The sequence below is a fragment of the Apteryx mantelli genome, chromosome 10, assembly GCF_036417845.1.
Source record: "Apteryx mantelli isolate bAptMan1 chromosome 10, bAptMan1.hap1, whole genome shotgun sequence".
Lineage (NCBI taxonomy): Eukaryota > Metazoa > Chordata > Aves > Apterygiformes > Apterygidae > Apteryx > Apteryx mantelli.
The window spans coordinates 15,179,418-15,239,304 of record NC_089987.1 but is presented as its reverse complement, the minus strand read 5'-3'; the positions used below and the strand labels follow the sequence as shown (position 1 = coordinate 15,239,304).

Here is a 59,887-nt window from a genome sequence, read left to right as displayed (position 1 = left end):
GGAAGCCCCTGTGCTGCAAATCCTTGTAGACTGGGAGAGTGTTCTGGGGAAAGTAATTCTACTGATAAATAATTCTAATTTCATTATGTGCTTGCTCTGTTTTCATGATCTTACCAGAGCATTTGCTATTGGCTTCTGTGGGAGACAGGATATAAGCCCTTCAGGCTGACACAGGTTGGATGTTCTTATGTTAGCCCTGGATTTTCAAAATCTCAGCAGGTTAAATAATATAAATCAACTTCTTCAATCCTGATAACACACATTCACAAGGTAGTAAGTAGAGACCTCTGGGATGCTGGAGAAGATATCAGAAGCATTTTGTAAAAATTCAAGAGGATATAAAAATTAGACGTAGGTGTTGAAAGAGGCAGTGTGTACATCTGGACTGATGTCAGGCCTTAGCTAGAATGGCCATTCAAAGTTTAAAAGGCTGAGTGTCTGAGGAAGATGTTTGATAGCATGCTAGTCTTGTGAGACTTTGACCTCAAACAGCAGTTATGCATATTCAGCAGCTCTCCCTTACCCTTCTGTCACTTGAGACTGTATCTCTATCAGATAGGAGAAGCCCTCGGTGGGGCTAAGTTCACAGCTAAAAGTGTGAGGGTGACTTTGGAACTGGGAGTTTGAAGCAATAGTAGCTGAATTGTAGCCATGTTCAGAGCCTCTCTTCCTTTTCCATGTTTATGTCAGGGACAGAAGAAAAGAATATTTGGATATGTGTCTTATGGGAATAAGTGCATTGTTAAGTTTAAGAACTGACTTGGTGGACTTTTTTGAGGGGGGGAAAGAAGAAAAATGTCAATGAATAAATGCACCATTTTCAGTGACTGAAAAACATTTTTCCTACTCTGAAGGCTGGGCCATGTACATGAAATATGTCAGCTGAATATTTTCTAAAAGGGAATTTCTTTCCTTCCAATGGAAAAAACAGAAGGTTTTTTACCTTCAAAAACTTTTGAGGGATCTTTGTTTATACTGTTCTGCCAAGATCTTTACATAGGTTAAACTTGCATTGTATTACAAAGGGTTTTAGACTAGTGTTTCTTACATTTTACTTGTCTGTAATATGACAGAGTTAGCACCATTTGCCATTTCTTCATGCATATGTGTTCAAAGAAGCTAGAAGATTGAGGAGAAAGGTGATCACGTCTCTAAAGTGTTCTAATGATACCTATTGTATGAAGAGTGGGGAAGATGCGAATGTGCATTGCAACCTGCTATGTTTTTTAAGTGTAACCCCCGCCCGTTTTTTGTAAGAGAATGCCATAGTTGCTGAATTCCAACATATAAATACTCCTTGTAAACCAGAATTTGCCATCTAAAAATTGGGAAAAGTAAGAATTGAGCTCTGCTTCTTTCAGTGTTTCTCTTTGGCTGGCTTTTGTGGCTTCCCTCTTAGTGTGCTGACTATTTGCTAATCTTAAAGTGCCACAAAACATGAGAACCAAACCAACCACCTAACTCAATGTGGGGCATATTACACAGGGAGCCTAGCATCTAAGAGGCATTGCAGTGCATAAGATGCATTGCAACACATACATGTAACTGTACAGTTTTCTAGGTATAAGCAGCCTTTTCTTGAGGGAATAAATACCATAATTTTCTGAAGGGGAAAAAATTAAGCAAAACTACAGATCTGAACTCTCTGGAACTTGAGAAAAAAATACTCTTGAGAGAGAGTTGATGAATGGGGGGATAATTACTCTTCAGGGCATCTTAATGCCAAACGTGAGAGTTGACACGTCTCTCATAAGAGACTTGCAAACTCCAGGATCTATGTCAAAGAAATGCTTAATAATAAGGACCCTCTTCTATTGTCAGAAGATTTCAGAGTGTAATTTATCACTCCACGAAGCAACCTGAGAAGCTGAGAAGTGGCTTAGGAGACTGGCCGCATAGGAGATTGTCATTTAGAGAGATGAAAATTATATCAGAGGTGAAAGCTGGAAAAATTCAGTACAATTTGCTCATAATACAGCTGTGGACTGGGGGCTAGCAAGGGGATGACAATTAAAGAAAGAGTTGTCAAATCATGAAGACTTCATTAACACAGGGTAACTGACAGCAGAATAATAGGGGACTTTAATGGAAAATAACATTTCTGCTACACACTTGTGTAATAATAAACATGCCCTTTTCTCGCTAGTACCATGACCTGGTAATTATTGTCAGTGGGGAGTGTCTTGTTCTTACATCTTCACTGAATTTTATAACGATTGAACTAGTCTTCAGAGCCCATTCAAAGTTGGGAATTCCGTCGCCCTTTATCTTTCTTCAGCTGTTAATTTTAACATTCTTGTTTTTACTCTTGATTTGATTTATACTTTGTTGCATGTGCCAAGTGACCTTACCCTGTTTACAAAATACCCTTTTTTTCCCCTAAGCCTTTTGCAAATGTTTCACACTTTCAGGCAAGAAATTCTAGGGTTGACCTTCATTGTTCACACATTCATTATGTCTGACTCATAAAAAAGGGTTGTGACATTGCTCTGCATATTCATAGCCTTCTAATCATCATCACTGCAACCTGGGTATGCAGCCTGTGACAGTCACAACCCAGATTTGAGTGGAGTATTTGTTCAGTGCTGATAATTACATATTTAAGAGATAATAAGAATAAACTGAAAGTGATGGTCCGAGTGTGATCTAGAATTTAGAGAAATCTCATTTAGAGAATTTTCTATTTTCTTCATATGATTTCAGATCCAGTTTCTAAGTTGCAATTGAATTGCATATGTCTCTTCATTTGTTGCTCTGAAGGGTGTTCGTACACTAATTGTTGTTGTAAATTACCAAATTTTGCTGACTGAGATCACAAATTAGGTACCTCCCAAGAGTAATTAATACATCTAAGTTTGGGTTCTGTTCTTCCCAAAGGCCCAGGCTTTGAAGATGGGAACTGCAATTAAATGCCTGTAGTCAGTGTGAATACTCATTCCTCTGTGTCTATCTGATGTGACTATTACCATGGCATAGATTCATCGAATCTAATTCTTAACCTTGCTCATGAGAAGGATAATGAGAAATTTGTTGTTCTGAATTCGGGAGCTCGACTCCCCCAGAACAGGATACAGATAATACTTAATAACATTTAGTATAGGAGGCAGCTTGCTAACAATACAGTGTAATCTTTATGCAATAAATTGTAGTGGGTAATGTAATTCCAAGCTAATAAAATGAAACAGAAGGCTCATGGGAAACAGAGTGAATTCTTTGGAATGAATACATATATCATTTACCTGTTGGTACAGTTTAATAATTATTTTTCTTTATCTTTTAAAAATCAGATTTTTTATTTATGTAGTATGTGCACTTAAGCAGCTTCTATAGAATGAGATCTCGAATATTATGAGAATGAATGGAAATTTAATGTAGCTCTGTCTCCTTGGCAATGTAGTACTATATTTCCTGTTTCCTGGACAATTTACATAATTATGCCAACTTCTTGGACATTTGTTTTAATATCCTCAGACAAAATTACATGTTGAAATAGCACTGCCACCAATTATCAACACCATTCTTTTTATTTAATGTCTGTTTAATTTCTTTATTTTTATTGAAGTAACATTGGCCCACTAACCAGCTCGGGGATCCATTTTTAAAGAGCTGTACAGGCAAAGTAAATGGTGGCTCTGGCCACCAAAATAGTAACAGACTAAAAGACTCTGCCTGTATGCCATATCTTACCTCTGATTCCTCAGCAAGCACAGTTACATAGATTGAAGGCATTTTAGAGCAGACAACTGGCTTTTAAGTGTGTATATATGGATATATTGTTCTGAGCGCAGTGATGTCCCATTTCCTAATTGACTGACTAAAATGCATAAGTAATACAAAGAAATGAATAAATAAACCCTTACTTCATTCTCTAATGTCCTTTCCATGTAATTCTTGTATCCTTTTCCCTTGTCTTTTTCTCACCACCTTTATAGCTCTCTACATGCTTTTCTTCTGTGCTTCCTTTCTTTTGCAAAGTGTTTTCTTCATCTTTTTTCCTCCAGATCTTTCTCTCTTTTCTATAGATTTTATGTTTTTTGAATTTTTTTTTCTGCAATTCCTTGTTGCAGAAGCAAACTAGCTAAGGTTTCTTATCCTGGAATCAGGAGTTGTTTCCCTTCAAGCTGGCAGAAGAAAGCAAATCACAGGTATTACATTTCTTCTTGTAACTTTCCAGCTTGAAATATGTTTATACACATGGATGGAAAGACATCCTTTCTCAGTTGCTGATGATCAAATAGAAGATGCACCCTGGAGATCAGTCAGCTGGGTGCCATAATGCCAATGAAGGCAAGTTCATTCACAGAACCTTAAACAAGGCAAACAATGATGTACTAATGATTTGTTCCCTTCAGTATAGGATGGCATTTTCTATACCTTGTTTTTCTGCAAAATCTAGATGATTTTATGTCTAGAAATATTTAGGGTGGAAGCCCATCTGGATTTCCTGTAGTCCTACTCGGATCTGAGTTCAGTAAATTGTTTAGCCCCTATTCAGCAAAATAATTTAATCATACATTGATTTACATGGAGGTAATGTAGTTGAACAACATGCTTAAAATCAGCCACATACCCAAATACTGCCTTGTTGAATTTACACTAACTACAATCTAAGTTTGGGGGGATAATTTAACACTGAAGATAATCTGTGTCTTGACTTTTTTTAGGTACCTGACTTACCTTCTCTGCTTCTGTAATTTTGTTCTTATTGTGATGTAAGAAAACTAGCTCTTAGGGTAGATTGAAGACTGTCCAGAAAGTATTAGTACTTTCCTTTGATGGTGACTTCAGCTGTCATTATTTGTACAAAGAGTAAAATTGAAATGAAGTGGAAACACAGGTGCCACACTTCTGAAGTTGTCATGTCTTATCGTGGAGATTAATGAGTTTTCTTCTGTCAGAGATCCCTTCAGAACCATTTATCTGACAGAGTCAGGAGTAGCCTTGTTTATATCCATGGACGGGACAAACTTTTTTTGGAAATGTCAAGGTGAAAAGGTTATAACAATTCTCTCTCTGTCTTAAATGTTCTCCTCTCTCCCCAGTTGTCCATTAGAATACGCTGTTTTTAAGTGTTCCCTAGCTGATTTCCAATTGCTTTTGCCTGCTTTATCTTACTTTAGTGAACTTTGGTGAACTTTTCACCGGTGAATTCAGTGAGTACCTAATCTGAGAAAAAAAAATCAAAGATTTTCGCCCCTGCACTGTTCATCATTAAGACCATACTAGTTTGTATGAGAGGTGACATTATGGTAAATGACAAACGATACTGTGATTGTTAAATATAGTTATTATTGTCAATCTTTTGTGTGCTAGATTCCCTTCAGCATCTAGATAGGGTTTCAAGGACTCGTTACCATTAGGGTCAAGTTCTGATGCATCTGTTCAGGCTGCAGGCCCTTTTTTCAATCCAGTCTTAACAGGAATACTTACACAGTAAGATGTTACACAACAGGGATAAGAAAACTCAGTCCAACGCATAAGAGTTCTCATAGCCTTCCTGTGAGAAGAATCTGTGGAAGCTGGCTGTGTGGCTGTCCAGCACCATTTTTTTTCTCCTAGGATTCTCTTTACTTCTATGAAAAGTGATCACACTCTGTGAATGTGAAAGTGAGACGCAACCTCTGAATGATGGCTAGAGATGCACAGTGGCTGGGAATGACTGGAACTCGGGACGTCAGTGGTAATAATACCAGCTGGAGGGGCTTATCTCAGAATATTTTTCCACATCTGTGACATGAAACTAAGAAAAATAAAGGTTGATTAGTTTCCTGTGGACATAGGCTTTGCTTTTAATTTGCTCCCATTATTTGATATGTTGATAACAACTTGCTGCTCATTTTCATATTCAAAATCTTACACAAACTTTGCTCCTAAGCTTGTCTCAGGAGAGATGCTCTGTGAACAACCAGTGTTCTTCTCAGCTGCACAGACAGCAGAATAGCACATTCATCACTAAATCCTGAGCAGTCTCCATTTCAGTTCTGGTTTGCTAACAAGAATCCTTAAAAATAAGCAGAGCTGCTGCCTGCTTTAAATGAACCAGCTGTCTTTTCCAGCTGCTACTTCATTAGCCTGTGTGTCTCCCATCTGTTTTGGCTCCAACAAAACATTCATGTTTTGAAGGATTTACTTCTATCCCAGATAAGTCAGTGGGATCAGGGTTCTACTTAAAAGAGAAATGTTGCTTCTTGAGCTGTTTTTTATTAACCTGCATGGAATAGTGAGTAATAAAGGATCTGCTGTGGGAGAAAAAAAGAGGCAAGTAAAAAAGAAAGAATATGTGTGTGTCTATGCTGCACATAAGGTAGGAAGCACTCTAGGTATAGTAATGGACTTCTTTAGCTGTGGAGCTCCTTCTTTTCATACCTGCACAGCTTCCAGTAGTCAACTACCTGCATTGGGCGTCTCAGCAACGTAGTGCTATGTGCAGCACAGACATACCCTCCGTCTTGTAGCTGAAGAAGCAGTCTGTGACACAGGATGTGACTCGTGAGTGAGTTTCTGTCCTGGCTTCTCTCTTTCCTCACGCTGAATGACTTGGAGGACAAAGCCTGCTAGTATTTATTTATACATGACCACAATTTCTTTATCATTTTAAATATAAATTTGAAAAGCATGTCTCAATTGTCAGTAAATGTCTCTTTCCAGCAGAGATTGCATTTTCCTGGCTGGCTTCTAATCTACTTTACTGCAGAAATAGTCACACTGCTGGGTTCAGTTGGATTCACTTCACAATGTATGTTGCACTATCACCCAGAAGTATCTTGTACAAAGGAAACTGCAGGCCAGAAATGCCAGCCCAAAGCTGCATTGCCAAAATCAGAAAGATTAAGACATCTACCAGCTAAGTGGTGCTAAGAACTCCAGGGCCAGTCATCCAGTATCCAATCACAGTCACTTCAAAAAAGCTGGACAACAATTAACAATACAAATAAAACAAGAAACCATACAGTGTTCCTTCAGGACTTTATGAATCAAGTGGACTGGTCAAAGAAAAGAATAGAAGGCGGCCAGGCAAAGGTAAAATGCAGTAAGTGTTCAGTGTAATGTTCAGGCATGCTGCTTTCTGCACAGGCCGCAAGCAAATGTACTGTACTACTTGGCAGTTTGTATAACAAAAAGAATATTGTATCCAACCATAATGGGCAAGACTGTGTGTGTTGCTATTCAGTTGTCACTGAAGGAAAAGGCAAGGTGTGGATATTCACCTGAAACTTCCTCATACTGTGACTGATACATAAGTAATGAGGTTTGGGATAAAGAACGTAGGTTATATTGCAAGCACACCTTCTTAACTTTCTTCTGTGGTACACTGCCTATATACTGTGTCCACAAGAGAGTTTCCATGACTGCCTAGCATGATCCTCACTGCAAAGTGCTGCAAAGTCACTTAGAATAAGTGTTAATTGAAAAGGAATGCTCTTCGTTTGGTACTGGCTACTTCAACACCCCCCCCCCCAGTCGGCATGGCTGTGCTGCGACAAAATAGACTAGTGAGGGAGTATATCTGGCTCCCTACCCGAACCCCTGTATGTGCTGCCTTTCCAGTGTGTAAAGGTTGTTGCTAGGTTAGCTTTGTCACATGCCCAAAATAGATGTATTCCATATATATGTCTGTTTAATGTTGGAATGGTACTTGGCTAAAAATGAACCTAAATGATAAGGAATCACGATCCAGATTTGAATTTCTCCGCCTGACCTTGGCATGAGATTCAACCACTGGGACTAAAGTTTCCCTTCAGTTGTGACAGACTTCACCTCCAGCCTTTCTCCAGGGTCCCTATTCTGCCTGTTAGAACTCTGATGAAATCTGATCATGAATAATCTGAATGGTCTTGGTCAATTTTTGTCTTTTGAAGAAGTTTCCTTTCTGGATCCTACAAATGTTATCAACCCTCATAGTATGAACTTCTTCTTGCTGAATGTCCATTTGCATATGTGTGGGTGACATGTGCTTCCTTCAAGGCAAGTTGGTTGGTCCTCATGCAAACCCAGACAGATAGCCTTTTTTCCCCTCTTCTTGGTGTTTTTTTTCCTTTGATTTCTGTCTTGGTGGTGGTGCCTGTAACAAGGTTTAGTTGTGTATGTGGAGTAGCCAACATAGCTGCAGAGTACCAGCATATACTAAATTAGCATATATGGTTCTTAAACGCGAAAGGTCTTTATATCACTAACAAAATCAATGCCTAGTTGCTCTAGCTATAATAGCTTAGAAATAGCAAATTAAAACTTGAAATTCGTTATATCTTCAGAATGATCATTCACTGTGCCATTCACTTAATTTCTGTTACTTTATGTTCTTGTAATTAATTATATATCATCATAAATTAGTGCTGAAGAACTTGTGATATCTCCTAACAGTTGTTGAATTGCTGATTATTGTGTAATCTGTGGAGCTGTTGGCTATTTTAGCTCATTGGACAGAAACTGGATAAATTATATAGTTAGGGCAACATGAAGTCAATTTTAGATACTAACTGCATCTCAGGTATGAACTGATGCAGTTTTTGACTTTAGTGTAGAATTCATCTAGCAAGTGCATCTGTGCTTGGCATGAACTAGTAAGCTAATACAGTTTAAAAATCATCCTAGATGAAGGTAGTGAGTTATCATTTGGTATGTGACTGACACTAAAAATTTAAAATGCAAGATATCTATTGGATTATAAGTAGGCGAGATGACCAAATTATGCAAAGCAATAATTTTGTCAGTGGCTTTCTGTTTTGAGCAGGTATTTGTACTTTCAAGTTCTCAGTCTTATACAAAGTTAAGAACGACCTTTAAATAATACATGAATGTTATGCTTGTTCTTATGCTTCCACCCAGGAACCATGGTAACTAGCTGATTTGAAGGGAGATGCTTTAGAAGAGAGCAGTGGTGCCAGCTTGAGCTGTCTTACTTTGTAAGTTATTTGTGAAGAAGTCCAGGGCTTCCAGAGCTAGATGAATAATGTCACAGTAAAGCATATCAAAATATCACATACCTACAATATCTAGGCTTCCCTAGACATTCCCTTCCATAATGCCCTTCTTCTATTCACAGGTATAATTTTTGCTATGCTTTTCTTTCTAGTACCTAAAGAAGAAGTGGTTTTGTATCACTTGTCCTTTCATGAGTACAGCTATAGTCTGTTTTTTCATACTGGTTTTGTGTCATCTTTTCCAAGGTTAAATAAGGTCTCCCTGGACATATGTATATATTTCCATCCTTCTTTTAAACCCACTGCTTTTGCCTGGCTTTGCATTACCATTTTGGTCTTTCAGCCCCCAATTGTTCCTCTTCTTTAGTTGTTTGTCCTGGCTGTGCAAACTTCTTCAGGACTTGTTGGTTCACATGCACTATAGCTCAATGTAAGTGGCATTGCAGCGTGATTAACAGTGGCAATAAGCAGATTCATCCCTGGCCTTTTATTAAGAGCTACTGGGTTTTATCAGGCTCAAGCATGTATCATTTCTGGCAAAGCATTTGTGACAAGTTGTTTTCACCAGGCTGATTGGCAAGTGGTGAGTGAGGTATCTTATTTAAATCTTACCAGTGGAGTATTTGGGATGTTTTATTTTGTCCTGCTATACGTTTTGAAAAGCCTGGCTGTGTCTTGGTATTATGCAGAATCCCGTACATATATGTTTGATAGATTCAAAGAAATAGCTAAAGATCAGGATGGATGAGGCATAAAGAAAGGAAATGTATGTAAATACTGGCTATTCCATTTTGGGCCAGGTTTGATACAGTTAAAGGAAACTTTTCTGTTCTCAGTAATAGAGCTCTTTGCAGGGGGAAGCCTTCTCTCGCTCTGCCTCGCTCGCGCTGTCTCGCTGTCCCACTCGCTCTGTCTCTCTCCCTCCCTCTCCCACCCCCTCTCTCTGTCCCTCTCCCTCTCTCTGTCCCTCTCCCTCTCTCTGTCCCTGTCCGTGTCCCTGTCTTATCTTCTCAAAGGTGAGTGATCTGGCTAGGTATCACTGTTAAGCTCTGGACAGCAGAACCTTTTTATGAAGCCACATATGAGGAAATAGGACTGCAGTTTCTTGGAAGTCTTTGAGAAGAGTCTGTTTTCAGTCTTGTCAAAACTGTGATCTCTCACTGAGCACATTTATTACAAGTATATTGATGACATTCCTACAGAGGCTCTTCAGGTCATCTGCTATACTCCAGGGTCTGCTGAAAGGGGGTCACTCTTCCAGACTTCAGCAGGAAAACAGGAGACGGAGTATGCCCTGCGGTACTAGTGACTAATGTACTGTTGCCACGGACAACATATGAACCTCTGTTTGAATGGAGTTAGATAATAAAGGGATTAAAACATCAGTGACAAGCACATGTTAGCAGTGCAGTTACGAGTATTGCAGCATGCTTGATACCAACATAAGGAGGTTAGGAAAAGAGAGTTTTTATAGACAAGATTGGAAGTACTGTAGTCTCATCTGTCTAGCAGGAAGCTGCATATTTAGTATGTTTAAGATGAGATGGAGGATGGGCACACTGTTAGCCAGTCAGCCTTTATTCACCAGCGCCATCCTGAACGCAAAGAAATTATTTACACCCACTGAGAACTCCATGCAGTCAGCCACTTCCCACCCCAGCTGAGCACATCCACGCTTCCCTTTGACACCAGTTCTTTGAACAGGTGCTGAGTACACTAGAGCAATACTGCCTGGGAGCTGTGCGAATGTAGGCCACCAGCTATTGCTTGTGTTTTAATGCAGCTTTAATTGTTTTTTTATTGTTTGCTTCTCTCAAAGCACTTTGACAATATCAAATCAATTTTTCTTATATTGGTAGTAGTTTAAATGGAGTTGACCTTGTATCGGCAAGAGAAGAATTTTTCTTTAAACCCCATAATGGTACAGCATTTTCCTGTCCTGATGTGTTTGCATGGATGTTGCAGGATTTGAAAGTAGCAGAAGCCATGTAAGTTCACTTCCAGAATGGGAATTTGCCAGGTGGCAAAAAGTGTACAGGATTTTCTGGCACTGAACAAAAGTAGGACTGGGTCAGGATAGCCTCAGGACCCATTAATAAATAGCTATATAGAGTCTATATCTGTGCAGAGGGCAGTGGCTGAAGCACCAACTATTATTCTAGCTACTGGACCAGCATACACAATGATACAGAATATTTGAGGTTGGAAGGGACCTCTACAGATCATCTAGTCCAACTCCCCTGCTTAAAGCAGGGTAAGCTAGAGCAGTTACTCAGAACCATATCCGGTGGGATTTTGAATATCTCCAAGAGGATGGAGACTCCACAGCCTCTCTGGGCAACCTGTTCCAGTATCTGACCACCCTCACAGTAGAAAATATCTTCCTTATGTTTATTTAGAATTTCCTGTATTTCAATTTGTGCCCTTTGCCTCTTGTCCTGGTTTCCAGGATTATTTGCTCCATCACCTTCCCAGACATCAGGGTGAGGCTGACCAGCCTGTAGTTCCTCAGATTCTCCTTGCACTTCCTGAAGATAGGAGTGACATTTGCTTTTTCCAGGCCTCAGGAACCTCCCTCGGTTGCCCTGACCTTTCAAAGATAACGGAGAGTGGCCTCGCAGTGACATTGGCCAGCTCCATCAACACTTGTGGATGCATCCCATCAGGTCTCATGGACTTGTGTATGTCCAGTTTAACTGTTCCTTTACCTGATCCTCTTCTACTGAGGCCAAGTCTTTCTTGCTCCAGACTTTCTCACTGGTCTCAGGGGCTTGGATTCCTGAAGGCAGAAGCATAGCCTCCAACAATGCTGCTATGCTGTCTGGAAGATTAGTATGCCCATAAGTTACTACAGCACCTATCTGAGCAGCTTGTGCTGAGGACTGGGACTTGTCTTTCCAGCTGCTTTAATTCAGCCTTGACAGAGAGATAGACAGCTCTGTATGCATGGCAGCAGATGGAAAAAGAGGGGAAAAATGTGATCTTTGCAAAGTAGTACTAATATCACAAAATGGTTTGACAAAAAGCAAATGCAAGCAAATCTGGGATCAAATGGCTTTTCAGAGCCTCTGCACACTTGTACAATACATAATGTGGACATGACTTTTTTTCTCTCTCAGATTCTTGTAGAGCACAGTTGAAATGTACTTTCATATCTTTTAGAGGAGGAAATATTAATGGTGGAAAAGTCCTTCAAAACTCAGTTTAAAAAACAGCATGCAAATTTCTACTGGATCACAGGGAGGAGGGCTGCACCACATTAGGCTGTGTGACCAAAGATGAGGTCATTAGAGACGCTTCACTACTGACAGATGCTTGTCTAACACATTCTTAAAAACACCTAACACTGGAGATTTCACACCCTCCCCATACAATCTCCATCAGGATTTCAGAATCCTTATGATTAGACAGCTTTTTCCTAATGCCTAACCTAGAAAGCTTAATCCCTTCACTTCTCCTTCACTGCTGTTTTAAACCATTATTTTGATGCTCTGGGTTATAACATAAGGGAAAATACTCTAAAAAAAAGCAGTCCTGCTAGGGAAGATTCTGTTTGGGTGCCTCAAACTGCAAAACAATGATAGTGTCTGCCATTTGCTATTTGCTGCTATTTTGAGTTATTAACTGTTTCTTTGCTGCTGACCTCTCTAGATGCTACCAGGCCAAAGACACTTCCAGCTCAGTTTTGTGACTTGTTTTCTTTTGAACAACCTTTGACAAGAACTCAAAGATCACAATTGCTCTGTCATGATTCCTAGAGCTTGTGGTGGTAGCGGACAATAGTTTACTGACCCCAGCAAGGATATTGTCACTTATGGTGGTATTTTATTTTGTGACCTACCTCCAAAAGTCATCACTAAAAGGCCATAGCAGTGTCCCAGTCATCTCCTAGCTTGTGAAAGTCATAATACTGAATAGTGCTATGCACTACCTGTATGTTCCCCACACTTTACCACTGTGAAAGCTGTATAAAGGCTCAGTACTGTTAGTACAGAAATAACAAAGACGGTAAAATGTTTGTTTCATACCTGGAGGGGAGGCCTGAGATTGACCTAGAAGACTCAGCAGATACAGAGGGGCTCAACTCATCTAAGTCCATAGAGTCTCAGTGATGCCGGAAGGGACGTGCTAGTTTGCAACAGCTGAATATTGGGTCACTAGTTGGCTATAGAAAATGGGCCTGAATGGAAGAGGAACCAGTCACTCTTCGTTTGCGCTTCACCTTCTGAAAGATTAGAGGATGAGACTGTCTTTTTGACCACTTGCTGTGCAGGTAAGAGCTGTGGAGCTCTTACACAGATTCTGCTACAGGCTCTGTCACTTCACAGAGATATTCAATGTGGGCCTCTCTGAAAGCTCTAGTGGGCCTGATTCATTCCAAAGACAGCCTCCAGGCTGTGAGTTCCCCCTGACAGAAATCTGCCCAAGTGGGCACTCTGAGCTCTGCCATTGAGACAAAGCATGTGTCACAGTGTCTGAGGGAACATTAGCTTACGGTATGACAAGTATTTGAACCAAATTGACTGCTTTGGTGCTGCCCTACATCACACCCGTGTGCTGCCATTATTTATTAATGTTCTTTTCAGACCAGTGGGATGCTGTGACACGGCTCAGATGCAGCAGCACAGCTGGCATGCGCTACCTGGGATGCTGAGGACCCTGGCAAGCAGCTGGAGGATTAGATTGGTGTGATCCTGGGCATCCCCTGTATTTGCCTTCCCACTGGAGCAACCCTGAATGCAGCATTTTCTGCAGAAATATGCAGAAGCAGCTGATGTCGAAGGCTAGCAATTGAGTTTTATCCTAATGAAAAGAAGTGGAGAACGAATGCTTCTTAGTGGTTAGTCTCTGTTTCTAAGTGGAAGGGCAATAATATTAATACGTAAGCCAAACCTAAATTCAGCCTGAATGATAATTCTTCCTACTAGAACAGTAATGTGACATTCTGTAGCTCAGGAGATGGCTGTAAATTCTTCCATAATATATTTTTCATCACAGTCATCTCTCATAAGAAGAAAGGACCAGCTTCTCATAGATCAGTGAGAATTATTGCATGCATAAAAAAGCCATTCATTTTAAATTTGAACCTCTCCCTCTATTTAACTAACTCCTGAATTTACAGTCTCAATTTAGTCTCTTTTGCTACAAAATCTTCCCAGAACTCAACTCTCTTTAATTATATTTCACTGAATGAATTTCTTCTTTCTGTCTCCCTTCTAATTTTTTAAATATATGGTGATGAAGCCACAAATATTTCAGAGGAGTATCCTCTCCTCCATGTATACAAGAACATGCTAACTGGCCTGTTGCCTTTTATCCTGTTCCTTGCACACATCCTAGTTTAGGTGATGTGCTGCTATTTGAAGCTGGTTTATTGACTGGTTAGAATTCATTGAACAGTCACTGGTGCATCTGAGTGTCTCAGCCTTCTTTCCATCAACATTACATTGTATTTGTCAGTGGGGCATTTCATCTGCCATTTTGCTGCCTATTCTCCTTGGGCGTAATCCAAAGTACTCAATTCATTAATCCAAAGTACTCAATTCATGCATCCGCTTTGTTTTGAAGAATTTGGAGGCTTAGATGTTGCCTCTGTCTGCTTTTGTATTTGCAAATGGCCACGTGAAGTACACAGAACTTGAAGAATAAACCTCTTATAAATGCTCTTTTTTAATAATATTTGGTTTTCTTGTAATGCTGCTCAGGGGTTACCTGAGCACAGTCTCTACCAACCTTGGAGCATGAGTGTTTGATGATCAGGCAAATCAGGTCCTCTGTGCTTTGACTCCCCACCTGTAAGAATTACTAGTTCCCACAACTGTGTAGTAAGGATTAATCTGCAGTGGTGTTGAGATGCTTATGCATTTCATTTAAGCATTGTTACATAGTGATAGTGGCTGTCCGTTTGGGACTGGTAAAGCTGTGAACTGGATGGAGTCTGTGGAAATCCTGCCATCCAGTACAATGTTATCTGTGTAATGTTACATTCGAGGAGGATGTGCAAAATTACTTGCTCTGCACACTTTTAAAATAATTATTAAGATTTATTTTTTACATTGGGGATGATTACTTACACGTCTGCCTGCAATAATGGATATTTTCCATGTGTTTTTCCTTAGTTTCAGGAGGAAAGCTAGTAAAGGGGAGCAGTAGTCTTATTTTAAGGATAATCTTTAGTTACTTTGTGAAGAAGCCTGTCTGTACAGACATAGCAACAGATCCTCAGTACATAGTGTTCTGCTTTGCTGCAAACCAAAAAGGTATATCTTAAAAAGGCATAGAAACAACATCAAGAACATGGACTTTTTTTTTTAAGCTGGGCAAGATGTATTTTCCATTTCAGTGGAAATCTGTTTTACAGTATAGACACTAATACAGAGTGGGGGTGTATATGAAGGAAAGAAGTACAGAGGCTTCAAATACATTTTAATTTATCTTTTTTATTTTTTAAGCACTCAAGGTCCTGTTTTTGAAGGGTAAGATTTCCATCTGTTTAAAGGGCCATTGAGAGGGGGAATTTTTAGATGAAACTATGTTAATTTAAAAGAAAAAGAATATTTTATTTTGGTTTTAGACAACCCTTATTTTATTTATTAATTTGAGTATAGTTTAAAGATATTACATACAGATTAAAATGCATCTTTTCAGTATCATGTTTCATTTAAAACATTTCACTGAATAACCAAAATATGGTTTGAAATTTTGATGCAAAAAATCCTTTTTTGATACAAGCTGTTCTATTAATTGAATTTGATCCAAATTTATGAATTTGGAAGCTCCATATTTTAGTGTATTTACTTAAAAAACAAAACAACCCCCAAACAAACTATGATAACTAAACAAAACAATGTCTTTCATCTTGGGCATTTGTTACTAACATTTGGGGAGATCTAGAAATGTGTACACCCATGAGTCCAAAAAGTCTCCAAACGTGTAGGCCATTCTACCTGTAGAAAGTAAGATTCATCCAAATTTTGTTTAGATTAGCAGATTACAGTCATTTTTTTCTTTTATAAATCACAGACCATAGAATATAATCCAGTATCTCTGGATCAATCAGAAGACTTGTATTGTGGCTGAAGTATTTCCCCCTGAAATATTTTTTAAATTTGAAAATATTTTTAAAGTTTCATAAGAAAAAGACTTGACTTTATCATTTGAATGTGTGTATAGTTATATGTTTCATTATTAATATATATAGACATACACATATTTATATAGTATGGAGTAAAATTGTCATGATTAGGCACAAATTGCTGAGCAGGTTGCAGAACACAGAAAAACAAGTTAGCAACAGAAAAGTGGGAAATACACAACCAGAGAAGTCCAGCATGACTGTGTGCATACTTTATTCTGGCTTTTAATGTCCAAAATGAACTTGCTGTCTTGTTACCGTTCTGACTATCAGTGAAAGTAGCACACTTCAGATACTTCCAGCCCTTCAAACTGCCATCTGCCAAGACATAATCATAAGCTCACTGACAAGTGTTTGTCAGAAATCACTTCATGCTAATTGATCTCCTATCTGACACACTTTAGTAGCTTATCTTTAAGACCTGAGAACTATCATTACTACACATTAGTCAAGATAACGACACAGCTGTCCTTTGGAAAAAAAGAACCTGAAGCACTTGAACGATCACAAAATTATAGGAGAATCATTTTTAAACAGCCATGTTCAAAATCTTAACTGAAACGAAAGGAAGCATTGATCAAAAAAACATACCCCATCACCAACAGCTGCATTCTTTTGCATCATTAGGAAATTTAGTTTTGTTTTGTTTACAGTGAATGAAGAGGTGCAATGATCATACTAAGTCACTAGTGCAAGCAATTTTCCTTCTTTTCAAGCATGCCTTCTTCCTGACATAATTACAGCTAATGATTTGTTGTGTTCTGCATCTGCAGTAATCATGATTTCATCCTTATTTTTAATCACTGCATCTTTGCTATTCTTTCAGAGATGTGGTCAGCAGCTCCAGGAGGGCAGAATGTTAAGGGGCCAGTGTTGGCAATGATGCCTATTCTTACTAATGTCCATGAAAATTTTGACAGGAATAATAAGTAACAGGGCAAAGTACAGCATTCGCTGTGTTACACAACGTTAAATGCCTGGTAAGTAAACCTCATAGTGTTAGTCATAAAGCTAAAGCCTGTTTACAGTTTCCATTTTTGCCCAAAGTCTCTTCTTATTCCCATCAACACTCAGTTTGATTTCTAACATCTGTTGGAAAATCTGCCTGCCTATTGTTTGTCTCCAAAGGAAGGAAGCAGTTTGTTTTGGGTTGTATTGCTATTGTATCTTTGCAGTCAGTTGAGGAACACACTGTAATGCTATGGCCTATTCCCCTGGGGCTCTTGAGGAGGACTTTGAAACATCTGCAAAAGGGACTGCTCCTTGACTCTTTTTAGGCCTTCCTCCTGGGAGCTGAGAATTTGGAGAAGGGGCCTAGCCAATGCTAAAGGAGCATGCTCAATAGCACTTCCGTTGTACATGACTCTTAGTCTTGTAATCTGCATAGACTTGAATTTGCCATCATTATGTAGCTTCCTTTAGAAAGTCAATATCTAGATTGAAAGTTTTCTGAGATAAAAGCATGGCAGAGAGGCAGGTGCAATATATGTGAAATAATGAAAGCCCTGAATGCAAAATCCACCTGAGTTTGACCAGTTGGACATGATTCTATTCCTGCTGAAACACTTTGCCTGCTAAAAATGATGGGGCCTGTTCAGTGGATCTTGGAAACATGTGGAAGGGTGAGTGTGAACAGAACTGCAGTATCTTCTTGGATGAGCAGAAAGGCTGAAGTGTGTTTTACCAGCTCACTGCTAAGAGGAGTAAAGGTGCAGTTTACAAGGTCTGGCAACTGAAACTAGCACTTCTGAAAATTAAGGATTTAGCAATACCAGGCATGTTTGTGATTAAGAGTAAGTCAGTGCTTAGCAGTCAAAGTAGTAAGAATCTTGGAAGCAGTTTAGGTGAATTGCAGGAAGGGAAGGGTCTATAAACAGGAAAATCCAAATAAGCAAAGCTGTTGCTGGGATTTTAAGAAATAAGGTGTCTGTTAGACCAATTCTAAGGCCATGGAGTACCTTCTTCCTGAAGAAGACAGTGTTGAGGAGATTCTGAAAACTACTCAAATCATATTGCTGGAGAAAACACTTAAGCATCCTCTGTTATTAAACAGAAAAACAGTGATACAAACAGGTGATTTCCAACTGTAATTTCTCTGACTTCTGGAAGTCAGATATATTGATCTCAGTGATATGTCTACATCTTTGATGTATGTAGACATTTGGATGAAGAGAAAACTCCTATGTGAAGCTCCAAAATGGTTCATCAAAAATAACTGACTATGTCCTTTTGAGGGAATTAAACTATACAGGTTTGCAAGAGTTTAATTGTGTTTCTGGTTAAATTCAATTTATTTAGGCTTATGAAGGCTTAAGTTTATGCAGCTACTAAAGGAAGTCTAAAGACTGATGAAATACCTGTCAAAGAACATCAGTTATATCTAATAACCTAATTAACAGCACTCTACAGTTATATGGCACCATTCATCCCCAGACTTAAAAGTGGTTTGCAAATGAATTAATTAAACATATACAGTAAATAAATGCTATTATCCTCATTTTTATAGGTGGGCAAATGGAGGCCTGGAGACACTAAAGTGATTGCCATTGTGACAAAGTAAATTTGTGTCAAGACCAGGAAAAGCACACAGTATTTTTTATTGTGTTAGGTACCAGTCTCTTTTTAGATCTTTTTTTTGTCTTTTCTGCACTTACATTATTTCTTTCCTGTCACTATCACATCTCTGCTGGCTTGTCTCACCACTTATTCCACACATACTGACTGCTGATAACACATTTTTAGATTTGCAGGCCTTATATTAACTAACAATTTTTCCATTACATGTAATAAAATAATTGGATCTTTTGATCCTTTTTGTATATAAGGGTGCCTCATAATATGAGAGTTACCTCTGAATCCACAGAAGATGAACCTCTAGTATCAAGGTATTTATCTTCCAGCAGCAAAACAGAATCAAGATATTGTTTCTTTGGACAGGACCACCAGGTAAAATACTCTATTTTTCTTCAGGTTTTTAATTGTGGAATCAAATTTCCAGTTGGCATGAACAGACATTGCTTCAGTGAAATCAGCGGTACATATTGAAGTTCTGGTCCAGAGTATCCAAGTAAGTTTGTTATCCTACATATATTTCTGTGGGAAGATGTTTTTTCTTCATAAGCCCACATATAAGAGGAAGGGCCATCCTGATCCTATGAACTGCATCCTCTCATCTTTCATAACTGACAGCCATCAGACTCGTGTTTTGGAGAGCTGAAGCAATAGCTCAGCGTAATTTTCCAAAGCAATAATTTTCCACTGCACATCAGTCCTGCTCCCCAGGGAGTCACAGGATGACTTGCATATGCCAGCTTCAGCAGCCCTGCTGGCTTGCTTTTTCTCTTAGCCAGGCGTAGGGATTACCACCAGCCTTTCAGCCAACATGATCTCATTGGTGTCTACATGGCATCTGTAGGGGAGTCGTACTTGGACTGCTTCTGCTTCTTTTTGGCCATTATGCTAGTCCTCATGGCACTGTGTACAGTCCGAATGCAGTTCTGCTAGTATGTCTTACAGTGGTGGCCCATGTGAATATAATGAATGTGTGTTACCTGCCACAGAATCTCAATGCTGTGGATTTCTAGCAAAGAAATTCTGTGAATAACTGTGTCGCTTCACTGTTTAAATATGGGGAATAGTGTTTCAAATATAATACCATGTTCAAGACAGGATGTGTTATGTAGGGACAAACTCCCAATTATTAATTACTTAAAGCTTATCAACTTACAGACACTTCTTTTATACATTCTGCTTTGAAGGCTGACCTTTCTGAGAAATAATTTTTTTGAGGAGATTTAAATGTTTTAATGTTATTTTGCAATTGATTATGATAGATCAAAACTACATGAGTATAGCTAAGTGTGCATGCCCAGTGTAATGGTTAAATTATGACAGCATACTGTAGCAAAGTCTTGGGGGCTGAGACATGCTGTTTTCTTCTGGGGTTATGACGGGCGTTGATTTTCAGTGGACCTACGGCAGCACAAACTGTAATTACACAAAGTGTAATAGAGGGATGAATAGAGCTTTGGGTTTACTCTGAATGTGTAAACTGCTACAGACATTGTGCTGCCATTGCAAAAGTAATTAATATTTTGAAAGTAAATATGAAGAAACTCCAGCCTGGCAGTTGTTCAATAATGTTGTTAGAAATCTAACACAGCCCCCTTGTGGCCATTTATGTTTTGAAGCAATTGTGGTTTCAAAAGCCGCTTCAAAATAGCCATTGTTTGGAGGAAAAATAAACGCTTCCTGCTTTGAAGTTTCTGTTATGTACTGTTACACTTGTTAAAGATGTCGATAACATCAACAACCTGTGGTGATAATACAGGTTAAAATACTTTTTGTGTGGTATTGATCTGAGATGACCGAATTTCCAAGAGCAGCTCCGTAAAGCGCTACCTACAGTGGCAATCCTACATACCTGGCATCAGCATTGACGGAAGTAGTTACGTGAGCAACATCTGCATTATCCAAAACCTGTGTGTTGCCTTCTGTCACGGCGTGCTGATTCTCTTTTTCTTCTGACCTGTACTGCATGGAGCGCTGCATGCTCTTGCTAGAGCATCTCAAGAAAAGCTTTTTCTCTCTTTTATTCCTGCCTGTCCCAAAATTCGGTAACTACCTCTGGTCACCTCACCTTTGGTAAATATCCACTCAGTTAAATACTGAAGCCTGCCAGCTGCTTAACTCAACCCTTCTTGCATTGTTTTGAATTTAATCCTTAGTGGCACTTGTAGTAACATTACTTTGAGATTCTTGATCGGAATAGCCAGAGCAGAACCTGCTCCAAAAAGCCCTTCTGGGATTTCGCATGAGACTACAGAAAGCAGCGACAGGTTTTGAGTACAGAATGAGATTTATTACTGAACGTGGGCAGCAAGGTTACCAGTTAAAGTCCCATCTGCTTCTGTTTGAGGTTAAATTTGTTTCCATTTACAAGATAAGCTAATTCTCTTTTTTGTTGTTGTTGTTTTGTCAAAGGACTCGCAGGTTCATGCTTATACTAAAAAGAGAAAGGTACAACCTAAATTTTACCTACTCTTAACATGGCCGATTTGGAGAAAACTTTTCCTAATTTCTTATCCTCCACACTAAATGTTTGTAATATTTTGCTGCTAGTCTGCCAACGAAGTGAGAATTACTCTGTTCTGCATTTTGCTGTCTGCCTTTCCTCTGCAAAAGAAGTCTGTTTGATAGGCACGTTTCTGAGTTTGACATTTCTTTGAAGGTAAAATTCATCTCTGTGCAGAAAACCATTTGTATTACTGCATCCTTTAGATCCAATCCGAGAGCCGAAAGCAGGGCTGGTGAGGGACCTGGAAGCTGTTTAGTCTTTCACTGACCTGTGTCCAGCTATGAATTTTACTCCAAGACATTTACTCTGTTTGGTGGGTACTCCAGCAGTTTCATTTCTTGATAAGATTGCCATTATCAGAGTGCTGCAGCTCTATTGTATTCAACTTTCTTAATCTCAGATTTTCAGAATATCCAATATTTCTAAGAAGCTCTCTGGCTTTCGCTCCCAGCCGACAAAGGGGAAAGGAAATGGAGGTGGGGAAGCTCACAAGCTTTCTAAAGGCGTAGTACATCGTATTGCGACCTTCGCTCCCCCGTCCCGTGCCTCCCCGTGAACAGCCCCGGCACGCCCCGAGCAGCTTCCGGCCTTGCCCGGGAGCGCGGCGCTGCTGCTGCGCCCTGGCCCCTCTCCGGCTCGCTAACGCCCGCGGCAGCCGCCGCCGGCGACCTGCGACCTGGCCGCGCGGCGCCGCTCCCGCTCGGCGGGGCTTCCGCCGGCATCCCGGCGGGCGCCGCCCGCGCAGCGGCCCCTGCCGAGGCGGAGGCGGAGGCGCCGCCCCGCGGAGCCCCGCCCGCCGCCGCCGCCCCGCGGAGCCCCGCCCGCCCGCCGCCGCCGCCGCCGCCGCCGCCCCGCGCTGCCGCGCTGCCGGCCCCGCCCGTTGGCCGGGAGGGCCGCGGGCCAATGCGGGCTCGGCTGGCCGTGACGTTGCCGGGGCCTCGCTCCCGGGACAGTTTGAAATTTCCGCGCGAGGGCGCGGCTCCGGCGGGCGCGCAGCATGGCCGACGGGCGGCCGCAGAGCGGGGCGGCGGCAGGGGAGGAGACGCGGCGGGACGATCGGGATCGGGATCAGGCGGCGGCTGCGGCCGCGGGCGGTGCCGGCCCGCAGGAGCGCGCAGAGGAGCCCGAGGCAGGTAGGGGCTCCTGTCCCGGGCGCCCGCCCGGCGGGGGCGGCGGCCCCTTCCGCTGGCCGCGCCACGGGAGCGGCGCGGTGGCTCCCGCCGCGGCCCCTTCCGCGCCTCCCTGCCGCGTAGCCTCTTGCCGGGCCCGCTCTGCTCGCCCAGCGCCGGGGCCGGGTGCGGGGCCAGGACCCGGCTGGGGCCGGGCGTTGCGCGGGCGGGAGCCGCGGCGCGGCGGGGAGCGAGCCGCCCACGGGGCCGCGGAGGCCCCGTCCTGGAAAGGGGGGCGAGGCGGGGCGGGGCGGGGGGGCCGCGGGGCGCGGTGGCAGCCTTGGTCTCCCCAGCGCCGTGCAGCCAGTAAGCAGCTGCGCGCCCGGGAGCGGGCTGCCGCGCCGGAGGCCGCGGGGTCCCGCCGCCCCTGGCGGGCGGAGCTCTGTTCCGGCGGGCCGCGGAAGTGCGAAGGGTTTCACGGGTCGTGGGGTGTTTCAGGGAGCTCAGGAAGTCTCTGGTGCCACCCCCGCTCCAAGCGGCGGCAGCTGGGAGATCAGACCGGATCGCTCGGAGCTTATCCAGGTGGGATTTGAAAACCTCCAAGGATAAGGACTGCACAACCTCTCCGGGCGACCTGTTCTGCTTGGCTGCCCTCATGGGGAGACAGTTCCTTCCTGCATGCAGCCTGTCCCCGGCAGCTGCTGGTGCTGAGGCAGGCTGGTGGCGTCCCCGGCAGCAGCTCAGCACTCCCCGGTTACTAAGATCCCTGGCAAGTGGGGTGGAGACCTGGCTATAAATGAGGCTTTATAAGGGAATGCAGGGTTGTTTCTGTAAAAATATAGTGTTATCTTTTTCCTTTTGACTAAGAACTTACGGTGTGTGTCGCAGGTGCATACTGTAGGCATTTAAATCAGTGTTTAGCAAAGTGTTTGAAAAGTGTATGGCAAAGTGTCAAAATGTTTGAAGTACTGACTGAGGAAAAATGCTTTCCTCTCAGCATCTCCCCTGCCCTCTGCCTTAATAGGCCAGTATTGGAATGTCAGTGCTTTTAGTATCTGTCGAGTATCATCACTCAGTGCCAGGTCGTTACTGATATGTAGTTACGGGCTTAGAGTTTGCAAACAAAAGAGCAAACTGAATTAAATAACTCTTTCTGGAATGCATACTGTGATCTGGAATTCCTATTCTGGTTTGTACAGTGTGCATAGCTGCTGGATTTGATTAGGGGGGTATAGGAAAAATCTCCTTATCTACCATGTGAATGTTATATAGCTACAGTTTTACAAGAATATATTCCAATATTTCATAAATCATACTTGATTATTAAACACACTATTTCCTTTATTTAGGTGCTATCATAATGGTGCAACTACAAAGAAAAGTTGTACTTTCTAAACATTTATAATTGGCTCATACACCAATGCTGATTTTTTTTTTTTTTCTTGCTGTTTGAGTTTGGCCCCAGACGTGTAAGAACACGAATGAATTTGAGGGCAAATCTGCTACCTTTCATTAACATATAGTAAAATGTAAAGGATGTATTAGAAATGGAATATGTTTTTCTTTTGTGATTATAGATCATCTTTCATCAGAAAGATGATTGCATTCTAATGAAAATGTAGAAGCCTATGAATTGTTAAAGAATCAAGTCCTGTGTGATGAGGGCATCTTGAGCTGTTACATTAAAAAAACAAAACAAAACTGAATTGTCATCACAGTCAATTTACCATGATTGTGTGTCTCTAATATTTTCCTTTTAATTGCCTGAACCCTTATTTATCATACAGAGGACTTGCTAGTGTTACTGTAGTTCTACCTCTGACCTAGTAACCCTCCTAAAAAGAGTTAGATTGCATTAGCATGAGAGATTTTTTTTCAGCAAAGCTCTTTAGAGTTTTTTAAATAAAATGAGCAATGCTGCCAAATGACACTTAAGCAGCATGAAGTCTCTGACAAGACTTAGTTATGTTAGCTATGGATAAAAGTCCCGTTTCAAAAGTTAACTCAACCTAGAGGTTGAAAACTTATGGATGAGCAGACCTGAGAAATATTACAAGACCAATAGCGATGACTAGTTCGCTGAATTTGTAATGGCAACAGATGAGTGGAGAAGCTTTCTGGAGACTGTCTCTTAGAGATGTGACAGATGCACCACTTGTCTGACCTGAAGAGGAAATGTCATAATAGCTTTTTTTCTAATACATAGTTAAGCTGATGTTAGCAGAGGGATGTTATCATTGCAGTAAGCCCACTTCCAGGCTTAAACAGGTGAAAAATTACAACACTGTATCCCTTTTGTCTCAATATGTTGCTTGGAATTTCTATGGAGACTTCAGGCATCGAGACTTTATGTTATCTATTAGCTTATTAAAATGCTCTGCTGAGGAACATGAAGAGACTTAGGAAAAGAAATGGGCAACTGTGAACTGCTTCTTTAGCTGAGACTAGCATCTGCAGTCTTATGCATTTTACTCATGTTTTGTTCTTGGTTTAATTATATGCTGTGATGCCTATTCTAGTTTTGTGATATGCTGATAATGTTCAGCTTTTATAAAAATATGTATTTTTCCTGCTTTACAAAGAAGTAAACAACTGGCTTTTCTGTTTTGTATCAGAAATACAGTTCTTGTCTTCTGTAGTTTTGCTTGTGCCTAAAAACTTGCTAAGACCCATTTGGTCCATATAGGTTATTTTGGATCAGTTGTGTGGGATCAGCTGGTTTATGTGTGTTCCAAATTATTTCAATTATTGATTGATACAGAGCCCAGGTGATGCAGGTGGTGTACTGACATGGGCTAATGTGCACTTGAGTGGCTTATGGTATTAACTAAAGCATTTTAGATCTTACACATGGAACAGCGTAAATAAGCATGTAACTTCAACTAAGAGTGGGTGGTAGTTACATGTGTTTGCAACAAGTATAGAGAGCCCCTTTTGGGACAGGGTAAATATTCTGAAGAAGAGAGTAAGCAACCAAGTGACAGTAGTCTCTTCACCAAGGAAAGATTAAGATGTACTATTGAAAGCAGGTGCATGATGATCTTGTGCTGAGCAGAAATTCTTTGGGAATAGAGGAGTGAGTGATGATTGAGTTGAACTGACTATTTGTGGGGTTTGCTTTCTCTCCTCGCTCCCCCAGATCTGCCCCCGGAAGAGGATGATACCTGTAGCGATTACGGGAGTCGTGACAAACCAGGGACCGCTTTAGGAAGGACTGTGCCAGATGGGAACGTGCTTTTTCCAGATATTTTTCAAACTGATCATCTTTTGTTTTATGAGCGATTTAAAGCTTACCAGGATTACATTTTGGGTAAGTAATTTCTTAGTAGGAAAGAACACCTAGCCATGTTTCTTGTAGTGACTTTTTACATGATCCAGTTTAAATGGATGCAATTCTGTATGACACTGCAAGATCCTGTTAATAATTGGGACTAGAAAGGATCTAGTGTACTGACTGCCACTTGTCAGATTATTGTGCCATAACTGCAGCTGCTCTAGCTGGAGCACAAGGAGCTTTTTTTATAAGTAAATCTGAATGATTGACAGGATAAGGTGTAAATGCTGGATTCTGTGTCTTGTTTTAGGTAGTCTTACTAAAATTCTTTTTGTGTGTGTAGTAACACTGTTTAAGTTGAGGCACAACTTATCTATTTAACACCACTGGCACTGAAACCTTCAGTACCTGGAAGGTTGAGGACTGGATGTCTTGTTCCTTCAAAGAGGCATAAAGCAGCAACATCTCCCAGTTCTCTCCATACCGAGAGACAGCAATAGCGCTGCCAGTTATGAGCAGAGCAGAATGCAGTCCAATTTTAGACATGATAGAGGAATGCTTTAACTGTGTTGAATTTCATTTTTCAGTGATATGGAAGACTTTCTTTTATTGCATTAAACGTACTGTGTTCAATTTCTTTTTAGCTGACTGCAAAGCTTCAGAGGTGAAAGAATTCACAGCTGAGTACCTGGAGAAGGTCCTTGAACCATCAGGATGGCAGGCAATCTGGCGCACTAATGTGTTCGAGGTCCTGGTTGAGGTAAACAGAATGCAGATTCTCAGTCGTTTGTCTCCAATTAGCATTATTTATCTCTCTGTTAACAGGCAGATTATTTATCTTTAATTAAAGTTTATGAACTGGTAGAAAATAGTATCCTGTTCTTATCTAGTTGCCGGTGGTGTCTAGAGCAACAGGCCTTTCTTTTCAAAGGCAGCCTTGCTTTGAAACACTGAGTGTCTTGTACACCGGTATGTTTTCTTCTCCTGAAAACATAGGGTTGGAGCCTGTGATCTGATACCAACATGACTGGCCCTTATCTGCCAGTTTATCAGTAAAATTCTTCCTTCTAATCCTCTCAAGAGCTCAATAGCTCTTCAATATTGCATACTCCTGTCAAAAATCTGCTGAGGTTTGCAGGTTTGGGACCCTGCTTTTCTAGGCCTCCCAATGTCAGAGTCTTGCTTCTTTGCGCAAACCCTGGATATTAGTTTGAACTTTAACTTTAATTGCATGTTTGCGGAGAGAAAAAACTTTGTAGCCGTTGCAGCTTTCAGCACAGTTAATGACAACATTTCCATCTGAACATAAGAAAACTTTCACTCTGTGAGTGTGATTGAACACTGGAACAGGTTGCCCAGAGAGGCTGTGGAGTCTCCCTCTTTGGAGGTATTCAGAACCTGATTGACATGGTCCTGGGCACCCTGCTCTAGCTGACCATGCTTGAACAGGGGGGTTGAACCAGATGATCTCACTATTCTGTAGAAGTGGCTTTCACTGGCCCAGATGAACTCTTTGGATTGCTTTAGTCTCTTGTGGGTACTTTGGAAAATGAGCCTCAGAGGAGTCCATGGGAACTGTAAAGTATTTATTTAATTGAGTCTGGAGATACTGCTTTTGCCCATTTAAAAAACAAATAGCAACAACAACAAAACAAAATAGGGGAGTAACTTAGTATCTTTGTATGGATATTATGAGGGACTTGAACAATGTTTTGAATGTGGAAGGATCCTACATGTGTGGGTGTGAGAAGCTTAATTTTGGGGTTATCACTTCAGCTGAAGGCCTTTGCTGTACTATACAAAGTGCATTAATTTGCGTGGGTCAGCTGGCATTTACAGTAATGCCCGCTGAGTTGAGCATATCATTTTAGCCTTCCTCAGCTGTGTCTATGGCTCTGTCTAGAGGAATCATAAGAGCTGTCTGTTCCATCAGGTTGTTGACGTGGAGTACTCAGCTCTGAAAGCAGTTGTGCAACTCAGCGAGCCTTTCCTGTGCGAGTCGCAGGTTAGCACCTTTACTTTGGAGTGCATGCGGGAACTCTTGGAGCTGAAGGAGCATCAGATACCACTGCAGGAGCTGTGGGCTGTGTATGATGAGTCGGGAGAGTTTGATCAGACAGCGCTAGCCATAGAGCACGTCAGGTAGGAAAATTCTCAAGGTTTAATTTTTGTCATGAGCAACTTCTGCGTTCTGGTAGTATACAGTGTTTGGTGCCCTTCTCAGTGAGTTCTTGTGGTCGTGCTAGCAGCTACACAGGCCTAGCTTTCCAAAGTATATCTGATGCCTGGTACCATGAGGACTCCAAGGACTGGTCACACGGAAAACCTGTGGTGTCTTCTGCAGCTTCAGGTAATCAGTCAGGCACTAGGTAGGTTTTTCTGGAGCTTATTGCCATTCTGCTTTTGGTGTCAAAAGAGGGGAAAAAAAAGTCTGCGTTTCTCTTTCCCTCCCTTCTTCCATACCCCAGCTTGGGCTGTATCACCTTGCTGGCTCTAGTTCAGTGTTCCTTTTTCTTCTATAACATTTTTTTGGATCTTTTCCCCCCTTTGTCTCATTCCTTCTTTTCCTGCGCTTTGCCTCCTCCCCTAAATTTGGTCCTTCTTCTTCAGGTGTCTGTTCACATCTTTCTTATTTTATTTTCTTTTCCTTCATCATCTCTGTCTCTTCCATCTCCCCTTGCTTTCATGTACTACACACTGCTTGAAAACTGTTCACAAATAAGCAGTAGGACTGTATCAAAAAACTAAACTAGGAGGAAGGACCGTGCCTTCTGCAACATGGGCAGTGTTTCAGAAGTGGTGGGTGCAGCAGGAGAAGGAGAGGAGAGCCTCATTCTGTTGAGAGGCTATCTTCATACTGTGTTCAGCATTGCTCAGTAGTGGAGAGCTAAGCTTGAAAGATGAATATGATAAACTTGCTGTGGGCTCTAAGGACAGTTTAGCTGAAGAATGCTTGGCCAAAACCAAAACGTGTCAGTATCTCAGATACCTCGGTATCTTAAGAGTGCAAGTCTTGTTTTCAAAACCAGCTTTTAGCTGTTCAGTCTGTTTTAATGAAAGTCAGTGCCACTCAGGGTGTTACAAATTACGAACTATAAAAAGACAAAATAAAACTCTGTCTAGTTAAATAGCACAGGAGAAATAACTTCTTTGTCTACTAAACAGTCTACAGGACGGTGACATGAAATTGGAGGGAGGTGATGTTTTGAGCTGAATTCTTGTGATTACATTCCTATTTCCAGTTCTGTTTCTGCTCAGGTAAATGCTCCTCCTTGGTGTGTGTTTACATGGCTACTTTGTTTCAAAAGGTTCTTCTACAAGTGCATCTGGAGGACCTGGGACGAGGAGGAGGAGGATGATTTTGATTACTTTGTACGATGTGTTGAACCTCGACTGAGATTGTAAGTGCAACTTCTTTTGATATTAGGTAAAACCACAGGTAAAGGTGATGTGGGAATAGTGACAGACAAATAAATTTCAAAGAAAGCCCTTTATTAGTAAATCAAAGCAAGTCTGTTCTAGAGGCAATCGCTGCCTGACACTCAAAATTTTGTACAGAAAGAGAGGGCAGCTGAGGTTGCTGCTTCATTTCTGAATCCACCTGTTTTTTCTTGTAATCCTTAACCTTCCATCAGATGGCGCTCCAAATCCAGCTATAACCTCCTTCAGATTGCAGAAGTCCCGGTCCCCTGGAAGTACACAAGCAATCCTAGTTAAGGCTGGCAGGGGATGATACCTTCGGGCACAGAATAAGAATGAGAATGGAGCAGAATGTAAACAAAAACTTGAAAAAATGGTCATGCTGAAGGAGGAATGTGTGTATTTCTTTCTCTAATGGGATTAGTTGGCATTAGGTTTTCCAGAGGAGGGTTTTTAATGTCATCCGGCCATATGGAACTGAAGCAGTGCACAAGGAAGCATTTTGAGGATGCTAAATAACCAAAGCGCACCATAAAATATACCTGGAGTGAATAATTGACAAGCAATTTCCACTGCAAGTTATTCCCTAAGATTTGACACCATATCTGTTTTTATTCCTATTCCTCGCATATTATAACTTAGCGTGAGTATCCAAAAGTTTGTGGCATTCATATCCAGGTCTAATACTGCTATGATGCTGGAGAACTGCATTAATGAATATTTAGAATTAACTCCTACATGTTATTTAGAATATAGCATTAAATCTCAAGGTGCTTGGGAATCTCAGTTTCAAGGGCAACAGCATCTTTACCCACACAGTAAAGATGACTATGGGCCTCCCTTTCAAACAGGAGATATGTGACATTTCAGGCCTCTGATATGTCTGGCCTTTTCTGAAATCATGCAAATTAGGGGGAAATGTTACATGTGGAAATCGCACGTGTTTAGGAAGTGTTTATACTTCTATGCCCCCAGCAAATGGCTATTCTGTTGCTGAGTTTTTGGAGCTCTGTGAAGCCTTGGCATGGAATGAAACTAAAATGCAATCATGTGCAGAGATATTGTTTTTATTTTTTTTAAGATAGCATGTGGCCTTACATCAGAATAGAAGCATTGCTTAGCAAGAATCCAAAATACTTAAACAATGTCTTCAAGCAGTAAACAAATGTTTTCCTTTCTCATCCTTCCATACCAGGCTTGATGTAAAGTCTGTGCTCTAAACTATGATGGTGTTGGTGCAATCCTGTGTTGTGATCTATGCACTGATATGACAACTCATAAATAACATTCATCTCCAGTGTATGGAAACATACGATGCTTTAAACTTTTCAGGTCTCTGGTGTGCACTGTTTTGATTGGAACAGATAGCATCCTTATGCTGCACATCAGCTTGTACTAGTCTTCTGAGGCAAGTAAACCTGTATGAACTATTTCGCCAGAGCTTGGAGGGAAAAAAAAAAAAAAAAGGTTTTGTGCACTTTCATACTGACAAGCCCTCAAATGTAGACTATGCATTTCAGGGCTGAATTACGTACAACGTTCAGTATCCTTTGAGTATTTTATACTTCTATATTACTATGAATTATTTTGTTCTTAGTCACCCTGAATTCACTTACTGTTGCCTCTAATAACCTGATTGCCAAAATTTTGTGAGGCTTTTTGTGTCTCTGTATACCTTGTTTATCACAGCTGCATAAATATTTACTGCTCCAGATTGTATTGCTCTTTATTGCATGTTTTAAGTGTACCCTGTGAAGAACCTCTGAAAGTTGAGGGAACATCTGAGCCCTTATTTCATTTAGTGTCCTGAACAGAGCTATTTATGCTGCATTCAGTTGCTTCCCTACAAAAATGGAGAGAAATAATTCAATCTTGTTTTATTTGTATTGTTAATTGGTGTGCAGCTTTTTTGTGGTGACCTTGATTGGTACTACATGATTGGCCCGGGAGATCTTGGCACTATCTAGCTGGCAGATGTCTTCATTTTTCTGACTTTGGCAATGCAACTTCAGGCTGGCATTTTCTGGCCTGCAATTTCCTTTGTACATCCCTCTTGGGATGGTGCAAAATATACTATGCAGTGCTTTCACACTTTCATCCAGTCCTGATACTGCCTTTCTCATTCATCCTGAATAATTTCCTTTTTTTGCCCAGGTAGTTGTTTAGATTGTTGCTAATGGAGACTTCACTTTATAGGCTTTTTCTTTTAATTAGGACATAACTTTCTATTTATTTTTCTAATAAATGCTTAAAAGTAGACTTTTTATCTGATGAACTGCTGAATCTTACTACTTTTGTAGTTATACCTGTGTTTTTAGAGCAAGTTTCTCATCATTATGTGTAATCTTTCAAGGTGGATGGGGAACTGTTTAGAGAGAAAGTAGTGTGTGTGTGTGTCTGTGTTCAGGTTTTTTGGTTTTGCTGTTTTCAAAAAAGTTGAGCAGTGTTGATACAGACTGCAGAGAATTTTGACTAAAGTTTTGATCTAGAACTCCTTAGGTTCTTTGTGGGTTTGTATTCAATGCTTTTAACTTGTAAATGTGAAAAATACTGATTCCTTACTCTGAATTGCAGGCATTACGACATCCTTGAACATCGTGTTCCTTCTGGGCTTGTAGCTGATTACCAGAACTTGTTGTCTCAGTGTGAGGAGCTCTACAGGAAGTTTTTAAACTTGAGGAGCAGCATATCAAGCAGTGATTCAGACTCAGAAGTAGAAAACATTTCCATGGTGGAAGGACTAAAGCTGTATGAGAAGATAGAACATTTAAAACAAAAGCTAAAACTAATTGAGAATCCTCTTCTGAGGTACTTGTTGGGTTTGTGTAAGGAGGAGAGACCATATGGGAAACTATATGCAAAAAAGTTCTTTCCTGAAGAAAGAACTGATGGTTTTGTTGCTCTTGGTTTAGGTACGTGTTTGGTTACCAAAAATACAGTGGTCTCCAAGCTAAAGGACTGAGACCAACGGGTACCAAGATCACTCATGTCGTATCCTCAACCATGATGGCAAGTCTATTGCAGTCACTGATAAGGGACAAACTTTGTCCTGAATCTTATGGTGAAGAACTAGAAATACAGGTACAGTAACAGGAGTTGTCTGTCACCTAATACTTTTCTTTTCTCCTTGAAACAATGTGGAAGAGTAAGTTACTTTATCATGTGCCAGATGCTACATTCATGCAGTGTTGATATTTGTTAATTAGTAAATTTTTGAGTCCAAAAGCGTTGCTCTTAATTTAAATGGTAAGTGGTAAGATTGGAAGATACAAATAATTTCTTTTGATACATTTGTCTTCTGAATACTCTATACAAGCTCTTTCCTTCCTGTATATAGGCAATGATGAAATAAATCTCCTTTGAACATTCCGTAGTGAAACATGCTGAGATAATACTTTTTTTCTTTTTTAATGTATTTTTTATGATTTTTTTCTATTTAATTTTAAGATATCTGTATCTTTTGATCTGATTCTAATGATGATGATCTAGGGTTGGATTGGTGTGGATTGTTTGGGGCCAAATGGAATTGCTTCCTGTGTTCTGGTCAAGTTAATGAATTACAGATGGGCAAAATGGTGCCAGAGGGAAGGACCCGGGTTGATTTGGGGCTATAATTCAAATTTTATGAGTTGGCAATTGGAACATTCTCTTACTATGCTTAACCTGGAAATTTCTGAGAAGCAATAAACATACAGTTTTCCTGTACTGTTTGTTGTCTTTCAAAACAGAATCCCCTAGTGATATTTGTGAAGGATGTCAGTACCTCTTTAGGTATGAAGCCTTTTTCAAGAAAAAGGACCATGCAGACCCCATATTTGCCACTGCAATGTCTGAATTCTATTTTGGAGCAAAGGGTTGGGTCAGTTTTCAGACCATCTCAAATCTGGTTGCTGAGTTGTCTGCATTTTTGCTTTTCTTTTCCTTCTGTCATGTATTTCTCTGGTAATTCAGGGCAAGTTACCTGAGGCACAATTCAAACATTCATCTGGAACCCAGGCATATTGAGGTCTGCTTTCCTGTGCGTATGCTCTTCAGTCTGGCTCTCTGCCCCGATTTCCTCATAGAGAAATAGACATAAACATCAAAGGAATGTTTTAAGGCTGATTGTGTCCAGAGAGAGTGCTGTAATTCTTGAATTCAAAGTAGTAATTGTGTGTTGTTTGGTGCCATTAAAAAGGGTTACCTTTAAACAAAAGCAGCAACATTTAATTGAAAAAGAATCTCTAAGGACATAAACACAAGCCATTTTTGTAACAATTTTCAGGAGTTGATATTGTTTGTCTTTTATAGTTTCACAGTGATCCACTGGCAGCTGTAAATGCCTGCTATGAAGGAGACACTGTCATCATCTGTCCTGGTCGTTATGTTGTAGATGGTGTGTTCTGCATTGCTGATTCAATTGAACTAGAAGGTAGGAGCTTTCTAGCATAAAGATTCTTAAAACACTGTAAACTGAGTGTCTTAAAACAAACTAGCTTTGCATAAAGTTTTGTTTGTTTGTTTTTTACTTTTGGGGGAGTCTGGCTGGAGCATTTGCTTTTTTTCTTAAAAGCATTCCTATCTCTGCTTAAGAGCCAAGATCATGTCTAATGCAGGATGGAGCAAGCTGTTTTATTAGCCATAGTTATTTCTGCAAATAAACTGAAAATTTTGTTGATGAATAGCAAATTCACTGTTTCCTCCTAACCATTTGTCTGGCTAAATCCTGATTATATAGTTAATAGAGAGGATCCAGCAGAAACATGAGGGACTTGATTTTTAATCTGACAAGCGCAGAAGTCACTCTGGGACACTTGTGAGGCTTTAGTTATTAGAGCCAGTAACTCAAGGGTATGTGGCAGAGATGTTCTTCTGGTTCTGTTTTGCTTGTCTTAATCTACTTCAGAGGAATACTCTTAGACTCAATGCCAGTATGGTGCTGGTGAATACAGAATGCAAAAGAGCCAAGTGCTATTGGAATTTATTTTATGACACTTGTTGCGTGTCATCTACGTGTGCCTGGGCTGCCAGCGTGAATTTGTGCTGTTATGTGAAGTGCATGGGTATGGAGCTAATGATTTGACATCTGTATTTATTTTGTAGAAACCACGTGATTATTTTTTGTCTCACAAAACATTTCTGTGTGCTTGGGTTTTGAAAAGAAATACATTTGCCTTGCTTAGGGTATATTGCTATCTTTTCTGACATTTCTTGAATTCTCCTAGTAACTCCTCGGCTTTAGGCACGCACCCTGTTAACAGTTTACAAAACAGTTTCAAGTTAAGATTATAGCTCGCAATCTAACAGGCCATATATCACTGTGGGCATTGTGCAGCTGTTCAGGCACTTTAGCTGTATTTTTTTTTATCTTGTCAATTTTTCTTAATGGGAAGATGGCTGGGAGTTTAATTTCCTGCTCTTCTGGGATATATTTTTCTTGTCCTTTCTGTTTTGTGAGTATCACTTTCCTTCTCAGCCTTCTCTTTTGTATGTTTTATTTATATAGATATGAATGTTGGTATACAATGCACTTGCATGCTACAGGACCTCAAACTTCTTTATTTATCTGCGAGAATGGTATTGTTCTAAAGTTCTGTGGAGTGGTATTTATGACAACTGCTTTTCTAGCTTTGCAGAAAGTAATACAAGTGGTGAAGTAGCACAGCTATTAAAGGATGAGCTGCTCTATTTTTAAAGAGCAAGGAATATAAATAAGCATCTTTAGTAGGAACCACTCGAATAATAAACATTAGTCAGGGCATTTAATCTCTTTATACGGACTTCTGTTAGAGAAATTCTTATAGCAGTAGTAGCAGCTGAAAACATTTGAAGTAGGAGCATCAAGAGAAATTTTGCTGGCACTAATCTGAACAGCTGGCTGTTTTGGTAGCTCTCTTGGGATGAAGGGGTGACTCATTAAAGGTATAATGGCACTTTGCTTAGTAGAGCTTTAATTTTTTCCATTCACTGTGCAAGTCAGTATTAAGGTTGAAAATATGAGGATTAGTAAGTCAGGGATAAATAACTTAAAAGAATTAAGTAAGGTTTAAGCAGTAGCAGCCCAGGAAAAATCATGCTAAGGTTTAGCACTTGATAGAAATGGCATAGCAAAGCACCTAAGAACTTCACTTGTGCTTGTACAGTGGGTTGTCTAGGATGGGAACCTGCGTCATCAACCTGTCTAGTATCTGGGATGAGTTTTACTGGATGGAAGTTGCCTTTAGCTGCTGTGGAGTCACTTAGCACTCAGGCAGGCATATGGTCCTGACCGGGCTGTGTGGTGAACACCACTTGATAGCGGGTAAATCTTTCCTTCTCTGTGCCTTGCCTTGTCACCAGCTTCCTGCTTGCTGCTACAGCTGCTGCTTCAGGGGTTGAATATTAAACAAGCTAATAGTGTGGTCAGAAAATCTCCAGGTAACCTGTAAGACAGTTGTTATTATGCACAGCAAGGGCTTCAATAACTTCTGTTTCTGTAGTAGTGTGTAGTTCAACTGGATCTGCCATTTGCTGTCCCATCGTGCTCTATTACATACTAGAAATAAATTGCCCCTTGCCTACTCCCTAGGAGTGACCATAAATCAGCAGTGGTGGAAAAAGATTTCTACATAGCGTAGCATGTTGAAGTATCAGTCACATAACTTGACTTTAAATCTGCTGTCTTTAAAACTTTCTGCCAACTCTTTTTCAAAAGCTTTTTCTTTTTAACCTTTTTACTTGCACATAAGAGTGTTTATTCATGCCCTTGGTTAAAAGCAAGCATCCTGCTCAGGCACTTCTTAGCTGAGTTCGTGTGCATTTTCAGAAAATGATAGGACTCATGCTGCTGTAGTAGACATTGCATTATTGCTTTCCTTATCATGATTCTTGTCTGTGACAAGCAATAACAGCTCTACATGCTCATAAATTTAACTGTAAGTGGTTGAATGCTGACAACTGTGGATGGCTTAGTAAATCAGTGTTGGCATATGCTTGTGAAAGTTTGTTTTTAATCTGAATTAATCTGGAAGCCCATGTAACACAGGAACATTAGTTTTGACCTAAGTTTCATTTAAACGTGGAAGCTGAGTGAATGTTATTAGCAGCGTGAAGTCCATTGCACCTGCTTTCCTGCACTTTGGTGTTGACTGCTTTCTTCCCCCTTTGGAGCCTCTGCCTTGCCCTAGGGAAATTCTGTACCCTGGAAGCAGAATGCAGGTGCCCATGTGTCGCCGGTTACTGCACCTCCTTGCTCTGCTGTAACTTTTGGGAGTGTGATACTGGGCACTGGCAAATGAGAGCTCAGTTACCCTTTTGTTCAGCTAAAACAACTTTGCATTTTATTATGTGTCATTCAAGTAAGGTAACTTTGACTCCAGTTTTTTATTTGTGTGCCTGCCGCCTGGTACTGAGGGGATGTAATAGGTGTGGCCTGACCACCGGGTAGAAAATCCTGGTAATGTACCAGACCTCAAACAGACATTTAAATTAGACATGGAGAGTTAGAACTTAAGTACTAAGCACCTAACTGTTACCTGTTATTCTTAAACTTGTGTCCTTTGCCTCTGCTTTAAGGCTATGGTCTGCCAGATGATATCGTGATAGAAAAGTGGGGGAAAGGGGACAACTTTGTTGACTGTACAGGAGCCAATATAAAGATCTCCAGTTTGAAGCTAGTGCAACATGATGCCGTGGAGGGGATTTTAAGTAAGTATTAAAAGCACTTTGACCTTTTTGTGAAGCTTTCATAATTTACTGGTAGAATTAAAGCTGGGATCCAGTATTAGAGTTTACCAAAATACAGTGGAGAGGAACTGTACGGGTATAAATATCAAGGCTTGATTTAATTATTATTATTATTTTTTAAATGCTTATAATCTGGAGATCAAAGTAACTCTACTCTTTGTACTTTCACACTGTTGTGGCTCTCAAGCTTTATTCTTACTTGGATAAGACTGACTTAATTTTTCTGCTGCCAAGGCTACCTGACTCTGCTGCAGAGCCTATTCCAAACTGCCTGGAAAGGGAAATTTCTCTTTCTACGAAAGAACTTCCTTAGCAATATTCAACTTCAGCTGAACCTGACCAACTCTCCATTCTTCAACCAGCATAGATCATTGTTTGCTGATAGCATATTCAAACTGAGGTCCAAATAAACCTAAGTTGTATCTAGTGAGTTTATCAGCCACAGCATTCTGTCCTTGCAGAAGATGCTAATTAATACTTTGCACCAAGAGACATTTGGTTTAAAACATGTTAAAATGTTTAACAACAGCTGTATACAGGTATTTAATATCTTATCTCAAAAGTAGCTTAGGGATATAAAGAAAAGAATTGTTGTTGTCACTTAGAAACAATCTCCCCCATCCCCAGCAAGAAAAACCTTAAGACAAATCCAGTTACTGCTCCTTTGCAGCAGCATTCCTGTTTATACTAGAAAAAGAGTATGTGTTCAAAGTATTCATAAGCAAATCAGTAAAATAAATTAACTTAAAGTGGATAAAATTAAAACGGGAATTTTACCACACTGTAAAAATGCTATAAGTTCATCTATCTGTAGGAAGGGTTTGCCTCTGCACAGCTGATTTGTTTAACAGTGTTGCTTGTCTGTGTATGCAGATGTTCACCATGGGAAAACCACCCTGGAGAATTGTGTATTACAGTGTGAGACTACAGGCATAACAGTACGAACATCAGCTGAGCTGTTAATGAAAAACTCAGACCTGTATGGTGCTAAGGTATGAACAAATTCTTAACTCTGTCTTGATTCCTAAAGTAAAACAAAGGCTTCTGCTAGGAAATAATACAGTCAGTAAAGGGGAGAGAGAACCTTTAGAAATTTGCTTTAGATAGCTACATTTTATTGTTTAAGAGAGTGGTCCCAGAGGTCTCTTAGGCTCCAATACTATCCAGTGAAGTATCTCATGCTGACTTGTGTGTGATGCTATATGAAAATCACGCAGTAACAAGGGAATCTGTGAGATAATGGCTGCTACATTGTTGGATTGTTTGATGTCCTGCAATGCCTTTAAAATTATTTTCTGTTTTTTCTGCCCATAAATATCTTTGTTTTTCATTAAACCGTGTATCTGTTCTGCAAATGAACTGTCCTTTTTGAACATCTTATGCATTGATCCTTACAGAAGGATGATAAACACAAGTCTGAACTCTGATTGGAACATTTTGAAGAAAGATGGGGCTTTGAGTGGTGAGGTGGATGACTAAAGAGCCAGAAAATTATGCAAGGCTGTGCAGTTACTCTTCACCAGAGCTTTTATTGAGTGATGGCAATAGTATTGTCCATGGGGCCTTTAGCCTTGGGTGCGTGCTACTCAAGCTAGGTAACAAAGCTCTGAAGCTGGAGCAGTAACACAATTCTACATTGTGCAACTGGTAGATGAGCATGAAAATCCACAACGGAGTTGTCAAATTATGTTGGAAGTGTGCCTCAGCTATCTGTGGACTGTCAGCAACTTTATCTTGCAGGGTGCTGGTGTGGAAATTTATCCAGGTAGTACGTGCACCCTGTTAGACAACGGCATACACCACTGCAAGGAGGGAATCCTTATAAAGGTCAGTTAAAGGCAGACTGTGCTTGTTAAAAGTTTATAGTTGCTAGGGTTGATGCAAATAACTTGTGTTTAGGTTGCCTTGTAATCTTACTGCCCTTATGGTAGAACTCTCATCTGTCGCATATGATGATGATGGTGCTTGTTGTTTGCCTTAATTTGGTACACCAAAGCAATATACTTGCTTTATCCCTTATCTGTCAGAAGTAAAATACCTTTTGCAATGTTGCTTGCATAGGGAAGTAATAAAATTCTAGCTGATAGAACTGATTCTATCTAAAACTGCAACAGTTTGCATTCCTTTAGCTGGATATAACACATTGGATTTCTGTTTCTTTGCTGTAGAACTTCTTAGATGAGAATTATGACATCCCCAAGATAACCATGGTCAATAACATGATTCATAATAATGAAGGATATGGAGTGGTCCTGGTTAAACCAACAATCTCATCTGATGTAAAGGATCTTTCAGCAGAGAAAAGAGAAGGTATGTTTCTTTGACTTCTTATCAGGAACTCCTAGGGGTTTGGATTGCGTAATTCGTAAGAAGGTCTCTTAAATTTTCTAATAATGTCTAGATTGATTTAGCCAAAATACGTCTTCATAACTTTCAGAATACTGGAATTTCTCAAACAATGAACTTGCTGCAGAGAAATACTGTGAATGTCTGTGCCCCATGCTGTGTGTGCACTTCTGTTTTAAGGTCCTTAAATATCTGTGTTTCCTAATAGGCAGAGCCTGCGTGGCTGATGGCCTCATTGGGTCATACAGAAATACAACAGAGTGATCAGCAAGATACAACTTCTTGTACAGGTCTTCTGATTCATACTAGTTCCCTGCTTGGTTTTTCCTCTGTGCACCAGAGCTGAGACGTGCTGTGTTTTCCCCAGCCTGCCAGCGCAGAAATTGTTCCCTGCAGTATATAAAATGTGACAACTGTATTTCCTATATTATGTCTTATTTGAGAAGACCTGTCATGCTCTCAAGTGCAATGTGTAAACCACAATAGTTTTCTTTAATGTGCTTCACTATCAATTGGCCAATTGGAGTCATCTCAGGATTAAAGAAACCTTTTCCTTAAACATCATATGCTGTATTTGGAATATGTGCCTGTCACGAAATAGTTTCCAAAAAGGGTATGGGATGAGGAGAAAATGTTAAGACTGAAAAAAATTAATTCCAGGGTTGTTTTGGCTGTTTTGCATGATCAGGGATAATATTCTCGTTGTTTCCTGACTTAGGGAACACACAGCCTCACCCAGGCGGTGAGAGAGTCTGTGCAGAGGGCTTCAGACATGAAGAACTACCTGAATGTGTAACTGATGAGCTGGAGCTTTATGAGCAAGCTGAGATTTCTGAGCAAACTGAAAGCAATTATGAAATTGCGAATGAACTTGGTGCTACTTCTGCAAGGAAGAGCCAGATGCGCAAGAAAAGGCTGAGTGAACTGGGAATCACAGAAGCTGATGACAACTTAATGTCACAGGAAATGTTTGTTTCTATTGTGGGCAATCAGTTCAAATGGAATGGGAAAGGGAGTTTTGGTACCTTCCTTTTCTGACTGTCCTGACTTTAGTGGTATTGTAAAAGACTTGCACAAGCTATTAATTTCACTGCTGCTTTCCAAGAAGTTGGCCTGTTTCATCTGCCTTCCATTATGTTACTAAAATTGACAAATATTTATTAACAGTATATATATTGCATGTGGAAATTTTGCTTCCTTGCTGCAAATACAGACAGCATGGTAAAAAGTAGAACTCTAATACGGAAACCTTGCATGGAGTTTACTAATCTACATGCTTGTTCTTTGCTGGCTGATTAATTTTTTTGAGTGTATTTATTTAACTACTAATTGTAAAAATCTTAAAAAAAATCCACAAATCCACCAAAGTCCAGCCTGTTTTAACCACAGACAAAAAAAGTGCAGCGGTTAATGGTGCACCTCCCTCCTTTTTAAGCACAGCTAACCTGCAGCTGATTCCTCTTAAATTGACTTACTTTTTCATTTTGTACATTAAACAGAAGCTAATGAAATGCTCTTCCTTAGGAAATGTAGTACTTGGCTGCCATGTTTTATACTTGAAGGATTTTCTAGAAACTTCGGTGCTTGTAACATTCAGTGCTCTGTCTTCATGTGCCAGGTGTTGACTTCCAACAGCTAACAATGTCAGTGCATGTTTTCCATAGGAAGGACAGTGTTTAACTGAATTCCATTCGTCTGAATAAAGAGAAATCAAAGTAGATGTGTTTATCTCCTCATTAGTGGTATTCTTGCTGCACCTTTTAGGGCATACTTTTGAAATTTTTTCAATTGTTATGCCACTAGTAGCAGCAAATGGAGGCCTTGGAAATGAATATAAAACTTTAAAAACCTGAGTTGCCATTGAAATTTCTTATCAGCCCACAGCTGTGGAACAGAGGCACTTAAGTGGCTTGCCCTTGCATATTATTAGTCTTTACTTGAGGGAAAAATTGGATGGACTGCCTGATCGAGGACTTTCCTTCTTAGTGCCTCTCTGGTTTTTCATTAGAATCCTCATGCCTTCTTCAGACTTTTTGTATTGTCTTCAAGATTTTCAGATCAGGTTTTCAACTGATGTGTGAAATGTATGTAAGAAAATATGAACTTCTAGGTGATTCAGGTTGTCCTGTAAGACAAAAAATAAAATATGTTGAGAGGAAAAGCATGTTGACATCAATGGATTATAGAATAGCTTCTGAAAGTAGCTTAGCACAGTGTATACCCCCACTAGAAATGCATGGGTGGATGCGAGTTTTCTGCTCAAGGCTTTACACCCCAGCCATTCTTAAACTGAGATGAGAATCAAAAATCAGTAAATACATGATCTGTTTTAGTGTGAGCAGTTGATAATAAGGAAAAGAGAAAGATGTAACTTAAGAGCATGTGCTTGCTCTTCCTATCGTATGTGAACTGTAGAGAATTCATTGCAGCTTTCCTATCCCACTATCCTCCCCAACCTTCCCCCCCCCCTTTTTTTTTTCCCCTCCCCCCTGCTCAGGACATTTGACTTCAGGACTAAACTTCAAGTTTTCTTAAGCTTAAACGCAACTATAGCACTGTGGGTTGCACGAACTCATGAATGTCTGCCATTCAGTGACTATAGAGAAATGCTTGAGTCAAGTGAAAGCCTAATGCTAAGGCTGGCAGTGGTTTAGTGTCTTAAGCTATTCATCAGGTCGTATACCATGTTTCATGCTTTGATATTATGCCTTTTTTTCCTGATATGTAATTCTTATTAAAGGAGGGGCTAAAAATTGTAATTTTGTGGTTCTTTCCTCTTGTCTTTTCAGAACTAATTTTCTTGAGTGAGTTGCCTTTGTGATGTATAGATGGCATTTCTTTCTCTCGCACTTCATTTTAGAGCTGGCTTATCTCTTGACAGCCTCTTATCTCCCTTTTTTTAATTCAAATTTAAATTTATGAAAGTACAAATTAAAACATTCCTATTCATCTGCTTTCAATACTGCCACTATTTTGCCTTTTCCTGTGCCAGATGCCAATGGTGATTCTATTGTGTGCAAGTTGTCAGTAGGTGCAGGAGCAGAATGTGGAAAGAGGAGGCTGCTAGTAAAACTTCTAGCCATTCTGTCATGCAGGAATTGTATTGTAAACTGATAGTTAAATGTTTGACATCTTTTATGCCTCAAACGGCTAAACGTTGAATGCATCCGTCTCATCTCAGTTGAGTTAGGTCTTCCAGATCATGTGTGTCACTAATAAATATAGGTCTTCATTTTGCGGCTTTAATTTAGCTTTGAAGTGGAGGAGATATGTTTAAATATGAAGGGCAGGAACTAACACTAGGTCTCGTACACTAGACTCGGAGTGATGCATTTTGCTAGGGATTCTATGTTTGCAATTATAAATGCAGCTTCTGCTCTACATAAGTATCTTTCTCTAAATTTTTAAGGTGTCAGAAATTTTCTGTGCTTCTTAAATTAGAAACTAATTCCCAAATGCCTTGTTGAACATCTGTCAAAGAAAAGCTGATGAAAAGACTTGCAAGAAGTGTTTAGGTAGCTGCTTTTCTGTTTGACTCATGCAAAGGATTGTTAATGGATGTTCATCTTAAAGGTCCTTTTTGCTGTAATGTGGACACTGCTGTGTTGCCCTGGAAAAAGTTAGCCTTATTAATAATAAAAATAGGAAGAAAGAAGAAAAAAGGTGGGTATGCAGAAGCTTTGCAAACCTGATAGGTCTGTGGCTTATTGACTTGGCTTGTGGAGCAGTCCTATATAACTAGACAGCTGTGTCCTCTCTGCAGTAAGGGGGCCTGGGGGATACCTTAATTGAAAATGTTTGTAGATGAAGATACTTTGTCCTGGGGGAGTTAAGATACTGTCTTCTAAGGAGTGATAGTGAGAGGGTATATCTGGGGAAGAGTATTGGCTCCTTACAGGATTTTCAAGGCCATCCAAACCCCACTCTGTGACAGAGATGTAGACGTGTATCTTCATATTACTTGCCCAGTATTAATATGGCTAGTTTGCTTTAGATTTAAATTGCAATTACTCATGAAAATACTGGCTTCATTATCTTGGCTTTCAAGTACACGGTTCGTGTCTTCTCATTGCATAGAATAGATATGATAAATTAACAGCACCCATTATTTGTTTGTATTATTTGTGCATGAACCACTCTGCAGCATGATAGGGAAGGAGCTGGCTATACTAACCTTATAGCCCATTTTGAAATCATTTTCTCCCAGGATAAGACTTCCCCATCCTGCATATTTAGCCCGTTGTTTTTAGAGTTGCTACACTTTACACCTACTAAATGTAACTGCTTGACCCCACGGCTTGCACGGTTGACCCTGATTCCAGTTTATTCTCTGGCCTTTCCACTATTTATTCCTTTCCCAAACCTTGGCAACTTTGAGCTTTGTTTTAACCTTTTCCCTGCCCTTTTGTTGATGCTGAGCTGCACAAAGCCAAGGATTTGTGTTTCTAACAGGATCACAGAGGAACAGCCACTTCGCTTCCTTGTACTAACATTTTAAAATTTACCACTTCCCTTGAGATCTGTGACACTCAGTTCTGTGTTGCCTAGTTCTATCTTTACAAAAATTGTAGTGTGTTGGTGCTAAAGTATCTTAATCAAGAAAACTTATGATCTCAAAGTTGATTTTATTTGTATTCCATAAATCATGTTGATTGGTACAACGTTTTTCATTTAATTATCTGAGCCCCATCTCATTGCTGCTTCCATGCTTGATGTAATACTGGCAGGCCTGTAATTGTCTGGGTTATTCAGTTGATTCTTAAAAAATAAAAAGCCTGACAATAGTAGTAGCACCTTGTTTTCCTGCGGAGTTTGCAGAGTTAATGAAAATCAACATCAGGGATCTGGATAGATTACTTAGCTAGCTCTTCTCAAACATATAGATATTATATATAGCTTGATCAAGTTGGAGTGTTTAGGTTTTCTGGATTTATTAACTGCTGCTCACCATCCCCAAAGGTACTAAAGGAACAGAAAGTAATTTATTAAGGCAACAGCTAAGATCATCTGGTTCAACATCCCTGCTCAAGCAGGGTCCACTAGAGAAGGTTGCCCAGGACCTTGTCCAGACGGCTTTTGAATATCTCTGAGGATAGAGACTGCACAACCTCTCTGGGCAACCTGTTCCAGTGTTCAACCAGCCTCACAGTAAAAAAGTGGCTGCTTGTGTTGAAGTGGAATTTCTTGTGTTTCAGTTTGTGCCTGTTGCCTCTTGTCCTGTCACAGGGCATCACTGAGGAAAGTCTGGCCCCATTCTCTTGACACCCCCCCTTCAGGTATTTATACCCATTGGCAAGATCCCCCTCAGTCTTCTCCTTTCCAGGCTGAACAGTCCCAGCTCTCTCAGCCTCTCCTTATATGTCAGGTTCTCCAGTCCCTTAATCATCTTTGTGGTCCTTTGCTGGACTTGCTGCAGTAACTCCAGCTGTACTGGGGAGCCCAGAATTGGACACTTCACTACAGATGTGGCCTCACCAGTGCTGAGATACTGATAATGGCTATGACAATTTCTTTTTCCAGAAGAAATAATTGGCACCAACCTACTTCATTTTTTGTCACCAATGCTATGCAAAGGTACAAGATGCCCAGTCTTGGTGTCGGTTTGGGTTTATTACCCTAGCAGGATGCTGACTCAGTTGCAGGACTGGTAAGTAGAAATTAACTTCCAAAGAAAATAACCGTTTCTGAAATAATGTTTTAATGTTTGCAGCTCTAACAATCTCAGTCTTCTTGTGTCATTTCCGCTGTTGAATCTTTTTAATTTTTTTCATTGGTAACAAACAGATTCAGCAAATGATCTATTCCTGATTTGTTTTTATGTCTTAGCATGCTCAACAGTGAAATAAATCCTATTTTCAGATGCAACAGTTAAATCAGAATTTTGGCTTTTCATCACACTATGCGCATTAAATTTGCAGCATATGTTTTTCTCAAATCTATCAGCACGGAAGGGTTACGAATGCTCTCTGCAGCAAGAACAACATGCATTTCAAAAGTTTTCCTTCTAAATCCAATTGTCCTCTCTCTTTTAGAATAACTGCTTTCTTTGAGATCCACTGTAATTTCATGTTATACTGAGTCAATGGCTGTAATTTTTTTCCTAGATATAAAATGCATGTGTCCAAAACTGAAAGAGTATTTTGTAATTGATAAGGCATGATTGTTCTCCATGTTAAACTAAGAGATTGTACTACAGCAAGAGCTGCTATTTAAAGCCCTTTCCTAAGAGAAAGCTGATGCCAAATTATGTTATGTAAGTGTTCTTAAAAATGAATCCTGCTCTGCCTCCTTGAATGCAATTCTGCAAGTGAGCAACAGTTCCACTGAGAAAGGTTAAATGTATCAAAAAGCAGGATTCAAATTAGGCAGCAGTGCCCCCTACTCCCACCCAGGTTAACTTTGTCATTTGCCTGCCTCCCTCTTCCTTCCTGCTCTTGTCCCGTACTTGTGTAACGGGCTGGGGCTATTTGGGCCGTTTGTTGTGTACGGCCCTTGTTCCTAGCACAATCCAAGCAGTAACAGCCTCAGAGGCGACTAGAGCTGGGTGGTGCCGTTTGTTATTGGACAACTAGTGCTCTTCAACCTCCAAATGTTTTCTTGCATGAATTAGGCAAAATCAAGCCACAGTAAGTTTTTAATGAAAGTTGTACTTTTTGGGGTACCTGCCTGGGAGATCATGGGTTGATTTAATCTTCAGCAAACAGCTTGTGATTCAAGACACGTGTCTTGCAAGCTGCTCCTCTGCTGAATCCTCCACCTGCTGAAGTGGACGTCGTCCACTACTGAAACGTGCAGAATTTGATGGGAGATAACTGCACTGCCTCAGTCCTCGCTGATCACGCTTGTTTTGAAAGTATCAGGAATTACTTAGCCATCCATTGTATGGTACACCTTATATTCCTAGTTTGAAGAATACTTCAAGTTTTATATTTAGTTTGCTTGGAGAGTGTAAGAGAAGTTAACTTTTTTTTTTAATGCTAAGAGACTCTTTTCTATTGCCTTCATCTTCACAGTAGGATTTTGTGGCCTTGTCTGTCTTACAGCAGTCACATTTTTCTGTGGATATGTGGTGATTAAGTCATAAGTCTGTCATTTCATATTTTAGTAAATCAGAAATATAAAATTAAAAATGGTCCAAACAGTGGTTATTACCAGGTCATTCACCTGGATTGTGGGAGAATCACATTCAAATCTGTTCCCATAAATATTAAATTATTTATAAAATATAGCTTAAGTGAGAGACTGAGCTCTTAACCTCTAAGTAGCCAAGGGGTTTGGCAGTCGGCTGGTGGCGTGAGAGGTTTGATTTGAACAGAGCAAGAATCTGAAGGTGAGTCAGATCTGAAAGTAAATCTGAAGTGAGTGGTTTGCTCCCCACCCCTAGAAAAAAATCTGTGCAGCAACTGAGAACCCTTTTTAATATGTTTCTCTGAAATTTTCACTCTTAACAAATTGCCATTAGCTGACAAAATACCCTATTAGTCAGAATACACTCAAGCAAGTATGCTCTTTAAAAACTACCGTAGCGCTTGATCTGCATGTAATCTAGAAATTATTTTTAGAAAAGAAAGTTAGGATCTAACTGGCCATTCTTAGAATGCCTCTGAGAATTTTAGTTGTTGGCTGTTATTGTTGTTCTTGGCAATTTTTGGAAAGTATTTTTAAAGTTTCTGTCATGCTGTTTTCACCAGACAGGAGCCAGATCAGACCACAGCGTGGGTGCAGACTCCATATCCTGTCTGTGAAAAAGCATGGTGAAAACTCAGCTGAATAAAATAAATTTCTGGAGCAAAGAAAAAAGTTACTGTATGATGACAACTAATCCAAGACCTGCTTAGATGAGGGATTAATGCTGTAAGGTGCCAGTTTCTTAGTAGGAAGGCTGAAATAAATCTAACCTTTGTCCTTTATTATGTGAAATTAGATGATATGATGTCTATATATCTCTTCAAAGTGATAATTAAGTACTACATTGCAGCAGGATTGCCAGGAGCAGCATGTTATTGTGTGTCAGAAAAGACTTTTTTTTCTAGTGCAAAGGAATTCTGCCAGCTGGCTGGAGGGGGTTTTAGCAGAACATTTTGCCTCATATTCTGCTAAAACTAATTAGTGTAGGCTTTTGCTTGCAAACACAGAGTTTCTTAGTATTATGCAAAAGATTGAGCATTAAAATACAGAAAGTGTACTAACACTGGCAGGTTCTCATGTTTTATAGGCTAGACTTAGCTTCTGCTTGGTGTAATTTGGAGGAATGGTGTGCAAACATTTTTTGCTTTGCTCCATCTACTTACTGATAAAGTGAAAGCACCATTTGCAGAATTTCTGAGAACAAGAAATTGTTCAACACATTTGTTTAAAATCTATTGTCTGATAAACAGCTTTTTAGAATAAGTCTATAAATTGTATTAATCCTGCTGGTAGCAACTGGAGTTTAGAGATCCTATGTTCTGAGCTGTTAAATTTTGACACACATATTATTCTGGATTATCTAGCTACTTTCTAATAGAAAGTCTGCCTTGTTTTCAAGGCTGGATTGTGATTTCTTAAAAACTTTTTGGTTCAGCTGTAGGTCTAATTTTTATAGTAATATATGAACTAGGTAAGGCAGAGCAGGAGTGCTTGTGGTAATACAGACAGAAGCTGTTGATCAACACCTACAAGAAAGAAAGAACGGCAGGAGCTGGGCAGGAGCTAGCTATGACCCTGTTCTTACACCTGTCAACAGTAGTGTGTCTTCTACTGCTAGAAAGCCAGCAGTAAATCCTGTGCTCTCCCTGTCTCCTCTATGGTTAGGTGTGAGTGTAGTGATGTGAGAAGGGATTTTATAGACTGTACCTGCTGTTGCAAAGACTGAAAACCTGGGAGTTTGAGCCAAGGACTCAGGAGCAGGCCTAAGGAATGGTCTACCTGGATGATCCCTGTGAGCTTGACTCCCGCAGCGAGTAGAAGTTGATGACAGCCCAGAGGTAGAAAGGTTCCTTGGCTGATGACCGTGTGGGCAATCAAATGTACATTTACAGCTCCTGCTGATTTGCCTGGTGTAGGTATATGAGAAAGGCAGAATAAAGCTATAGCTAGGGTAGTTGCAGCAGTTTAGTTGGCATTAACTGCTTCAGTACCCTATGCCATAGATTGATTTTTGCAGCTGACATTGATCTCTGTGTTGCACAGCTACATGGTTATAGGTATCTGAGTTGGCGATTTTAAAGCTGCAGACGTGCTTTCAGGATAGATGTCACAGTGACACTTAGACTATAAATAGAGCTAACTTGCCATTAAAAGCAAATGTCACTGATGAAGATGTTAGAGCTGTTTCTAAATAAACCTCTGCCAAGGCAAGATCAGCAAAAGAATGTTAAAATACTTTTTGTTGTCATCTTAGTGCTGTGTGGCTTCAAACTGCATTTTCAGTAGCACCCCTCTGACTTCAACTTACCCTTTTTATTAAAAATCATACCTAGCGAGGATAAGTTATTCCAAATTGGGATTTTGCAATAAAAAGCTAAAGCTTCAGCTGGAACTGCAGGTAGAACACAATTACAAAATGTTACTGTGCTGGCCTAATTCATAGGAAAAAATTGATTAAATTCTGTGACTGAGCAATCTCAGTTTAGATACCTGCTGGATTTCATGTTTGTGGGTTTTTCTTTTTCTTTTATTATTTATTTATTTATTAAAAAGGGGTAGGGGAAGGAAGATAGATAAAGCTACTAATTCTGATGGCTTACTGGATAGGATATAAGTTAACCACTGCATTAATCCATTGAGAGAGAGGAAAAAAAAAAGAAAGAAAATCGAGGGAGGTGAAGTTAATGTATATTTCTGATAGATATCATTTCAGCGCAGCACCTAACATCAGTGTCTGAGTATTTGTAATATTACAAAAGCCTCTGAAATGCAAAGCTCACATCATCAAGATGCATAGCAGGCCAGATCTTGCTAGATATTGAGGGGACGCAACACTGTACTTCTCAACGTCATGTGTGTGGGGGAGAGGTGAATCCCTTGTTGGACTTCTCATTGTATAGCAGTGAGAGATTAGCTTTCTGAAGAGCTCCTTGACTCACTCAGAGTTCCTCCTTATATCCACAGACAAGCAGATTTCTCAGCATACTTAGTGAATTGATTATCCAATGCAGTTAGCTTCTGTAGTCTAGCAGGAATAGTACCTTTTCCCCTCTTTCACAATAGCTTTTGTCCCTATGGCTTACACAGAAATGTCAGCAAAGGTGTTCAGACTAATTCCAGCTGCTTCATCATACTTGCTAGCTCCCTGTGACAGACTCTTGAGGTTAAGTACTGCTCTGCGGGGATCCACTGGCATGTTTCATGGTCTGCAGACTACAGTTCTTGAGTCACTGGCACTGTGTGAGGCATTCGTGTAACTTCTGATGAATGACTGGGCCCATTTAATCAGCTCTAGTTGGTCTTTACTGTCAGCAGAAAATTAAAACTTGAAAGCAGTCATAGAAAAGAAGTTCCACTTTACTTGAGAGTCTCCAAAGTGTCCTTCAGAGCTTTCCATCAAAAGCTTATTTTAAAACATGCCGTTTTGTTCAAACACTTTCTTCCAGGTTTTGGTGTGCTTGTTTAATAGTGTGAGGCTTATCACAGGTATTTATCATGTTAGTACATTCTTAGCCCTCACAAAGTCACCCTGTGCAGCTATTTTTAAAGGAAGTGCTTTTCAGTGGTGTGCCTATAGCTCTACAAGGTAGAGCTTATTCACTGTTGTTTGAGAGAGAGAGAGAAGCTGTAGGTTAAAGTTTGTGTTTGGCTGGCTGAGTATCCTCTCTCTGAAATGAAATGGGCTAATGCTCTGTTCTTGCCATGCTTTCCAAACCACTTTTTGATTTTCTGAAAGAGAAATGAGATCATGACTAGAAGATTGGTTTCATAATGGTATCAAAATGATAAACACTGTCCTATGATTTTAGGGATTATTTCCAATGTCTGAGTCTATTTAACTCCGTTTCTGTATCTGTAAATATAGATGTGTGCATATCTGCATATCAAGCTGTCTGTTGTCTTAAACAGCTCTTCGCATGCTGAAAATCTCTCTTCCTTTTACTCCATGATGCTATGTTGTAGTAGAGTTGTCCTATTCATCTACTCAAAGATGATGTCTTTCAGTTTATCCTAGTTTCTACACTTACAATAGTGGTAGACAATAATCCGTATTGTCATTAGGGCCTAGGAGCAGAATATGTAAACATAGAAATTAATATTTGAAAGTGCAATGAACTTACATAAAAAGAAAGCTTGATACACTTTTTTGTGTGTGTGAGGCACAAGATGTTACAGTGCTAGCAACTCCTACTTTTCCTGTAGCTAACATTCCCGCTATCTAAAAGTTTGCGGATCTTTGGACTGGGCTATTCTGAGTCAGGTCCATCTTGAAATACATCCAAAAATGAAATTCAGATCCTGTTCTCCCTTCAGGATGGCTCAGATATATTCTTTGCTTGAGACCATCTGCAATTAATGTTTGACATTATATGTTTATACCAAGTGAATGTTCTATTAGAGATGTGGGGGACATAATATGCCGTCATGCTTAACCTGGATTCATAACATATTTACGGACAGAGGAGGGTAACATGAGAATGTGGGCGATTTACTTAAGGCATGATGGTGACATATGACTTGCTTCTTGGTTAAGTTCTGAGGGACTATAATAGTGGCTGTTTAAGTTTTTTCAATTATGCTTTTAAAGCTGTTCATAGGTCTTGGTATTTGTTTACAAACTTGTGTTCATGCATCGCTGGGCTCGGTGACTACCTGACAGCAACAGCTTTTGTATTACGTTACTCTTTTTGAATTCAAAAAGTCTGTCTCATGCTAACATTTACAAACCCAGTCCTGCATTCTGACCTGAAAATCAGAATAAAGTAAAAATAAAATTAATGGGATTATATAGTGACAAGAAAGTAATCCTCAAATATGACAACTATTGTAATATTTATATTAAACAGTAGGACAAATATGAAAAGAGTTTAAAAAAAAATTTTGTGTTTCTACCTTCAAATAGGAGTTACAGACTATGTTGGTTTATTTATTTATTTTTTTAAGAAACAGAAATTAGACATTTTCCAGATTGGATTAGCTCAATGAAAAATGAAATAAAATTTTAATATCTTATGCAGTCAGATTTATTTAGGTGCAGCAGAGTAAGGATTTGTGGCATTGGTGCCAAATGTCAAATAAAATGGGCTGTTAAATACTGTCTTTCCCCTATTTTTTTTTCTCTACTTTTCCAAAAGGATGTTGGGTGCAGATCTCAATAACTGGTGACATTACAGATTCTACTCAACTGTACTGGTATTATATGGAGAGCTTGGGTCTGTTTTGTAGTACAAAGGGAAATCAGAGAATGGTAGTTGAGTCTCCTGTCTGGTTTCTTCCTTTTTGGCATAGACATCAAACTGATAAAATACCTCTTTGTGTGAATATTAAGTCTGTACTTACAGCTTTAACAGAGTTCCACTGTCTTCAATTTGCGTTAGGGCTCACTAAGTCAATGGGAGTTGAGCTTACAGGGCATTTACACCAACAGTGTGAAATGCTCAGGGTGCTTAATCAGTCCCCTGTGCAGATTCAGACTATGCAAAATGTAAACTCTGATAATCCTCAGGATTAAAAAAAAAAAAAAAGCACAACAAAACCCTTTTACATGTGACCTGATCAAGTTCCATTTTAGCTCTCCAGAGTGTTTCTGACCATATATTGTCCTTCCGACCTGTTTATCTCTTTGTGGTGTAAATAGCTGTGCTAATGCTGCCTTGTTAAGGTTCAGATTATTATGGTGGTGTCTGGATTTCCCCCGATGGAACTGGAGACAGTAACATCTGAAGGAATGACAGTGCAAACGGCCTGCAGTCAGGCTCTCCTGCTGTTCTCTTCACAGTACAGCACAGCTGGGTTTGCTACATGTTTGCATTTGATATCAACATCTGGCAAACTAAACCCATTAAAGTTAGAGGCAGTTTATGCAAGATTTCACTCAAGACTAAAGGGAGTAGATATATCCCATGCTAATGTGCTTCTGTAAGATGCCAAAATACATCCCGGCTGCTTTCTGTGCAGGAAGTGACACCACTTATTCATGTCAATAACCACCTGTTACATGAATATGTGATTACAGAATTCACAGTTCACAGCGCAGAAATGCTCTTGGGGAAACCTCTGTCTTCCAGCAGCTATCAAGTGAAACGGCTGCACTCCCACAGCTGGCGGATGAGGTACTGCGAGAGATACGGCATGACCTGGCAGCCTTTCTAAGGTGGATTCTAATGAAGGGAGCTGGTGTTGTAGCCACACCACTTAGCAGCTAGCTGCTGCTGAACATGTCCAAAGGATGTCAGAAGTGATGACTGTCCCTCCAGGACAAAGCTTAATTTTTAAGCCAGAAGTGAAGAAAGCTTGGCTCATGTACCTCCCTTGCACTAGACAGATGTGACGCACTGACCATATGTAGCGCACACCCGTGGTTTATCCATTGATCTTAATTCCGGTACACATTTTTGTAGTGTTTCATATCTGTTTTAAATATAGAGAGACGCAGAAAGGCTACATCATGTGCCCTAGGCTGCACAGTTGACAGTGGAGTCTTCTAAACCCTTGCTCTCTCTTGAGCACGTTGATTCCATCTCACAACAGACTGGGATATTTTGGCAGTTGTTTTTGTCACGCATAGGGGGTCTATGCATAATGGGGTTTATATTTTCTTGAAGCAGTTGTTCAAAAAACCTTCCCACAATAATCATATTCAACTCTACTCTGTTCTGCAGCATATTTGTCTTCAAAGCAACGCATTTCTTTGGAAATATTCCCACAAGCTCTAGTTATTAACCAACAGTTTCTTCTGCCTTTGACACATGTTCCCTGTTTGTTTTCTTGACTTCTTCTCCCCCTTATTCACTTCCTTTGCATATCTTTCTTGGCTGCACTGCCATTTTCTTGTCAGCTTTCAGACATTGACGAGACATTGAATTAAAGATGTGATGGGAGCAGTTGTTATCACAGCCTTCTTTTTTTAGCTCGGACCCCTAGCCAGAGTGATGCATTGAATGGAATGACTGATGGCATTGTAGAAACTGAAGAGATCATGTTTTCACAGATTAATTCCATGCTGCCCTTCTGTTTTTCAAGAAAGCTTTTCTGCGGAGAGAGTATGTAACAAGCACAGCAAAGAAAAAAAACCAAAAGACCTTTTGGGTATGTAGATAATTCTCCTATCTCTGGGCACGTATGTTCACAGACATTCTTGCTCTGCCTGTCCTCTGACTGGCATAGACAGTACTATCATGGTGCTGCAATAAGAAAATAAACTCTCTGAATGTCTCATGATAGTATTTCCTTGAACAAATTTCTTCCTTCCTCTCATTTTCTGCATTTCTATCCCTTCCACCTCCTCAAAAATCCTTGAGTAATGGCCACTTCTGTCCTCTGCTCTCTTCTCCCTGCCTTTCCCATGAAACGCTTTCTTCTGCAGCCTGCCATTGCTGCTATCATTTCCTCTTTAAGTTTCCTCTCTAAAAAGCACTTCTCCCTTTCTTTAAGGCATCATAATACCATGACAGGAAGGGCAAACTGTAGACAGGATTTCGTATTTCCTATCTGAGATGAAATCAACTAGCATTGCTCTGCTTCCTCGGAACTGGAAGATGTTTGCAGGCCTGGCAACACTCTTATGGAGTGAAACTCTACAGCTTGTACCACATGGGTCAGAAGAGAGAACCAGACAATATACTAATATTACGGTATCCACTTGTAATGAGCTGAGTAATTTTTAAGTGTACCAAGGGAAAACTCTGAAGGAAGTTTCATATGTTCCCTACCTGTCATGGCATTTGCCATCTTACTTCATCAATATTTAGTTGCACAGGAAATACATGAATGAGTCAAGGAAAAGTTTGCTTTAAATAAGAATAAGCTTATTGAACAACACAGATCCAAACTGACGTTCACCACCATCAACAGAAATATATGCACATATATACATATATTTCTTACAGTTATTATACCATAAATAAAAAAGGTTTCTATTTAGGGGAGGAATAGTAGTGAGAGACAGTCAGTGTGCATGATGCATCTGTATTTTCCCCAAAAGCAGGCTGCTGTGGAAGTGCATCCAAAGGTGATTACTGCTCTTCTGCTGAATAATGAACTGTGTGAACTAACCAAACATGACGGGTTCCTTTGTATGTTGGAGGAAGTCATTCTTCTGGTTTCTTCTAGTTTTTTGTACTTCAAGTACACTTTGTCTACAAGACTGGGCCCTCGATTCTTCACTTTGAACCAGATTTTCAGTCTGAACACTGAGTTAATACACTCTGGTAAAAACTTCCTTTTTCACTTATTGAGGTAACAGCTGGCAATCTTCAACACCTGATTCAAAAACAGAACTACAGAGATATTCACATTAAAAAAATATCCAGAATCTGGTGGATATGATGCCAGTTGGTATCTCAAGACAGAAAGGAGTTGTATTAGTAATGCATTGACTGATGCATTGACTGCTAGTGCTACAGTGTCACAAAAAGCAAGGCAGGACATGTGGAATTAAGAGTAAGGTATTGCAAGATTGGCTCTTGAAATCTGAGGCAGTCTGGGACAGTTTGTCATCCTTTTCCTGGTTGTGGGTGTTGGTATTTGATTCCGTCTGGGGCAGACAGAAGTCCAAATCAGTTTTGTCATTTGTTTTTTTTCTGTAAGCATGAAAGGATCACTTACTTTTTAGACCTGTTTGAAACACAGGAATAAAAAGCAAGACCCTTGTGGCCTTAAAATGGGGTGAGAGGGGCTGTTGATGTGATAGGCTGTGATAACAATTCCCACCATCCCATCAAATTGTTTTGCTTACGTCTCACTGCTTTTTTTGGTCTTTAAAGTCCTTCATTTGTGCCACCTTATTAAGTGTAAACATGTTGCAAAACACATGGCAGCCTCAAGTGTATACTGTTCAAATACTTTTTTTTATTCTGTTTCCTTTCTTAGAGCATTTTCATAGAAAATCACTTTTTTTTTTGATATTGTATCCTGTAATAATACATTGCTTTTCAATTCTGAAGCTTTGTATTTTCTATTGGATGTGAAGAAACAAGCCAATAATTGACTTGTGGCAGGTAGATGCTTGATGATTTTAATTAGAATATTTAAATTCAGAGAGAGCTGCTGAACTAACCAGATTTTGGTTGTTATTTCAGTGTAGCCATTTATACACAGACATTCTATTAAGATAATGTTTATTCCGGTTCCTTGACCATGTAAACCAGGCTTACTCTTGCTGTTTGCTGTAGAGTAGTTAACATACAGTAAATGAATCTCTTTGACTTTTTAAATTGTAATTTCTTCCATGTCAATTTGCCAAAAAATGCACAGATGAACACTGATTTTTGTTTTTCCCATTAGGTCCCTAAAATACCTATGTTTTTATTCCTAATGTTTTTCTGTATGTATCTGCTATTGGTCATTATCAGAAACAGCATATGGACTTACTCATCATGTTGCTTTTATAAGGTGATTGTTTCTATTAGCATTAAATGCCTGAATTATTTAGGAGCACATTTCAAAGAAGGCCAGTCAAGTGTTTCAGAAGTTGCATCTGAAATATGAAAATAATTGTTATTTTTATAGCAATTTTAGAAATAGCTTAAAATGGGAAAAAGACCTCAGTGGCATAAAGAATAAGATAAACTCAAATTTTAAATTAGAATTAGCAAAGAGGCAGAAAGGAAGAAATTTAAAAAGTGAAAAGGAAGGAGGCTTTTTAATGGTTAGAAGTAAAAATTTGCTTTAAAGGCAAGGTTTAAGTTACAAGAAAATATCTATAGTAAAGAGCTGGAAGATGTGATCTTATTGTGTTCTGATTGAAGGAATCTGACTTTACAAGGAAATGGGAACAAAATGGTGTATTTGAAATTCAATATGTTGAACACTGCAATAAATATTAAGTATAAACACTAAATAGGGGCAACATTTTTATCTACATATTTGCAACGTATCAGCTGAAAATAATGAAATAGAAGGGAAACATACTTCTTGTTTGGATAGGAAACAACAGTGTATAAAAAATTGAAACAAAAAAGAGCATTTCTCGTATGTGCTGGAATCGTGATCTTTAGTCTTCATAGCCAGTTCTAAGGACGCACCAGTTGTTGCGTGGAGTGTGGTACCCTGTGATCAAACACATGGACTTGATTGCAACACTTCCTAACAATTGATTGGATTTTGAAACATTGTGCCAAGCCTTTTTGCCTAGAAAGCTTTTGTGGAACACAGCTATGAGATATTTAGTATTTCCTCCTTACGTGTTAGGCATTAAAAAACCAAACTGAAACAACAACAAAAAAAAAACTGCAAAGAAAGTAGGGTAAATGCTGCTGATTCTTTTTTCTTTTTTTTTAAACTGTGTAATCTTTGTCTTCATAGCTTCAATTTTTTTCCACAAGTAGGTCCAAATACATTTCTAGTTCATCATTTCAAAGTACCATATCACCAGGGCACTATAAATAGCCACATACAAAGTAAGGAGGAGGAAGAGGGCCAAATAGGAAACTGGTAGAAGAAAATATACATCAAAAACTGTTGTTTTGTTATGGAGGATGAAGTACTAGGTTTGAAACAAAAGAGGCTGTCAGCTGTTAGCACTTTATAGCATGGGTGGCTCATACTAGCAACCTTCCGCTGCTTTGGCTTTGCTCACATTTAACGTGATCAGGAGCAGGCAGTGTCTCAGACAGACCTGTCCCACTTCGGCGCTGCCAAAGGTCGGTTTCCTGCAGCAGATGGTGCTAATGGTGGAGAGGGTGCGCAACGAGAAACTGGGTCACAACAGCAATCCCATAATCTCCCAGCTGCCAGCCAGCTGGGACCCATCACAGACATACTGGAAACGGCAGTACCAAATAAAAACCACCACGAGCAATTCCCTACTCCCCTCCCACCCCAGAAACAAAGTTTTCAGTTTCTACTAAATACTAGTTTGTAAATATTCATCATAATGTTTAAGTGTTAAATATTTCTAGTTAGTATGGTTTTAGGAAATGAAAAAAAAAAAAAGTTTCATGACAAAAATTTTGCTATGAATTTTTCATCCAGCTCCAGTAAATAAAAATGCATCAGAAACAAACAGAAAACTGTCTCTTACATCTGTTTCATTTATTTTCCCTCCACGACATTTATGTAGTAGTTTATTACTGTATACTTAGGCTATATGAGCTTGATTTACAGGGCTTTCCCTTTCTTTTTTCAGACCAAAAACTGAACTATTTTAGGAGGAAAGAAACATACAGAGAATTTTGGAATCATATAAGTAGGTTAGATTTTGGTAACATTCTCTCTGATAGATATATTTATAGTCAGATAAACATGTAAATGCTTATTCAGAGTAGAGATCTACCAATTCAGTAACTATTGGAGATAAAATATCCCCAGGTCATTTAACATAAATTCAGGCAAAAAGCTTTTACTATTATTTTTGGAGGCAAAAATGCAATGTGATATTGCAGAAATATCAGCATTTTTCTGGCACTATTCTACCGATTAGTGAAATAGATTAGCTAAAAGACTTACTGCTTACAAATAGAACAGAAAAAATAGATTTTAATTGAAAGAATTCCCATAAAGCATAGCACTTCAATAAAGAGACAAACAAAAGAGATCAGAACAGTAAACAACTATCAAAAATTTTAATCAGCAAAAAGCAATCTGCTTTGCCTCCTTAAATAATGAGATATTTAATCAATGCATGGTCTTGTGTTTATCAATGGCATTGGGTATGATTTGGTTAATGAGATGGAGAACACCTTCAGAGTCGGTGAACTGTGAGGAATTTATGTTCTGGGTAACTAAGGCAGTAAGATAACTTTTTGACCTGTACAGCAGTTTGATTTATTTAAAAAGAGAAAAGTAGTTAAATGATAGATGATGAAATTATTAACAGCCAGTGAGCTTCTTACCTGAAAAGTGTGTCAATAAGTGTGTGTGGGAGGAACCCAAAAAACAAATGGTAAAGCAGATGTGGAAGAAAAGCCAGAGAAACAAAGTTTTATGTTCCAAATATGCAGATAATTAAAACAGAAGGTTGAACTGTCCCAAAAGCACAGTGTTTGCAGAGAGCTTGATCCAGCTTTATATAAAATCCGTTACTATAACGCAAAGTTATGTCAAAAGTTAAAAATATAACTTACTGTGCGTATGATTCTCTTATAAATTTTGTTCTGAAATGCTTCAGCCAAGGGTAGGAAAAATAAACATAGAACTATTCTGATGCATCTTTACTAAAATGCTCCTCATGCTTTTTCATTGCTCCTTTGTGAGACTATATTTTTAGATAAGTCTATAACAGGCTTAGAATGAACACAGACCAAAAGTATACTTACTCTTGTTTAAATGTATTCAAGTCCATAAGCAAATTGTCTTTTTGACTGTATTAATCACACTTGGGTTGTAAAATGGTGAAATGCTATGCTTTACTGTAATTAAGTTGTAGTTAGATATTTTATTTTGCATTGTGCATTGTTTTAAATCTCCTTACAATGTTGTAAAGAAGTTAAAACTGTATTTTGATTCTAGGCAAATAGCTATAATTTCCCTATTTTACATCATCTTAGATTTAAGCAGGAGGGTCTAGAGCTTTTGAGTATATCCTTTTTTACAGCAATCCTTTTTTTTTTTTTTTTTTTTTTTAGGGGAAACAAAAGCCCATAAGGGACTTTAGACTCCAGATTCTCTATGTAGACAAAACAGCCATATCTGACTGAATATTTTCAGTCACATATTTATATAGACATTATGTCATATATGTAAAATAACATATAATTATATATAATACACAATATACATAACACCAAATATATAAAGAACCTATGTAATATATATTCTGAGGATATTCCTAAGGTTTCACTCTAGACTGTACATGCCCTTCTAACAGGGCTATTATTTTTGCTAAACTGTATGATTATGTAAAAATATTTGTGATTTTGAAAAATATTTACTGCATAAGATAAACAAAATTGAGGATGTTTTACAAGTGAATGTAATGCTAGCTAATGTGCCGAAGATGGACCACTCTGTTTCATGTCCCAGAGCAGAGGCATCAGAATAATGACATGCCATGGCTGTTAAAAATCCGTAGTGGAAATTCAGCCTCTTGCTTTATTCATACTGGAGTTGTGTGTTATGTCTGTTCTGCTAATGCACCTGGTAAAGCACACATCTTTCCCATGACACAGTGCCTTTTTTTTTTATCCACACATAAAATGTGATTACATAAACAGTTCATGTAGCCTGTGCCTGAAATTTCTGCAATAGCACTTACTGCAGCTGGTTACCACAGCAACAGGCAAAAGAGGCTCATGTAAATTTGTTAGTTTATGGGAGAAGCTTCATATTTTCTTGCATTTTGCTTTGGATGGGAAACATGCTGGTGTAACATTTCCACACAAGCAATTGAAATCTCACATAAATCAGTCCCCTGGGAAGTACAGCCTGTTCCACTCACTTGTGAATCACGTACCTGAACGAGTGCTTTGCTACAATGCTTCCCGACTCCTCTGAGCTGCCTCAGTCATTTTTGTATGTGTGAGGCCATAGACATAATGTCATAACCACTAGTACTTTATTTGTCCTCCTTGCCTCCTCTTGCACATACTTTATTTTTGTAATGTTCTAAATCAAGGTGAGAATATCAGGAAAAGCAAGTGGACATGAAAAGTAGTCTCCTGTCAAGCTAGACAGTTTCACGTCTCCAGACACAATTAGGCCTTTCAAGTGAAAGCCCTAACAGTATACTGCACGCATCACATGTTATTACCTGAAATAGTACTTTTACTGAAAAAAATAGTAAAACGTGTGTGTAGGGCAAATTCTAATGGAAGAAAAGAAGGTAAATGAGTG

At 39.6% G+C, this 59,887-nt stretch overlaps 1 protein-coding gene across 3 annotated transcripts; it reads left to right on the top strand.

Moving 5' to 3' along the window:
- Positions 1 to 22,118: 22,118 nt before the first annotated feature.
- Positions 22,119 to 43,776, top strand: SHCBP1 (SHC binding and spindle associated 1). 3 transcript variants are annotated; one of them, XM_067302534.1, is made up of 13 exons: positions 22,119 to 22,266; positions 25,382 to 25,552; positions 26,161 to 26,276; positions 27,450 to 27,658; positions 28,825 to 28,917; positions 31,511 to 31,744; positions 31,849 to 32,017; positions 33,227 to 33,347; positions 36,470 to 36,601; positions 37,514 to 37,632; positions 38,381 to 38,467; positions 38,809 to 38,950; positions 39,705 to 43,776. In XM_067302534.1, exons 1-13 carry the CDS (start codon positions 22,131 to 22,133, stop codon positions 40,022 to 40,024), a joined length of 2,049 nt encoding a protein of 682 aa, XP_067158635.1. In that variant the 5' UTR covers positions 22,119 to 22,130; the 3' UTR covers positions 40,025 to 43,776. The 3 variants fall into 3 exon arrangements, with proteins under 3 accessions (XP_067158635.1, XP_067158637.1, XP_067158636.1); XM_067302536.1 differs by lacking the exon at positions 39,705 to 43,776 and adding an exon at positions 39,195 to 39,544; XM_067302535.1 differs by lacking the exon at positions 38,381 to 38,467.
- The last annotated feature ends 16,111 nt before the right edge of the window (positions 43,777 to 59,887 follow it).

Coding starts and splice junctions, on each gene's coding strand:
- SHCBP1 (XM_067302534.1), top strand. CDS start 22,131: ATGGCCGACGGGCGGCCGCAGAGCGGGGCGGCGGCAGGGGAGGAGACG. Junction 32,018..33,226: donor GTGAAGAACTAGAAATACAG/GTACAGTAACAG, acceptor TGTCTTTTATAG/TTTCACAGTGATCCACTGGC. Junction 38,951..39,704: donor TTCAGCAGAGAAAAGAGAAG/GTATGTTTCTTT, acceptor TTCCTGACTTAG/GGAACACACAGCCTCACCCA.